Source organism: Notechis scutatus, chromosome 3, assembly GCF_049901735.1.
Source record: "Notechis scutatus isolate UNSWTSFEM ecotype Mainland chromosome 3, rNotScu1.2, whole genome shotgun sequence".
NCBI lineage: Eukaryota > Metazoa > Chordata > Lepidosauria > Squamata > Elapidae > Notechis > Notechis scutatus.
The window spans coordinates 207,892,224-207,956,430 of NC_142011.1; the positions used below are offsets into that span (position 1 = coordinate 207,892,224).

Genomic DNA, 64,207 nt, shown 5'->3' on the forward strand with positions numbered 1-64,207 from the left:
CAGTTGTGCAAGAGAACCAAAGCTCCTTATTCCAAAACTCCACCTAGTGTCTGCCTGTGTACCTGAAAGTTGCCACCATTTGAAACTCTAACTTAGGGGAAAGTTCTCAAAGGAGTATTTGTCCAGATTAACAGAGTGGGAAGGGACCTTGGAGGTCATCTAGTCCAACCTCCCGCCCAAGCAGGAGACCCTACACCATCTCTGACAGATGGCCGTTCAGTCTCTTCTTGAAAGCCTCCAGTGATGAAGCTCCCAAAACTTCCCAGGGCAACTTCTGTTCCATGGGTTGATTGTTCTCACTGTCAGGAAATTCCTTCTTATTTCCAGGTTGAATCTCTCCTTGTTCAGTTTCCATCCATTGTTCCTTGTCTGGCCTTTGGGTGCCTTGGAGAATAGCTTGACCCCCTTCCTCTCTGGGGCAGCCCCTCAAATATTGGAAGATGCTCTCCTGTCTCCCCTGGTCCTTCTCTTCCCTAGACTAGCCCAGTTCCTGCAACCGTTCATTGTATGTTTTAGTCTCCTGTCCCCTCATCATCCTGGTTGCTCTTCTCTGCACTTTTTCTAGAGTCTCAACCTCTTTTTTATAATGTGGTGACCAAAACTGGATGCAGGACTCTAGGTGTGGCCTTACTAAGGCTTTATAGAGTGGTATTAGTACCTTCCTTGATCTGGATTGTATCCCTCTGTTAATGCAACTTAGGATTGCATTGGCTTTTTTGGCTGCCACCGCACATTGTTGGCTCATCCAGTCCTCTTAAAGTTATCAAAGTTGAGAAACACAGTTTAACTCCACAGCTTGGACTTGGAGTTAATTCAAACCCCAAGGTGTTGTTCACACATTGTCCCTGGGGTGGCAAACGAGCCATCCATTTAAAATCAGAATCAAAATAGAGATGGAAGGGACCTTGGAGATCTTCTAGTCCAGCCTCTTGCTCAAGCAGGAGACCCTATACTATTTCAACCAGATGGTTGTCCAATCTCTTCTCTAAAAACCTTCAGTGATGAAGCACCCACAACTTCTGGTGGCAAGCTGTTCCACTGGTTAATTGTCCTCACTGTTAGGAAATTTCTCCTTAATTCCAAGTTGTTTCTCTCCTTGATTGTTTCTTGTATTGCCTTCTAGTGCTTTGGAAAATAAGTTGACTCTCTCTTCGTTGTGGCATACTGGAAAACTACTATCATGTCCCCCCTAGTCCTTCTTTTCTCTAGAGCAGCCAAACACAAATCTGCAACAGTTCTTCCTATATTTTAGTCACCAGGCCTTTAATATAATTTATTAAATATAATTATAGTCTAGCATGGTGTAATGCAAATTTCATCCACACCATTCATTCCTGGATCCGTGCATTATGAAAACCTAGACATTCTTCTTGACAAATGCTAGTTAACCATGGTTAAGTCAAGGCTAGAACTGATCTGAAGACTTTCCAGTGAGAACGTAGTAATATAACCATGTTAATGGCACAAAATACAACTTTTCACTGTAAAAAAACAATTCAGAGGTTCCTTGAGTGGGAGAAATAATCCTAGATAATTTTTGACATGAGATCCTAAATTTCAGTGGAGTGGGAGAAGAAATTGTAGATCATTTTGGATGTGGGACCCCACATTTCACAAGCTTCAATGAATGGGAGAAGCCACCGTATAATATTTTTTGATGCAAGATCCTAAATTTCATGACTTCTTTGAATGGGAGAAGCAATGGTAGACCATCTTCGATGAGAGGTCCTAAATTTCAGAATTTCTTTGAATGGGGGAAGCTACGGTAGATCATTTTGGACATGGGCATGTCGTGAATTGGAGCAATTCGACAAAGGATTTTGCTACTAGGTATATCTCTTAGCATTTGCCTATTTATAAAAACACAAATTGCGAAATGAGGAGATGGGACTTATTCTAGAGATGTTCTGGATAAGTGGGGAAGATTTGGCTCCATCTCTTCACCCTGTGTCCCTCTCCTGGAACCCCTATGAAGAGATGAAAGCCAAGAAGCTCCTGTCCTTCTTCGGTAACTTCTTATTCTTCTTCAAGTTCTGTCATCAGAAGAACTGGTCAGGACAATGGTTGGCCATTCCCATCACTGAGTGGCATTCCTCTCCCCTAGAGATCCCCAAATATTACACCAGGATTGTTGGCAGCAAGACGTCCCAAATGAAGCAAAGCCCAACACCATGTGAAGATCTGGGCAAAAGGCTGAGCATCTCTTGGTGATTCTCTTTTTGAAGGTCATCATGCCTGAATGATACAAGGAAGAAGCTGTAAGTGAGGTAAATTGATACATATTGAGTACAAATGCTTCAACATGACTACAAGTATTGAGAATTTAGTTCATTGACAGCCATTCCACCCAATTTGAAGACAATAACAGAGTTAGAAGGGATCTTGGAATTCTTCTCGTCCAACCCCCTAATCAAGCACGAAACCATATACCACTTCAGACAAAGAGTTGTCTAATCCAAACTGTTGGAAGTGTAAGAAGGAAAAAGGCACTTATTTTCATATGTGGTGGACCTGCCCAGAAGTGAAGAAATATTGGAACATAATTCGACAGTGGCTAGAAGAAATTATAAAACAGAAAATTGAATCTAAACCAGAACTATTTCTATTAGGTATAATAACACAAAAATATAATAAAAAGACAGATATATTATGTTATATATCTTAATCTGTGAAGATCTCTTATGCACAATTTTGGAAGCAGGAAAGAGTACCACCAGAGGGTGTTGTTATACAGAAAATATTACATTGTATAGAGATGGACAGGCTAACGTTGAAATTAAAAGATAAGGAAGATTCGATTTATTACATAGTCTGGGACGCCTGGTATGAATGGTTTAAGAATAAAAAGAAATTAAAATGGCAATTAGGTAAAGAATGAGAAATTATGTAAAATATGTATAGGCATTATGGAGAAAATTGAAATATAAGATGAAATATATTGATTTGTAGCAAGAGTAAGGAAAGAAGTATGCAATGGTAATGGAATAAGAAATTATATATAAAAATGTAAGGAAATGTAAAAGATGTCTTGATGTTGATACAACGATGTATAAAGTTTTATTGTAAGTTTTTAATATTTGAACATTGAATAAAATGTATTTTTTAAAAAAGAACATGGTTATGATTACATGAAATGGATACAAATAAAAAGGAAGCATTAGGACAGGGACAGTAGGCATGTTGGCGTGCTTATGCACGCCCCTTATAGACCTCTCAGGTCAGGTGAGGTCAACAGTAGACACTCTAAGGTTAAAGTTTTTGGAATTTGGGGAAGAAACCACAGAGTCAGGTAGTGCATTCCAGGCATTGACCACTCTGTTGCTGAAGTCATATTTTCTGCAGTCGAGTTTACAGCAGTTTACCTTAAGTTTGCATCTATTGTGTGCCTGTGCATTGTTGTGGTTGAAGCTGAAGTGGTCATGGACCGGTAGGACATTGTAATGGATAATTTTATGTACTATGCTTAGGTCAGACTGAAGGTGGCATAGTTCTAAGTCAGGGGTGGGATTCAAATTTTTTTAACTACTGGTTCTGTGGGTGTGGCTTAGTTGGTGGGCATGGCTTGGTGGTCATGGGACTGGGTGGACATGGCTTGGTGGTCATGTTATTGGATGGGCATGGCCAACTCAATATCACTCACATCGAGGCACGCATCTCCTTGCTTGGCCTCTCATGACTGTGGGGATGCTGCAACAGTCGTAAGTGTGAAAAATAGTCATAAGTCACTTTTTTCAGTGCCATTGTAACTTTGAATGGTCACTCCACACAAGCAAAGTACCAGCAAAGGAGGGGGAAAAAACTCCAGAGAAGTTCCAGAGACAGGAAGTCTAGTCCTGCCAAGAATGTAATAAGGGTTAACAGAGAGGCAGTTTCTGTAAGCAACACCAGAATGTTTCCTTCCTGCCTTCCTTACAGGATTAGGCCACTAATTTCTTCTAACAACCAGTTCTCCAAACTGCTTAGAATGTTAACAACCGGTTCTAGAAAATAGGTGCGAACTGGTAGAATCCCACCCCTGTTCTAAGTTGTCTAAGCCCAAAATTTCAAGTCTGGTGGTATAAGGTATTCTGTTGTGAGTAGAGGAGTGGAGGACTCTTCTCGTGAAATACTTCTGGACTCTCTTGATTGTATTGATGTCCTATATGCAGTGCGGTTTCCAGACAGATGAGCTGTATTCGAGTATTGGTCTAGCAAAGGTTTTGTATGCTCTAGTTAGCAGTACAGTATTACCAGAGAAGAAGCTACGCAAGATTAGGTTAACAACTGTTAATGCCTTTTTGGCAATGTTGTTACAGTGGGCTCTGGCACTTAGATCATTAGAGATAAGTACTCCAAGGTCCTTGTGATGAAGCGCCACAACGTCTGGAGGCAACTTCTGTTCCACTGGTTAATTGTCCTCTCTGTTAGGAAATTCGTCCTTAGTTCTAGGTTGCTTCTCTCCTTGATTAGTTTCCACCCATTGCTTCTTGTCCTGCCCTCAGGTGCTTAGGAGAATAGCTTGACTCCCTCTTCTTTGGGGCAGCCCCTGAGAGATTGGAACACTGCTTATCATGTTCCCCTTAATCCAGGGGTGTCAAACTCGATTTCATTGAGGGCCGCATCAGGGTTGTGATTGACCTCGGGGCGTGGCCAGGGGGCATGACCATCTCAATGTCACTCATCGAGGTTCTGTTTTCATCCATGATGGCCCTCCCGGGCTCCGTTTTTGCTGGCCGAAGGTTGCAGGAGGCCATCACGGCCCAAAATGGAGCCCGGGAGGACCGTGCACAGCCCTCCCAAGCTCCTGGGCCTTGAGTTTGACACCCCTGCCCTGCAGTCCTTCTTTTCATTAGGACGAGGGGTAACATGATAGTCATCTTCCAATATTTGAGGGGCTGCCACAAAGAAGAGGGGGTGGTCAGGAGAGGACTAGTTGGCGATGGGTTTACAGAAGTCAACCACTCTATGAAGAATGGTGAAAATAACGGTGGGGTTGTTTAGTTTAAGGAAGAGAAGGCAGACATCTTCCAATACTTGAATGCACCAGCGAACAGGAGCCGCTGATCCAGTTCTACAGAGGAATGATTGTGTGTGTCATCGGCGCCTCTATAACTGTCTGGTTCGGTTCTCCAATCCAACAGGACAATCACAGACGCCAGAAAGTAATTAGGACTGCAGGGAAAAAAAAACAATGGCTACCAACCTGCCTTCCATGGAGGACCTGTGTATCCTGCACGAGTCAAAAAGAAGTGGAATATCCTGTCTCCTGGAGCCATTGCAATCCTATCCTTGGAGAATTTTATATACGAGTAGTTTTAGACTTACAGCAGTTCATTTAGTGACTGTTTGAAATTACAAGAGCATTGGAAAAAGTGACTTAAGACTGTTTGTCCCACTTACAACTATTGCAACATTTCTGCGACCACGTGCTCAAAATTCAGACAATTGGCAACTGACTCATATTTATGGCAGTTGCAACGTCCCTTTGGTGACCTGGCAAGAAAATAGTTCATAGGGAAGCCAGATTCACTTAACGACCAGGTTACTAACTGAACTGCAGTCATTCACTTAGAAAAGTCATAAAATGGGGCAAAATTCAATAAACAGCTGCCTGGCTTAGCAACAGGCTATTTTGGTCATAAATTGAGGACTAACTCTACAGGTTGAGCATCCATTTGTCCAACACAGCTTGGGATTCTTATCTTGGGTAGGACATAAGATCAGTATAGTTCCTTCCAACCCAGTTGAACTTTGGACAACAGCTGTAAACGTTGTGAAAAGATGCATCACTCACAACGTCACAACTTTTAAGCCACATCCCTTGAGCCAAAGGCTGCATTATCCAAACTGGTTGCACCAACCTGGATAAAGCCATAAGAACATTAGCCTGGAGCATGAATGTGAGATTCTCTGCCCATTAGTGGGTCAATGGATTACATTTGCGCAAGGAATCACCAATGGTTTCAAAAGCCACACTGAGACCTGAGAAAATAGGAATAGCACTTATATACCGCTTCGCAGTGCTTTTACAGCCCTCTCTAGGCAGTTTTACAGAGTCAGTGTCAACTCAAAAAATACTCCTTTGGTGTTTTTTTAGTTGCCAGAAGAAAGGGAGTGGGGAAAGTAGTGCATTCCTTAAATGCTTCATAGATAATCTCTAAGCGACCGAAGCTTCTGGCACGCAAGATTATTACTGGAGAGCATGACTGATGACTCTTGGCTATGGATGTGTCCCATTGGAGAATATACATCCAGGGGGCGGGATGAAGACCAGGGTCAAGGGGGAATGATGAAGGATGTGTCTCAGAGTCGGCTACACCCAGGTAGCACCGGCATGTTCACTCCTAATAAATCTTCTTTAAGATGTGGCTAGAGACTCGTGATTTTAATGGGGGTGGATGCTGGAGCCCTGACAGCCAGCATATTACCCCCAACTATCTGGGTCCTCATTTTACCGACCTCAGAAGGATGGAAGTGTTCTGTACGATCCATTAACATACTTGCAAGCGCCACGTTATGATTGGTCAGAACGCACGGCAACCTGATTGGCTGAGCAAGCCGCACTGATTGGCCGCCGCGAATCCCCTGCGATTGGTGGAAACTAATCGCGGTAGATTCAAAGCGGTGCCATTGGCCGCGGCCGCCGCAGCCAGAGAATAAAAGCCGCCGTGTTTCTTCTGTAGCCCAAGCCGATCTCGGGACTTAATAAAGAGCTGAACTAAGTCACTGGCTCCCGAGTCTCCTTCCCTACGACGGACACGACAGGAAGCAGAGGTGGGCTGCTACCGTTTTGCATCTGGTTCGCTGAACTGGTAGTTGCAATGACTGGCTGGCGCCGCCCACCCTGCCCAGCCCCTCCCAGGAGTCTCCACGTGGTAAGTGCGGGGCCTGCGTGGAGGCTAAGGAAGGGCAAAAAACGGGCCTGCAAGAGGCTCCAGAGGCCGGAAACAAGCCCATTTCTGGCTTCCAGAGGGCCTCCGGAGCCCGGGGAGAGTGAAAATAACCCACCCACCCACTCCCCTGCCACGGTGCAGGAGGCTGACTAGGCCACGCCCACCATGGCCACACCCACCCAGCAACCGCTGGTTGCTAAAATTTTTGAAGCCCACCCTTGGATGGAGTAAACCTTGAGCCGGTGAGAATTGAACTGCCGAACTGCAGGCAGCTGGCGGTCAGCAGAATTAGCCTGCAATACTGCACTCTAACCACTGCGCCACCACAGCTAAAAAAAAAAGGATTTAGAATCACAAACGCCATCTAAATCAACCAGGCCATCATGCCGCTTTCACGCTTTTCCCCTCCACCCGCGAGAGATTTATTCCCTGGCCTCTTGGGGATGTGAGATGGAAAGGTGCAATGTCCCTTTTACTATATTAAAATATAGTAATTTGTACTATATTATATAGAATATAGAATATTTGTAGCTCAGGGCTGAACTCTGAAGTCCAGTGCAGAGAAGAGCAAGAATGATGATTAAGGAACTGGTGACCAAACATATGAAGATATTGCGTATCTTTAGTCGAAGGCTAAGGGGTGGCATGATAGCAGTCTTCCAGTATCTCAGGGGCTGCCCCCAAAGAAGAGGGAGTCAAGCTATTCTCCAAAGCCGCTGAAGGCAGGACAAGAAGCAACGGGTGGAAACTCCTCAAGGAGAGAAGCAACCTAGAACTAAGGAGGAATTTACTGACAGGGAGAACAATTAATCGGTGGAACTGCTGGCCTCCAGAAATTGTGAATGCTCTGGAGGAGAAAGAAGAGATTGGATAACCATTTGTCTGAAATGGTATAAGGTTTCCTGCCTAAGCAGAGGGCTGGACTAGAAGACCTCCAAGGCCCCTTCCCACTCTGCTATTCTGTTATTCTATAGGTGCTCAACATAGAACATAGGGCTGGAAGGGACCTCAGAGCTTTTCTGATCTATCTGGTATCTTCTTCTGCCTTGGATCCATATAATCTCTCTCTCTCTCTTCCTTCCCTCCTCCCCTCTCACTCAATCCCTCTCTTCCCCTCCCTGTCTCTCTCCGTTCCTCCCTTCTCCTCTCTCTCTTTCCTTCCCTCCCTCCCCTCTCACTCAATCCCTCTCTCTCACTCAATGCTGCTCTCTCCCCCTTCCTTCCTCTCTCCCTCCCTCCTTCTCTCTCTCTTTCTTTCCTTCCTCCCTCCCCTCTCCTCAATCCCTCTCTTCCCCCTCCCTGTCTCTCTCCCTCCCTTCTTCTCTCTCTCTCTCTTTCCTTCCCTCCCTCCCCCTCTCACTCAATCCCTCTCTCTCACTCAATGCTGCTCTCTCCCCCCTTCCTTCCTCTCTCCCTCCCTCCTTCTCTCTCTCTTTCTTTCCTTCCCTCCCTCCCCTCTCCTCAATCCCTCTCTTCCCCCTCCTGTCTCTCTCCCCCTCCTTCTCTCTCTCTCTTTCTTTCCTTCCCTCCCTCCCCCTCTCACTCAATCCCTCTCTCTCACTCAATGCTGCTCTCTCCCCCCTTCCTCTCCTCTCTCTCTCTCTCTCTCTCTCTCTCTCTCTCTCTCTCTCTCTCTCTGCAGCTGCCTTGCCTTTGGGGTAGGGCAACCCTACTGGTGCCAAACAACTGGTGCCCAGCCTACTTTCACCCCAACCGGTCAGCAACCAGCTGCCAGAAGCGCACCCAATTCATATGAGGCCACGGCGGTCACGCAGAACACTTCTTCCTCACTGCACTCTCTGAAGTGGAGACACCGCAGGTTGGTGCGCTGGTTGTCACACACAAAGCAGGTCAGTGGAGAAACTGCAGAAGGCAAGGAAGGAAGGAGAGGAACAAGAAAAGAACATTTCAGCTCTGGAAAGAGACATCTGGCAAATATCCTTGCCCAACATTTCCACATGTGATTTGGCCTCTGAATCCCCCAACTGAGTACAAAAGCTTTAACTTGAACCTTTTCAGCTTTTGCTTGCTGGTCAAAATCAACCATTTATAGCAGGGGTCCCCAACCACCGGTCCGCGGACCGATACCGGTCCGCGGAACAACTCCTACCGGGCCGCTAGCTTGCTGGGCGCCGCCATCTTTTTGATGAAAAAGTGCTTCGGTGAGCTTTTCTGGGTAGAAAGCTCACCGGAAGCACGTTTCATCAAAAAGATGGTGGCGCTCAGCGCTCGGTGAGCTTTTCGGGTAGAAAGCCATTTCTACCCGGAAAGCTCATCGAAGCGCAGGTGCCATCTTTTTGATGAAAAAGTGCTTCCGGTGAGGTCACCGGAAGCACTTTTCATCAAAAGATGGCGGCGCCCAGCTGATGCCGGTACCGGGCCGCGGCGTAAAAAAGGTTGGGGATCACTGATTTATAGTGTTATTGTACTTTCAAGGAGGATCCAGCAGTTAAAGACGCCAAGTTTGTCAGCTGGGAAGCTAATAGGCTACGTTTGAGACCAGAGCGCCATGAGCTGGGGTAAGCTCCGGTTCTTTTCCCAGCTGTTGCCCACCTAGGAGTTCGAAGGCACGAAAATGCGAGTAGATAAATGGGTACCCCTTTGGTGGGAAGATAGCAGCATTCTGTGTGCCTTTCGTCACATACTTGTGCCGCAGCCAGCTGCCTACCATTTGGCAGATCGAATCTCACTAGGCTCAATGTTGACTCAGCCTTCTATCCTTCCAAGGTCAGTAAAAATGAGGACCCAGATTGTTGGGGGCAAGAGGCTGACTCTGCAAACCACTTAAAGCACTATAAAGTGGTATATAAATCTACCGGCTATTGCTATTCCTTCCTTCCTTCCTTCCTTCCCAGCAGTTAGAATGGAGTATTTCATGTTGTGACTAGGAGGTTTGAACCTGCTCTGTCAGAAGACATAGGCTCGAGTGATGAGGAAGATCTGGCATTAAGGTTTGAGCCTGCCTTGTTGAGTGACACAAATGGGAGTCAGGAGGAGGAGGAAGATAGGGCATTGGGGTTTGAACCTGCTTTGCTGGAAGTTTCGGAATCCTCATCCTCTCCCAGACCTTCCTCATTAATTACACCTGTGTCGGCAGATAATCAGGAGAACGTGCCAGAGCCCTTGGATGAAGATCAAACCGAAGAATCTTGGTTTGATGCAAGGAACAGACGTAAGCAGAAACGTCAAGCACAAACTGGAAGGAGACGTCGAATCAGGGACTGAGTAAGAGACTGACACGCCCCTTTAGGAAATATAAGGAGGCGTGTTAGCTCTGGAGCCCTGTTCGGATCAACTTGTTGATTTGCATTTGCAGTTGGACAATTTATCCTGTTTGGAATTCATCTCTGATTTATAGTGCTGCTCGTTATAATTGGCTGACAGCTTCTGGGAAAACTGCCAACGACGAATTTAGTCAAAGGAAAGTTAACTCTGTTATTCCTGGTTTCTTCTGTTTGTATATTTTCCTTTGGACATTGGCCACAGGTGAGACAGAACAATTTCAGGTTACTCTGCCCACTGCCAGCAGTTCAATCCTGACCAGCTCGAGGTTGACTCAGCCTTCCATCCTTGCAAGGTCAGTAAAATAAGCACCCAGATTGTTGGGAGCAAATAGGCTGACTCTGCAAACCACTTAGAGAGGGCTGTAAAACACCGTAAAGCAGGATATAAGTCTAAGGGCTACTGCTATTGCTATAATTGGTAAATAGCGTTGTTATGTGATCATTTGTGTCTCCATGACAATTTGTTACTTCCAGTGAGGACATTGTGAGCTACCTGTCCCTGTGGGAGCGAGGATGACATTACAGCAGAGATCAGCAGACAGAGAATGGATACTGGCTACTGAAATCTCATGGGAGTGCCCATATGGACTCCAGAAAGCTTGTTCCTTAAAAGGTGACAGTAAGAACCGAGGTTTTTGCAGTCTACTGGTAAGCCAAGCAGCTGCGATACAACAGATTCCAGCTAGGCTCACAGTGGTAACGTAGCCTCTAAGGACATAAAAGTCATTTTTTCCGGTGAACAGGGAAATTATTGTTTCATGTAAAACCGCTTTTTTATACTTTTTTTGGTTATTTTTTCATATTTTTCTATCTTTTCTGTATTACTTTTACTTTTTGTTTTACTTTACTAGACAAAAGAACAGTTTTTTCCTGAACGCCATCACTCTGCTAAACAAATAATTCCCTCAACACTGTCAAACTATTTACTAAGTCTGCATTACTATTACTATTAACCCTCCTATCCTTCCTTTCACTCATCTCGTCCCACTTGTGACTGTATGACTGTAACATTGTTGGTTGTATCCTAACTATTTTTATTGACTGTTCCCTAGTATGATTTGATTGCTTATTGTACCCTATGACTATCATTAAGTGTTGTACCTGATGATTCTTGACGAATGTATCTTTTCTTCTATGGACACTGAGAGCATTTGTACCAAAACAAATTCCTTGTATGTCCAATCATTGGCCAATAAAGAATTCTATTCTATTCTATTCTATTCTATTCTATTCTATTCTATTCTATTCTATTCTTTGCATTAGCTTTCTTATTTTTGATTGTAATACTTGTTAAAGTTTTTTTTAATCTATGTCAACGTTTTCGAGTTGAAGAATTTCAGATTCGTACATGAAGAAAAAGGGTGGACTTGCTTTCCTATAAACGGCTTCCCCCAATCATATGGTTGTAGCCTTTGAGAAGATTCTTGAGAGTCTTCAGCTTGGACTGCCTGGAGGTCCAATCAATCAATCAATCAATCCTAAAAGAAACCAACCCTGACTCTTGGAAGGACAGAAACTGAAGCTCAAATACTTTGGCCACCAAATGGAAAGAGAGGACTTGGAAAAAACCCTGATGTTGGGGAAAGATGGAAGGAAAAAGGAGAAGAGGATGGCCGAGAAGGAGATGGTTAGATAGTATCATCTACGCAAGCAACATGAATTTTGGGCAAACTCTGAAAGACGGTGGAGGACATGAGATCCTGCCATGCTATGCTCCATGAAGTCGGAAAGACTTAGCAACTGAACAACTGGTAGAACTGGAACCTTTGAAACGTTCTACCCCTCCCAACACATAATGCTTCCAAATAAAATATAGGTCAATGAACAGATCAAAACTAGAGTTGGGTAACTTGCCTGAAGGTAATTTTGGCAATTGAACTCTGTTGGTCCAGTAGTGATGGGCTTACCTTCATTTTTAAGCAGAAGCAGCAGGCCAAGAACGACAAGGTAGGTCTTCATGGTTGGAGGTTCTCCTTCTTCCTTGACACCCTCAAGTGAACCTTGGAGGACCTGATGAAGCAGTGGATGTACCTTCTCCAAAGGAACTGGGACGTTTGGGAACAATGATATACATGCCTACGTGTGAGTCGCCTTGCCTTCCCCTTTGGGAGGTTCAACTAAGAAGATCAATGGTTGCCTCCAGCAAACAGGTGTGGTAAAACATTTCTAACATTTGGCAACACTTTCTCCACCATCAAAAACTCCTCCTCCTTACTCTGTCCCTTCTCTACCTAGGGAAAGTCACTGGTTGGTGGAAGATCACCTGAAAAGCACTGGATTTGCAAGGCACATGGATCAAAGGCGCTCATGTTCCTGCCAACGTGACTGCTACTCGTGATGCAGGATCTGCTGAACTGTTTATCCAGCAAGTCTGGCCCAAATGTATGAACTCCGACTGATTTACGTGTAAGTGTTGAGGACACAGAGAAGATGCTTGTAAATATCTTTACCCTCCAAAAGTAAAGCCCTACACTTAGGTAAGAACAACCAAAAGGACACATATAGACTGGGTGAAACCAGGCTCAATAGCAGGAACTGGGAGAGGGATCTTGGAGTCTTAGTGGACAACCAGCTAAATATGAGCGCAACAGTGTGCAGCGGCAGCCAAAAAAGCCAATGCAACCCTTAATTGCATTAACAGAGGGATATGATCAAGATCAAGGGAGGTACTAATACCGCCATTAACCAATGGAATAGCTTGCCACCAGAAGTTGTGGGTGCTTCATCAGTCGAGGTTTTTGAAGAAGAGATTGGACAACCATCTGGTTGAAATGGTCTAGGGTCTCCTGCTTGAGCAAGAGGCTGGACTAGAAGATCTCCAAGGTCCCTTTCATCCCTTCTATTTTGATTCTGATTTTAAATGGATGGCTCGTTTGCCACCCCAGGGACAATGTGTGAACAACATCTTTGGGTTTGAATTAACTCCAAGTCCAAGCTGTGGAATTAAACTGTGTTTCTCAACCTTGATAACTTTAAGAGGTCTGGATGAGCCAACAATGTACAGCGACAGCCAAAAAAGCCAATGCAATCCCAAAGTGCATTAACAGAGGGATACAATCAAGATCAAGGGAGGTACTAATACCACTCTATAAAGCCTTAGTAAGGCCACACCTAGAGTCCTGCATCCAGTTTTGGTCTCCACACTATAAAACAAGATGTTGAGACTCTAGAAAGAGTGCAGAGAAGAGCAACCAGGATGATTAGGGGACTGGAGGCTAAAAGATACAATGAACGGTTGCTGGAATTGAGTATATCCAGTCTAGTGAAGAGAAGGACCAGGGGAGACATGATAGCAGTATTTCCAATATTTGAGGAGCTGCCACAGAGAGGAGGGGGTCAAGCTATTCTCCCAGGCAACTGAAGGCCAGACAAGGAACAATGGATGGAAACTGAACAAGGAGAGATTCAACCTGGAAATAAGGAGAAACTTTCTGACAGCGAGAACAGTCAAGCAATGAAACAGAAGTTGCCTTTGGAAGTTGTGGGAGCTTCATCACTGGAGGTTTTCAGGAAGAGACCTTTCGGAAATGATGTAGGGTCTCCAGCTTGGGCAGGGGGTTGGACTAGATGACCTACAAGGTCCCTTCCATCTCTGTTAATCTGCATCTGTATCTTCTCGTAGTCCAACCCCAAGCAGGAAACCATACACCATCCTGGACAAATGCTTATCCAATCTCTTCTTATGACCTACAAGATTCCTTCCAACATTGTTGAACTGTATCTATATCTACATTATCTGCTGTTCATCAAGGATCTCTTAAAGTAACTGAGAAGGATTACTTGGATGGATCCAGGGAACTATGAATACGGGTTGTTCTCAACTTGCAAACATTTGTTTAATGACAATCCATTCCTTGGACCTTATCTCAAGAATGGTGACTCTTTGCAGGCATGGGAGGTTGCTTTTAAAAAAAGAATCATACAACTCCAGAAAGAATGTTTGACATCTGATTTGCCTCAGTGGCTACATAAATGATTGTCAACTTTTGGATTTAAAAGAAGGGTGGGTGTGTTTGTTTTCAACAACAGGGCAGAGAAGAAAAGCTCTGGACTTACAACTGTTCCTTTAGTGACCGTTTGAAGTTGCAGTAGCACTGGAAAAAGCAACTTATGGCTGTTTTTCATGTTTATCTCATTCATGTTTACGTAAACCAGAGGTGGTATTCAGTAGGTTCTGACCAGTTCTGGAGAACAGGTAGTGGGAATTTTGAGTAGTTCAGAGAACCGGTGGTAACTTTCCTCTAGGAGTGGGGAGGGAATGGAGATTTTGCAGTATCCTTCCCCTACCATGCCCACCAAGCCACGCCCACCAAGCCACACCCACAGAACCAGTAGTAAAAAAAATTGAGCCCCACCACTGACATAAACGTGAAAAACAGATGCTTTCTTGAAATTCTGGGAGTTTTTAAGTCCACAAGTCATTAAGGGGTCATCATTCCCCAGCACTGATCTAGAGGCAGCCGGGCAAAATCTCCTCCCATGTTTGTAGAGATTTTCAGTCCTCCATGTCATGGTTGTCCCAAATCCCTAGATGACCTGGAGGACTGAGAATCTCTACAGACTTTCAGCTATACAATTTGGGATGAACACCCTTGGAATGGTGCAGGTGTAGAAATGGATTTCCAGAGGGGAAATTGCAGACTACAAGAACTAGGAGCATCACTCAGGAGAGGATGCAGAGAAACTTCCAAGTGGCCTCAACGACCCTCTAAAAGGATGCAAATAACCAGCTGTCTGCAAGGAGAATAAATCCTTCCGTTCTCCACCATCCGGTCAGAAGGGAAGAAGCTTCATGGATGAGGAGTGAAACGTCTTTAAATAAAAACCAGAAAGTCCAGTTTCCTCTTGAAAAAATACCTTTGGGACAACCAGGACCTGGCTGACTGAAAATCTCTACGGACTTTTAGCTATACAATTTGGGATGAACACCCTTGGAATGGTGTGGGAGTAGGAATGGATTTCCAGAGAAAAAATTGTGGACTACGGGAACCATTAGCACCACTCAGGTGACCCTGAGGACACAGATAAACCTCCAGGTGGCCTCAATAGTTCTCTAAAAGGATGCAAATGACCAGCTGTCTTCAAGGAGTATAACTCCTCCCATTCCTCACCATCCAGTCAGAGCTGAAGAAGCTTCTTGGATGAGAAGTGAAACGTCTTCAAAAGAAAAAATAAGAAAGTCCAGTTGCCTCTTTAAAAAAGCACCTCTGGGACAACTGAAGACATAAATAAACACTCCAAGTGGCCTCAATGACCCTCTAAAAGGATGCAAATGACCAGCTGTCTTCAAGGAGTATAAATCCTTCCATTCCCCACCATCCTGTCAGAGCTGAAGAAGCTTCTTGAATGAGAAGCAAAACATCTTCAAAAGAAAAAATAAGAAAGTCCAGTTGCCTCCTGAAAAAGCACCTTTGGGCTCTCCCCAAGTTGTTAATACCTTTTTCCCTGTACCAATTGGACATATTCTGTCTTGCATCCACCCTCAGCCTTAACTCTGCTTCTTAAAATAAGTGAACCAGAAATATGGTGGTAGAAATATGATAGTAGCAACAGAAAGACACTTATGGATGAAGTTTTCTAGATCAAAGTGTTGTTTCAAAGGCTTTCTGTTCAACGTTTTCCTCTACAAATTTTAGTTACGGGAGAGTCACCTTCTGCTGTTCGTATGTTTTAGCCTCTAGTCCCCTAATTTTTGTCTTTGTTGCTCTTCTCTGCACTCTTAAGATCTTTTTTTACATTGTGGTGACCAAAATTGGTTGCAGAATTCCAAGTGTGGTCTTAACAAGGCCTTATAAAGTGATATTAACACTTCACGTGATCTTGATTCTGTTAATGCGGCCTAGGACTGTGTCGTTTTTTTGGGGAAGAATCTCATTGGAAAGATCTCCAAAGGGATCAGGGTGGAGAGGAGATCTACAGAGGGTCAGAAAAGGTTTGAATTGTATTGAGCTTGGTAGAGCCACATTCCCTCTGGGTAAGGAGTTCACACACCCTGGAAGGATGCAATTCATCCCCTTATAATTGCACACTCAGTGACACAAAGTAGTGACGATTTGAGAGCTATCTGAGATTAAATCAGCCATACAATTAAGAATTGCAGCATGTTCTGAACTCATTCTGGAGAGCATTACCGGTCAGAGTTGAATTTCTATTCCTTAGCATTTGGTCAGGCTTCTTCCAGAACATGAAATCGCGGGTATTGCCTTACCGTCACCAAAATTACTCTACCATAACTACATGCTGGTTGCCAAGCACTTGGAAGGTTGATCGAGCAACTGTGAGGATGCTGGGACGATTGTGTGAGGAACCTTGTAACTTCTGTCATGGAATGAATGGTTGTGAATCAAGAGTTGGTACTTTTCAGAACATTATATACCCTCTACTTAGTTGTTTTGTGTGGTTTTTTTTCTTCTTTCCCCTTTGTTCCTTTTTTCCCTTCCCTATCCTTCCTACTTTCACTTTCCTTCCTTCCTCTCCCTTCCTTCCTTCCCTCTTCCTCACTCCTTCCTCCCTCCCTTCTTTCCTCTTAAGATCAACTTCCCTTTCACCCTTTCTCTTCCTCCCTCTCAAACTCCAGACCTCCCTCCCTTCCCTCTTCCTTCTCTTTCCTTCCCTTCCTCTTAAATTCCCTCTTTTTTCCTTCCTTCTTCCTATTGTTCCTTCTTTCCTTCCCTCACCATTTATCCTTCCTTCCCTCTCCCTTCCCTTCCTTCTTCCCCATCTTCCTCCCTTTCCATTTTCTTCCTCCCTTCCTCTTCCTACTTTCCTTCCTTCCTCTCAAACTCAACCTCCCCCTCCCTTCCTTTTCCTTTCCTTCTTTCCTCTCCCTTCAATTCCAGACCTCCCTCACCCTTCCTTCCCTTGTTTTTCCTTCCTTCTTCTCTCCCTTTCTTCCTATTGTTCCTTCCCTGTCCTTCCCTTCCTTTTCCATCTTCTTCCTGCCTTTCCTTCCTTCCTCTCAAACTCGACCTCCCTCCCTCCCTTTTCCTTTCCTTCCTTCCTCTCCCTTCAATTCCAGACCTCCCTCACCCTTCCTTCCGTTTTCCTTCCTTCCTGCCTCCCTCTTCCTCTCTGCCTCGTTCCTTCCCTCTCACCATTTATCCTTCCTTCCTTTCCATTTCTTCCTCCCTCCCTCCTCTTCCCTTCCCTTGCATTCTTGACACCAAATAGGGCAAGAGAGCCCCTTGCAGGCTCAGATAAAGGAACCACAATTTTTTACTTTCTCCGTGAATACGACCAAACAACTGCAGATGCTGCAAATTCACATGCCCTCGTGTGGCGACAGGCTGAATCACACCAAGAAGAAACCAAGAAACTACCAGAATCTTTTCAAACACCATTTTAATTGGTTGCAAGAAATGTTAGAAAAACATGTCAATCCAAGGAAAAACTCTTTGTCCTGCGATTGATCTTAAAAAAAAAATACATTTAAAAATAGATCCTCCATTGAACAAGCCAAAAGAAAGACACAGTCCAAAAAACTGTCCAGGGACAGTATACACTTCTTTAAAAAAAAATAAAAAATAAAGGCCCTAGAATTGGAATCGAATAAAACCACCTAGAGTTTCTGGGAAAATAGCAGCAGAAGAGTTTTATTGCAATACGTTATGACATATATTAGAACGGATCTTCTCTTGTTATTCCCATTGTATTACAGGGTTCGCAAGGAGGATAAAAAAAAGCAATATACATGATGAAATTATTGTAGTGGCAAATTCATATGAAAATATTCCAAGTGCAAATTCCGCGCTCTGAAACATTCCACACTGCTTCCTTCACATAGTGATGGAAATAAGATATTCAAATATTGAACTGTGCAAAATTTTATTTTAATAAGTAAACCCCTTAGCCGCTTTCTTTACTGGACTCTGGTGCATTCAGCCAAAACCCCAAACAAAACTGGCACTTAAAACTTTTAAGCATGCTATTCCCAAAGTGACACCTCCTTCTGTCTTGGATACAAGTGACCATCACCCCCAATCAGCAGGATTCATTCCTATGATGGCCACTGAACTAGAAAAAGTTTATTTATTTTTTTCTCTGATGCTTTACCAGGTAAGCAAACTGATTCTGGGGCGAATTCTTTTCCATTTTGATTAACAGCCCACAATCAGAAACTCAAATATTATTTGTTTTGTAATGCCACCTTATCTTGTTCTCAGAAAAACACCCAATAAACCTGAAAGTGTCCCTAGAAAGATTAGATCTAAGAATACTTTTAATCGCTGGGGGCACCCACCTCAAGGGGTGAATTAAGGAAACAGAATTGAAATAAGGCATGTGCGTGCCCACAAGTAAAACCGATGAATGTTTAGTCTGTGGCATTGAAACATTTTAACCCTACAATTACCACTGCCCTCATTTTTGTGGGAGGATTAGCAACCTGAATTCATTAGATGACCCAGAATATTAATTCTGCAGGGAATGGAGCCATTAGTAGATTCCACCTACCAATGGTCCCAGATACACTCTGGAATTCGTCACTCAAGAAGTTGGCAGTCTAGACCAGGGTTGAGTAACTATGGCCTCTTTACGATCTGTGGACTTCAACTCCCAGAATTCCTGAGCCATGCTGAGGTAAAAGGGTCATAGTTGCCTAACCCTGGTGTAAATGTTGTGTCCTTCGTTGGTTTTAAAGTCTAGCATTTGCTACACTGTGTACTAAACCAAACCATCATAGGCTGGCCATGAATTGTAGATGTTTACTGCTAAGATGTTTTTCACGGTAATATCTACAGATCTTTCCTGACTGGAATAATTTTGCAGTGACTACTACAAATACTCGGTGACAAATTTAACTTCTCGTTAGTGTGTGTGCCAAAACTGTGTGTAGAACAGTCTTGAGTTACTCTTCTTCTAATCCAGATTTTTGAAGGCACCTCTGCTGACATCTTGACCACAGTCCAATTAAGGATGGAGGGATCTCCCTCTGTGTCTTTTCTCCCAAAAGAAGCCACTCAACTGGTTCTAGCTGATGTTTGAGATTCCCCACTAAAGGGTGAGGACTTCAGGTGGTGAGGAGCACCCAAGAAGGAGGAAAGTTAGAAAATGCATCACATGGCATACAAGTCTCTTTTCTTCCTGGGTTCCATGTGTCTCCTCAAAGTATTAGAAGACAACATTGAATGAGCCAAGGGAACATGACGGTGATACGCCTTTCCCTGCACTAGAGATCCTCTAGATGTAACAAATTGTTCCAAAGATCTTTAGCTCCTTTCTTTTGTGTTGGTGGTCCACCATATCTCAAGGACATCAAGAACTTGGCCTTCAATGAACAGCGGTGTACAAGAACTCAAGAAGTTGAGTTTTACAATACATTACCCAACCTAACCTTCCAATTCATGAGGGGCTTTTCCTAAAAGTCTTGGGGAAAGAAGCTGAAGGTTTAGTTCAAGGGTCTTCAAACTTGGCAAGTTTAAGACTTGTGGACTTCAACTCCCAGAATTCCTGAGCTAACATAACTGAAGGAGGAGGAATTCTGGGAGTGGAAGTCCACAAGTCTTAAAGCTGTTGAGTTTGAAGACTCCTGGTTTAGTTCAAGACAGTTGGATCTTCTCGTGCCGCGACCATCCCTAAGAAACCTAGAAGAGAAAGCTATGAGAACACTGACTAATCCTGTTCCAGAACTATTCTTCTTGTGAGTGGTCCAGCATCCTCACAGACCAGGATGGAGAACCAATGCTACTCATAAATAAATAAAGCAGGGCGGTCTCCCTTTTACACAGAAGTAGAAACAACAGGCTCTCCGTTCTCCTTTAGATGTATTTTGTAGGTGCAAAACAGCCCTCCCTGCTAGTAAAGGCACACAAAAACATGCCAACGAGCGACCCCACAACAAGCCGGGAGCAGCCTAGATCCCTTTAGAATACAAAATCTTCCTCCGCCATCGCAATGGCCCACGCAAACTTCTCTCGCTGAGTTTTGTTGTACACCTTTTCGATGGGCACGTCAAACCGTTTGCACCTAGAGTCAAAGAATGCAGAAGAGAAGAAAGGACACACGTCAGCATCAAAGCAGAACTGGAGGAGGCAATGAAAGGATCATAACAGGATCAACGGCCAGACGTTGATCCCGATGGACACTTCTATTTTAAGCAGTTCTCTCAAGATTGCTAGGATTTAGATCAGGTTTAACTGAATTCAAGGGAGGCTGGATTTTGTTTGTGGCTATGTGGGGATTCTAGCCCGATTCCTCTTTTGACTCCACCCCCCTGGATTCTGCCACCTCCTACATAAATAGCTCAAATTCTATAAACCTTGCACAATTGTCCAACTGTTTCTTAGGTTTCTTAGGTTAGGGGGGGGGTCAAACTTGTGGGCCGTGGGCTGGATGCGTCACGCACAGGCCACGCCCACCCCAGCTCCGTGAATGGGGAAAACGTCGCAAAATGTCACGTCACAATGTGACACGGCAAGTTTGACACCTGTGTTATATAGTAACCAAGAAATGTTATGGTAGCTAACTCTCTATAGCAGATGTCTTATCAAAATGTGTTAGATAACATAATCTACAGCCTCCAAAAGTTGAGAGTATATGAAGCTTAGGGTTGAACTTCTTGGTGGCTCATGGGTTAGAACACAGTCCTGCAGGCCACTTCTACTGACTGCCGGCTGACTGCAATTTGGCAGTTCGAATGTCACCAGGCTCAAGGTTGACTCAGCCTTCCTTCCTTCCGAGGTTGGTAAAATGAAGGCCCAGATTGTTGGGGGCAAGAGGCCGACCCTGTAAATCGCTTAGAGCTGGAAAGCAGTATATAAGTCTAAGTGCTATTGTTAAGTAGGAAGGAAGGGGAGGGAGGGAGGGAGGGAGGGAGGGAGGGAGGGAGGATGGAAGGAAGGAGGGAGGGGAGGGGGGGAGGGAGGGGAAGGAAGGAAGGAAGGAAGGAAGGAAGGAAGGAAGGAAGGAAGGAAGGAAGGAAGGAAGGAAGGAAGGAAGGAAGGAAGGAAGGAAGGAAGGAAGGAAGGAAGGAAGGAAGGAAGGAAGGGCTGTAGTGGCGTAGTAGTTAGAATGCAGTATTTCAGGCTAACTCTGCCCACTGCCAGCAGTTCGATCCTGACCAGCTCAAGGTTGACTCAGCCTTCCTTCCTTCCAAGGTCAGTAAAATGAAGGCCCAGATTGTTGGGGGCAAGAGGCCGACCCTGTAAACCGCTTAGAGCTGGAAAGTAGTATATAAATCTAAGTGCTATTGTTAAGTAGGTAGGTAGGTAGGTAGGTAGGTAGGTAGGTAGGTAGGTAGGTAGGTAGGAAGGAAGGAAGGAAGGAAGGAAGGAAGGAAGGAAGGAAGGAAGGAAGGAAGGAAGGAAGGGCTGTAGTGGCGTAATGGTTAGAATGCAGTATTTCAGGCTAACTCTGCCCACTGCCAGCAGTTCGATCCTGACCGGCTCAAGGTTGACTCAGCCTTCCTTCCTTCCGAGGTCAGTAAAATGAAAGCCCAGATTGTTGGGGGCAAGAGGCCGACCCTGTAAACTGCTTAGAGAGGGCTGTAAATCACTGTGAAGCAGTAGATAAGTCTATTGCTATTCTTGATGTTCTCCAAACTTGGTTGTTTTTATTCAGATGTTTTGTTAGTAGACCACTGCAAGAGATTGAAACTAAATCTACTGCTTTGATGGGGTTACCTAGCCTGGTATAATGGAATGCAAGGGAGGTTGGACTTTGTGACTACATAGGGATTCTAGGCTGTTTCCTATATTGACTCTGACCCCAGATTCTACCATTCCTTCTCCTAGAAGTTCCTGTCCTTCAACTTCCCTCAATGATTCCCAAACTTTTTAAGTCTACCGCCCCCTTGGTGCTACAAACTCATCCTCGGTGCCCCCCACCCAGGGGTGGGATTCAAATTTCTGTGGGCGTGGCCTAATTTGAGGGTGTGGCTTGCTAGTCATGTGACTTGAGTGGGTGTGGCTTGCTGGTCATGTGACTGGGTGGGCATGGCCAGGTGACTGGCAAACCAAATACAAGTGGTCCTCACTTAATGGCCGGTTGTTTAGCAAGTGTTATAATTTATGACTGGCCTCCCCAGAGCTACTTGACCTGTTTTTGGAGTTTTGACAGCTTTAGATCAGGGGTCTAAATCCCACCCCTGCCTGTGTGTGTGAGAGAGAGGGAGAGAGAGAGGTTGGATCAGATCTCTCTCTCTCTCTCTCTCTCTCTCTCCCACCAACACCAGAAAGCCACCGTCAGTCAAAATTCATATTAGCGGTCTCCGGGATTTAAAATTATGAGCTTGGTGGTCCCTGAGGTCCAAAAGTTTGGCGACCCCTGATCCAAAGGGATGAGCCTGAGAGAGGGAAAGAGAGAGAGAAAAGAAAGAGAGAAGGAGAGAAAATAAAGAGAAAAGGGAAAGAAAAAGGGACAAAGAAAGAGGGGGGGGGAATGGAAGGAAGGGACAGAAAGAAAAAGAAATAAAGAAGGAGGGAGGGAGGGAGGAGAAAGATAATGAGATATCTATTCTAGTCCAATCACCTGCTCCAGCAGGGTAAGAAAGGAGTGTGTGTGTGTGTGTGTGTGTTCTCCTTGTAATTTACCAGTACATTTTGGTTTTGCCTTCTTCAGAATTGGCACTATAATACATTGGGGAAAAGTAATTTTTAGGGTGGAGATCTGGTCCAATGGATCCTGTTTAAAGCCTCAACAAAATGTGAGAGCTTCCTGATAGTCTTGACCATGTTTCGTCCACAAAACCTTGTGCCTGCGGGGCCGGCACTTCGAACATGGATGGAGGGGGAGGGGAGGGAGAGGGAGAGGGAGGGGAGGGAGGGAGAGAGAGAGAGAGAAAGAGAAGAGAGAGAGAGAGAGAGAGAGAGGCAGGCAGGATAGGATAGATAGATAGACAGACAGACAGACAGATAGATAGATAGATAGATAGATAGATAGATAGGCAGGAAGACAGACAGACCTTTTGGATGTAGGTAGGTAGGTAGATAGATATTGGTAGGTAGGTAGGTAGACAGAAAGACAGACAGGTAGGTAGGGAGGCAGGAAGGTATGCAGGCAAACCTTTTTTGATGGATGGATGGACTGACAGACAGACAGAATGCGACAGCGGTGGCACGTTGGGAAAGTGGTGGCGGCGGCTTTTCCCAACATGCTGCCACATTCGAGGCGCCGGTTCCGGTGCGGTACGACAGTCAATGGGGTGAGCCTGCAGGTCCCCAAGGGGGCCGGAAGAGGGGTGCTAAGAGGCGGCAGGGGGAGTTCGAGGCGCTGGCCAACCCTGCAGGTTCACCCATTGACTAGCACCGCTCCGGAGCCGGCACCTCCAATGCAGAAGCAATGGCACATTATGTGCCGCCGCGGCCACGTTTGACACGCCACCCTCTGCTGCCTCTTAGCGCCTCTCTGCTGGCCCCCTTGGGGACGCTAAGAGGTGGCAGGGGGGCGTTCGAGGCACCAGCCCTGCAGGTTCACCCATTGACTGTAGCACCGCTCCGGAGCCAGCACCTCGATGGGCGAACTGCAGGGCCAGCCGGCGTCTCAAACGCCCCCCTGCTGCCTCTTAGCACCCCTCTGCCGGCTCCCTTGGGGACGCTAAGAGGAGGCAGGGGGGCCGCGGCAGCACATAATGTGCCACCGCTTTTGCATTGGAGGTGCCGGCTCTGGAGCGTTACTACAATCAATGGGTGAACCTGCAGGGCCGGCCAGTGCCTCGAACGCCCCCCGCCGCCTCTTAGCGCAACCCTACCAGCCCCTTGCCTCTTAGCGCCCCCTAAGGCATCCCACCGCCCCCAGGAGGCAGTACCGCCCACTTTGGGAACCACTACTCTGAACCCAGGGGTGAGAGTCTACGATTTAAACCGGTTCTCTAGAACCGGTTGTTATGATTCTGTGCAGTTCACAGAACTGGCAAATCGTGCCCTGGATGGCCCCGCTCCTATTCGCCCGCCCCTTCCCTCCCCGACCAGTCAGTCCTTATCGCACATGCGCGATATTGCTGACTGTGTTCTCCTGCCCAGTCGCTCCTTAAAGTATTACTTTTTTTCCCCCTTTCCAACGATCAGCTGTTCTGACGATCAGCTGTTCTGACGATCAGCTGTGCCAGGATCCGCCTCGCTGTCTTTACTGCTTCACCCAGGAGGCGAAAAGGGGCGCAGGCTGGGCCCCAGGGAAGGCCTCCTGGGTGAAGCAGTAAAGACAGCGAGGGGGATCCTGGCACAGCTGATCGTCAGAACAGCTGATCGTCAGGAGGGGGTGTTTTTGCTCCCACAAGGTTTCCCTGAGGCCCAGGAGGGGGAAAAAAAGGGGGGGTGCTGCAAAAAAAAAAGCCACACCCACCCGATCACATGGCCATGCCCACCTAGCCCCGCCACCAGAACTGGTGGTTAAAAAATTTGCATCCCACCCATCTAAACCCCCTTCTAGCTGCCCTTCACCCACCAGGCCACGGTGATGCGGGGGTCCAGGTAATTCAACTTAGAGGTGCCCATAGCGATCTGCTTGTTTTCCTCTTTGTCAGTAGCCTGCAATTTCAGCTTCGCCAGCTGTTCTTCGATCTTCTTCACCAGTTTCTTTTTCTTTTCGACGGCACTGTTGCAAAACAGAGACATCCCCTGTAGAAGTCTTTCTCAACCTTGCCCATTTCCAAGATGGATGCGCTTCAAGCTCCTGAATTCCCCAGCCAACACGGGGAATTATTTTATAATTACATTTTAATCGACTCAAAGCCAGCATCCCCACAAATACGTGCATATACATCTTTTTTTTTTTTCTTCCCACCCATTTTTTCCCCACAATTGCAGCGTTTGCTTTTTTGTTGGATGAAATGAACATTGATCCACTGGTTGTGACAAGAATTGACTGACTGGCCTTTTACCTGAGTTGGATTGTGTGGGCTAAGAGAAAGTGACTGGCTCACAGTTATGTAGCCAGCTTTTATGCCTAAGGCAGGACTAGAACTCACCGTCTCCTGGTGATTGTCCCAACGTCACCCAGACGGTTCTCATGTCTAAGGCAGGACTAGAACTCACCGTCTCCTGGTGATTGGTCCAACGTCACCCAGCAGTTTTCATGCCTAAGGCAGGACTAGAATTCACCATCTCCTGGTGATTGGTCCAACGTCACCCAGCAGTTTTCATGCCTAAGGCGGAACTAGAACTCACCATCTCCTCCCAACATCACCCAGATGGTTTTCATACCTAAGGCAGGACTAGAACTCACTGTCTCCTGGTGATTGGACCAGTCACCTAGCCGGTTTTCATGCCTAAGGAGGAACTAGAACTCACCATCTTCCGGTGATTGGCCCTAAATCACCCAACCGGCTTTCATGCTTCTTGTGACTAGAACTCACAGTCGCCTGGTGATTGGCCCAAAGTCACCCAGCTGGCTTTTGTCAGCATTTGGGGAGCTGACAGCTTTCATGCCTAAGGCAGGACTAGAACTCACCCCTGCTAATTTCTAGCCTGGTGCTTTCACCACTAGACTGAACCAGTTCAAATGGACATATATCTAACATGCCGTTCAATGAGAATAAAGAGGGATGTCCATCGGTGAGATTAAACACCCCAGGCTTAAAAAAAGAACCAAGATTTTCACTCACGCTCTTGACTTCGCCTCTTTCTTGCACTTGTGTTCTGCCTTGGCCTTTCTCAGCCTCGCTTTTGCATCGGCCAGCTGATCCTTTCGGGCATCTATCTGGAAATACAAAATGAATAAGTCAAAATGGAGTCCTCTGTCCTGTGTAAACAAAGTCTCTGCAGATGAAACACTTCACTTTTTTTTTAAAGTTTACTTTATTGTCATTGCACCTCGTACAACAAAATTAAATATCACCTTCACGGTACGTCATGACTATGAAAATAAACACAAACACACATCCTTCACCTTCTATGCCATTGAAGTGAAAACCCCTGATATTGCATTAATATTGCACTATAATGTAGAATGCAGTAGACTTACTGCCCTGGAGTAGAAGCTGTTTTTCAGCCTATTTGTCCTTGTTTTTATTATCCTGTACCGGCTGCCAGATGGTAATAGTCAAAAAATGGATCTTTAAGGATGTTTTGAACTTTCTTAAGGCAGCAGGAGCTCTAAAGCTCTTCCAAAGAGGGGAGAGGGCAACCTATGATCCTCTGGGCAATGATGTTCACCCTCTGGAGTGCTGTCCTATCTGCCATTGTGCAATTGGCAAACCATACAGAGGTGCAGATACTCTCTATGGTGCAGCGGTAGAAGGTCACCAGCAGTTTCTCATTCAGTTGTTGTTTCCTAAGAAGCCTCAGGTAGTATAATCTCTGCTGGGCCCTTTTGACCAGGGCTGCAATGTGAGCACCCCAGGTCAGGTCCTCTTTTAGGGTAACACCCAGAAACTTAAAAACTGGCCACTTGTTCCACTCGGTCTCCATTGATAAGCAAGGGCTGGAGGTCTGATCTTCATCGGAAACTGGAAAGCGTGCAGAGAAGTGCAACATGGGCGGTGAGAGGCTAGGACACTTCAAGGAACCAGGTGCCTTTAGGCATGAAAACCAAAATCTAAGGAGAGACATGACAACAGCCTTCCTAATGCTTCTACTCCAGTGAAGGACGTGAGGATTTATTCTCCTAATAGAATAAATCTGTTATATTCTTCCAACAGAAGAGACAATTCAACCCTTTTGTAGCTCAGGCTTGAATTGTGGTGTCCTTGGGTGCTCTCTGAGCTCGTTGATTTTCTTGCAAACGTTTCATGACCCAGCTAAAGAACATCATCAGTGTTAATGATGGTGTTCATAGCACTGATGATGTTCCCTAGTGTGATGACCTGGGGTGGTGACACAAAAATAACCGAAGCACAAAAATAGAATAAAGTTCCTTTAATGCCTCCAACTTGGCCCCAGTGTCCAATTATCCTCAGCTGGAAATCAAACTCTTAAAGAAAACAGTATACGGAGGGAGTAAATGCCGTCCGCACCCAAAGTAAAGTTAATTTGAAATAAATAACCCAACACAAACCACACTGAAGGAACTACTACGGCAGGTAAGGATGATTAATTGCAGACTTCTACCAGATAGCGCAGCCACCGCAGTTGGGAGGAAGCCAAAACACAGATAAGTTCCGACAAGAATAATGCACTGGGCCATGCACAGTTTGTCCTTTTAACCAGTCCTCACAGCTACAGCCCATGAAGGGGATCAGGGCCCTTTCCTCCCCCATAGACCACACCATTCACCTTTCTCCCTTATCCTCTTCTCCCTGAGTGCCCTAGAATGAAGAGGGGATGGGCCTGGGTCTTCCTCTGACTGCCCAGCCGGCCTGTACCCTTCCCCAGTTTCCTCCACAACCTCTGGAGCCAAACTCCCACTCCCTGTCGGCTGTTCCTCCTCTCCCTCGGAGTCAGATTCTAACAGGGGCATGACACCTAGTTGGGTAAATGAAACATCTGCAAGCCAAGAACCAAACTCAGAGAGCATCAAGGACCCCACCCCCAAGTTGTTGCCATCATTGTCATCCTCCTCCTCCACTCCACAAACCTTCCTCCCTTCTAGCACTGACAATATCACCTAGTTTGGTAATGAAACACCTGCAAAAAAAACCAACCAAGCTCAGGAAGCACCAAGGGCCCCACTCTTCTCTTAATGCCCAACAGCAGGAGAAGAATATCTAAGGGGGAGTTTTGAACTCAAAGTAAGGAATTTCCTGGCCTCAACAGCTATAGATTATTGAATCGACCAGCCTGCTGGAGATATGAAGTCTCATTCCTGATACAGGTAGTCCTTGACTTGTGACTACAATTGGGACCAGAATTTAATCATCTGTATTTTTCAGTGGATGCAGTGGCTCAGTGGCTAAGACACTGAGCTTGTCGATCAGGAAGGTTGGCAGTTCGGCGGTTCGAATCCCTAGCGCCGCATCACAGAGTGAGCTCCCGTTACTTGTCCCAGCTTCTCCTAGCAGTTTGAAAGCACGTAAAAAAAATGCAAGTAGAAAAATAGGGACTCCTTTGGTGGGAAGGTAACAGCATTCCGTGCACCTTCGAAGGCATTTAGACATGCCAGCCTCATGACCACGGAGACATCTTCTGACAGCGCTGGCTCTTCCGCTTTTAACGGAGATGAGCACCGCCCCCTAGAGCCAGAAACGACTAGCACGTATGTGCAAGAAGGGGAAACCTTACCTTAATTTTTCAAAGAAACATTTGTGTCAGGTGGTCTGAAGATTCCTGCCCAGGCAAATGTTTGAACTAGAAAATCTCCCCGGTTCCTCCTAACCTTCAGATTCAAGAAAATTCTAGGCAGGAAATCTAGATAGCCCTTCCTTCCTGCTGTCCAGTTCTTATCTTCTCCTCATTTCCGCTGTCCAACATGATCCACTCTGACACCCTCTGCTAGAAAAACCATGATTCCAACAATGCTGGTTGCCAGCAATTGTAAGTTTTCTTTTTTATACCGGCCACAAATTGACCCCCTACAAGCCTCCAGCAAAATGCATGTGTCAACTCATAAAACATTCCCATGTCTGCTTTCGAGTTGCCATAAACAAAGTGTGTGTGTGTGGGGGGGGATCTGAAGGAGCAATACAGCACTTTAAAACCAGAAGTGCATTCCACCCTTAACTTACAAAGATTGTAGCTAGGCTACCGGATCTTCTGCCTGGGAAAATCCTTCATTGAAGAGCGTGATTGATGACACCCAGCCCGTGATTCATGATACACCCAGGGGGGAAACAGGGTCTCAGGTGACTGTAAAATTATGTATGCCAGAGTTGGCTGCATTTAGGCGAATGCCAGCATGTTGCTCCTAATAAATCTTTTTTTGAAGCTTGGCTCGAGGCTCATGATTTCATTAGGGCCATCTTGACATCATGGGTGTGTGTCCACCTCCTTTTCTACTGTCTCACCTTTGCCTGGAGGTTCTTCATGGACTTCTCGTAGGTCTTTGGAGTTGATCGCTGATGGTTGCACAAAATGGCCACAGCTCGGTTGGCTCGGTTGTAGGACAGGAGCTTAGCAGCCAGGGAGTCCTTCTCTGTGGGTGCAATTGTGTGTGAGAAATTAGCTCAAGGAATCAAGGTCATCAAAATCAAGGGAGGTACTAATACCACCACTCTATAAAGCCTTAGTAAGGCCACACCTAGAGTCCTGCATCCAGTTTTGGTCATCACACTATAAAAAAGAGGTTGAGACTCTGGAAAGAGTGCAGAGAAGAGCAACCAGGATGATTAAACAAGGTTTGAGGCTAAAACATACGATGAACTGTTGCGGGAACTGGGCCTGGCTAGTCTAGTGAAGAGAAGGACCAGGGGGGACATGGATAGTAGTCTTCCAATATTTGAGGGGCTGCTACAGAGAGGAAGGGGTCAAGCTATTTTCCAAAGCACCCGAAGGCCAGACAAGGAACAATGGATGGAAACTGATCCAAGAGAGATTCAACCTGGAAATAAGGAGAAACTTTCTGACAGTGACAACAATCAACCAATGGAACAGAAGTTGCATTCGGAAGTTGTGGGAGCTTCATCACTGGAAGCTTTCAAGAAGAGACTGGACTGCCATCTGTCAGAAATGGTGTAGGGTCTCCTGCTTGGGCGGGGGGTGGTGGACTAGATGACCTACAAGGTCCCTTCCAATTCTGTTAATCTGCATCTTCTAGTCCAACCCCAAGCAGGAAGTCCTATACTATTTCAGACAAATGGTTGTCCAGGCTCTTTTTAAAAGACTCCAGTGATGGAACGCACACAACTTCTGGAGACAACCTGTTCCACGGATTAATTGCAATCAGGGTCATCAAACTGATAGTGTCCTTCACAAGAGAAAGTTTCATGAGATGTCTCTCCCAATCCCCCTCCTTCTACCATCAGAGGGAGACCAAATGCCAATGAACTGACTAGGATGTAGCTGTGATTTCTACAGGTCTACTTCCCTTGGTGTGCCATAGGTGAGCTACCTGGTTTCGCACCAGAAAGACAAGTGGCTCTTCCCATAACATCAACCTAGGCCACCTCCTTCCACCAGAGCTACCTCACAAATGAGTGTCGCAACCAGGAAGGTTCAAAGCCAGTAGGAATCTGAATGCCTGCACAGAGCACCAACTCTTCTCCCTACCAAGGTGGTACCTATTTATCTACTCGTATGGAACAGTTTTGAACTGCTAGGTGGACAGAAGCTGAAGCTGAGTGACAGGAGCTCACCCTGCCATGCGGTGCTAGGACTCAAACCGCTGAAGCAGAGACCATCTCCAGTATCATTAAGCCAGTGACAGGAGCTCACCCTGCCATGCAGTGCTAGGACTCGAACCGCTGAAGTAGAGACCATCTCCAGTATCATTAAGCCACTGAGCCACCTCGCTACTGCTTGGAATATGAATCCATTTATCTGTTCCATCCCCAAAATACGTCCCATCAAAAGTTCTCCAGAGGCACGGAAAAATTCTGCTAGGATGAACAGAAGGCCCCAAAGCTGAACAGCTCAGAAGGCAACGCCTCGATTTCGGCTTACCATTGGTCAGTGCTTCCAGCTGTTCCTGCAGCGTGATGGACGCATTGTAAGTGCGGAAGACCTTTGCTGTCAACCCATCCATCAGGTCCTGGAGATGTTTGTTCAGCGTTGCTGTCTGGAAAGCCAAGTGGGAGTAAATTAGAGAAGTGTCAGAATATTCATGAACTGGCAAAAACATGAACTGGCAAAAATCTGCTCTGAGCTATGAAGCTGCTGTTTGTGTTTTGCTTGTAACCTTTTACCATGTCGGAAGAATCTACGATTGGTATTGTAATCTTTACTTCAAGCGCTATTATGTATATAAAGAAGTTAATGAATCCTGCTGAATCAATCATGTGTGTGTGTGCTCTCTGGATTTGAATTTCTGCTGCAAACTCTAACAAGAAGAGGAGCAGGAAAAATAGTGGCCCAGGTTAAGAGCTCTCAGCTGACCGTCAATTTCTGGAAAGCGCAGGAATTTAATTCGGGCATACCCCTATCTTTTCTCCAGCTCTCTCAAGTAATTTCTCTTTCCCTAAAAGGTAGCTGTAGGATTGGCATTCGTCCACTTTCTGTCATCTTTGGTCCAGGAGAAAGCAAGCTAAAGAGTTTTGTGGTGGTAATGAAAGCTACTTCTGCCATATGAATTAGGAGATGGGTCTCCAAACTTGGCTGGCTGGGGAATCCTGGGTGTTAAAACGTCCACAAATCTTAAAAGTTGCCAACTCTGGAGACCACTAGACAAGGAGATCGTGAGACTTTGAACTGAAATGCAAATGGAAGATATTCAAAAATAAAACTATCCTACGTAATTATGTTTTAATCTTCTTCCGCCGCAGAACCCCAAACTATATACATTAGATCCCCGTTAATCTCCATTCCCCACCATCCAGTCAGAGCTGAAGAAGCTTCTTGGATGAGAAGCAAAACATCTTCAAAGGAAAAACAAAACAAAACCAAGGAAGTCCAGTTGCCTCTTGGAAAAAAAAAAAGTACCTTCGGGACTTAGATCCACACTTGCTTAAGCAAACTGAACTATCAAATAATTTCACATCATCATGTCCTGGATTCCGGGATGGACTTCCATTCCCCACCTTTCCCTCTGCCTCAAACCTAATGAAGTGGGAGAATGCAAATGTACCCTCAAGGATGACAGACAGGGGTACAAAATTCAAGGCAAGTCAATGGGCACTTACAGAAAGCTTATCAAACAGGTTGTCACCAGGTTCTTTCTCCTCCATGAACAACTTCAAGTTCTTGAACACCTACAGCAAAGACAGAACTCACAGTTAAGGCCCTCCAAAAAAAATTTACAGTATCGAAAGCACCTGGGATGACCCGGGGCATGACACAAAAATAACGAAGTCAGCAAAGTAGAATACATTCCCTTTAATGCCTCCAACTTGGCCCCCGATGTCCCATTATCCTTGGCTGGATCTCAAACTCTTCCAAAGACAGTCTACAAAGGGGCAACCACAGTTGGGAGGATGCCAAAACCTAGATAAGGGCTCAACCAAGATAATGCACGCTTTGCTTCCAGCAAAGAGCCATGTGCAAACTCCCCAGTTATATCCTGTTCTCCCAGCTGCAGCCCATGAAGGGGATCAGGGCCCTTTCCTCTCTCGTAAACCATGTTGCTCCCTTATCCGTTCCTCCCTGTGTGCCCTAGGATGAAGAGGGGGTGGGCTTGGGTCTTCCTCTGAATGCCCAGCCGGACTGTGCTCTTCCCCCGTTTCCTCCACAGCCACCGGAGCCACATCCCACTCCCTGTCAGCTGCTCAATCTCCCCCTCAGAATCAGACTCCAACAAGGGTACGACAGTACCACTGGATGCAGCGTCAGATCTTGTTTGCCAAGATTTGAAAGAGAGACTCGGGGTAAGAGGGAAGAAGATCCAATATCATCGATGGTTGGAGGCTACCTGGCTGAAAATCAAACCAAGTGGAGATGTTTGGAACAGCGAATTCAGAAAATGGGAGACGTGCAGAGCAGTTCCATCTTGTGATGACCACAAGGTGGAGGCCTCAGAAGAAAAAAATATGTGTATCTTCTGGAGATCTTCAACTTTGGCTTCTAAATATTGTAGAGCAGAGGTGTCAAACAGGATTTCTTTGAGGGCCAGATCAGCATTGTTCTCCTCTACGGGCCAGGGGTTGGGACAGATGCCTCCTGCAGCACCCTGCTGGCCAAAACGGGGCACGGGGAATCCATGTGGGGCCTCCTCACGCCTCGTTTTCACCCTCTATGGCCTCCTGAAAACAGGCTGTGTGGCCTATATATAGATTCTGACCAAACTCTGTCTTCTTCTTCTACTCCATCCTTACCTGGGGAGACAAATGGAGAAAAGGTTTTGGTAGCCCAGTCCTTCTCCAAGACAGATAATTCAGAACTTCTACCAAGTAGCCCAGAACTGACCTTCTGTTTCCAAGATCTCCAGTAGAAGGCAGAAAAACAAAGCTAGAAGGGACCTTGGGGGGTCTTCTAGTCCAACTCCCTGCTCAAGCAGGAGACCCTACTCCAAGGGTCTTCAAACTTGGCAAGCGTTAAGACTTGTGGACTTCAACTCCCAGAATTCCTGAGCTAACATGACTGGCGGAGGAATTCTGGGAGTTGGAAGTCCACAAGTCTTAAAGCTGTCAAGTTTGAAGACCCCTTGCCCTAGACCATGTCCCACAAACGGCTGTCCAGTCTCTTCTTTAAAAACTCCAATGTTGCACCCACAACTTCTGGAGGGCAAACCGTTCTACTGATTGGCTGATCCTGCTGGAGATCCCCCCAGATAATGGGGTTCTCTTCCAGGTCTTTCGGAACAACAATTTCTATATTACCAGATCCCAGACTGGGAAAGGTCAGTCTACGTTCTCAGGTTTTTACGCTCTTTGGAAAGCGTCCAGTTGGATTGGGCCACCTCCTGGCTCACCTGCTTCTCCACGGACACCTTGTTGTAGTAACGGATGCAGTCCTTGCCCAGGAAGTCAAACTCCACCACGTTCTCCTTGCCGCCCTGCCGTGAGTGCAGAGCGATGTGTTCTACTCGCAGAGAACAGCAGCCCACCGTGTCAGCCGTCTCGCCTTCCTCCTTCTCGTTTCCCGCCCTCAGGGCCAGCTGGAAGGAGGCAAAGAAGGGTGAGCTTTCCTTTACTTTTCATACTTTTCGTACAACGAAATTAAGTGTCATCTTCATTGTACATCTTCTATCTACCTCTATCTACCTATCTTCTATCTTTATTTTTTTATTTTATTATATTATAATATTATAATTATATTATAATTATATTTATTATATATTATAATTATATTATATTATTATTATATTATATATTATATTATTATATATAATTTCATATTATATTATAATTACATATTATTATACATTATATATATTATATTATTATATATAATTTTATATTATATTATAATTACATATTATTATACATTATATATATTATATTATTATATATAATTTTATATTATATTATAATTACATATTATTATACATTATATATATTATATTATATATAATTTTATATTATATTATAATTACATATTATTATACATTATATATATTATATTATTATATATAATTTTATATTATATTATAATTACATATTATTATACATTATATATATTATATCATTATATATAATTTTATATTATATTATAATTACATATTATTATACATTATATATATTATATCATTATATATAATTTTATATTATATTATAATTACATATTATTATACATTATATATATTATATTATTAAAATTTTATATTATATTATAATTATATATTATTATACATTATATATATTATATTATTATATATAATTTTGTATTATATTATAATTACATATTATTATACATTATATATATTATATTATTATATATAATTTTATATTATATTATAATTACATATTATTATACATATATATATATTATTATATATAATTTTATATTATATTATAATATATAATTTTATATTATATTATAATTATATATTATTATACATATATATTATTATATATAATTTCATATTATATATATTACATATTATTATACATTATATATATTATATTATTATATATAATTTCATATTATATTATAATTACATATTATTATACATTATATATATTACATATTATATTAATTATATTACATTATGTTACGTTACGTTATATATTATACTCAGCATAACTCTGGAACGCCTTGAGCAATTTCAACCAAACTTGGTACACAGATGACTTACCCTCTGGAGACAAATATTGTGGTGGGTAAGACCCCCCTAACACCTCTCGGGGTGTGTAAATGCCTTACAAATGGCTTCTGTTGTGATAACTGCTTCACAGGGCTCCCTCTTGTGGAGGAATAGAAGAATTGCAACACGGCGCGACACAGTACAACACCGTGAGTCCCGACTACAGGATTTTCCTGTCTAATACAGGATTGGGATAAATAAATACCCGGCCAACGCCGAGTTATCAGCTAGTTATACATAAAAACACACACACACACACATCCTTCACATTCTATACAACTGAATTAAAAACCTCTGATATTGCATTAATATTGCACTATACAGTAAAATTCAATAGAGTTTCTTGTCCTGGGATAGAAGTTGTTTTTCAGCCTGTTTGTCCTTGTTTTTATTATCCTGTACCGGCTGCCAGATGGTAATAGTTCAAAAAAAAAAAAAGGGTGCCCAGGATGAGATGGATCTTTGAGGATGTTTTGAACTTTCTTAAGGCCGCGGGAGCTCTAAAGCTCTTCCAAAGAGGGGAGAGGGCAACCAATGATCCTCTGAGGGGCAATGATGTTCACCCTCTGGAGTGTTCTCCTATCTGCCCCTGTGCAATTGGCAAACCATACAGAGTAAGTTAAGATACTCTCTATGGTGCAGCGGTAGAAGGTCACCAGCAGTTTCTCATCCAGTTGTTGTTTCCTGAGAAGCCTCAGGTAGTATAATCTCTGCTGGGCCCTTTTGACCAGGGCTGCAATGTGAGCCCCCCAGGTCAGGTCCTCTTTTAGGGTAACACCCAGAAACTTAAAACTGGCCACTTGCTCCCCTCGGTCTCCCTTGATAAGCAAGGGCTGGAGTCTGATCTGTTCCTTCTCTAGTGCACCATAAGCTCCTTGCTCTTATTGGTGTTGAGGACCAAGTTATTGTCTCCACACCACGAGAGCAGCCAGAGGGTCATTTTTCCAAGAAAAGGGATGCTCTCAGAACTTGGCTTTTCACATATGTGTATCATGCATTTTATTTTATTTTTTGATGCACCTTTTTAATTCTTCGATTGTTTTGTGTTCTGTGATTTCTTTTTCTTTTTAGCTCTGTATTTTGTATAACTTTATTTTGAATCGTGTGTGCGCACGTGGGTGGGTGTGGTTGTGTGTGTGTGTATTTCTCAGGATCTCCTTGTTTCTTACACATCTTTTGGAAAGATGTTCCTTTACCCAACTAGGTAACATCATCAGTGCTAGAAAGGAGTGTGGTTGGTGGAATGAAGAAGAAAGGAAGAACGGAGGAGGAGGAGGAGGAGGTCCTTGGTGATATCTGAGTTTGGATGTTTTCTTGCAGATATTTCATTACCCAACATATCCTAGCACTAATGACCCTCACAATCTTCCTCCTCCTCCTCCTCCTCCCACTCCTTTCTAGCTTGATGACGTTATCTAGTTGGGTCATGAAACATCTGCAAGAAAACAACTGAACTCGGACAGGACCAAGGACCCCACCATTCAAACCTCAAAATATCTGAGCGACAAATATTCCCGTCTGTGGATTTCAAGTCCACCTCTACGTGATCTTTGGGAAGAGATGCAGGGAAGGAGGCCAACGTTTTGGGCAACGATAAACTCGGCGGTGGAATTCCCTTACCTTATCAATGAAATAGAGCGCCACGGATATTTGCCGCTTCTTCAGCTCCTTGGATTTCCAGTCTGCCCGGTACTGACGTCGGATCCGGTGAATTAGCTTCTTCAACCGACGCGCCACTTCATATTTCTGCCAGTCTTTCTCGCCCTGGAAGAAAGGAGGACTGCTGTGAGGCTAGCAGTTTTGCAAAGATCTTTCTCTCTCTCTCTCTCTCTCTCTCTCCTTGTGTGTGTGTGAGAGAGAGATAGAAAGAAACAGACAGAAATGGAGACAAAGAGAAGAGAAAGAGAGAAAGAGAGGAAAAGAAAAAGAGAAAGAGGGAGACAGAAAGAGAGAGAGGATCATAGAAAGGGAGAGAAAGAGGGAGAGGGAGGAGAGGGAGAAAGAAAGAGAGAGAGGAGAGGGGAGAGAGAGACAAAGAGAGGAGAGGGGGCAGAAACAAGGAAAAGAGAGAAAAAGACAAAGAGACAGAAAGAGAAAGACACAAAGAGGAAGAGAGAGACAGAAAGGGAAGAAGAGAAAGACAGAAAGAGAGACAGACAGAGAAAGAGAGAAAGAGGGGAAAGAGAGGGAGAGACAGACAGGGGAATGAGAGAAAGAGAGAGAGACAGACAGAAGAGAGAGAGAAAGAGGGGGAAAGAGGAAAGAGAGGGAGAGAGAGGAGAGAGAGAATAAGAGGGGGGGCACAAGAGAGAGAAAAGCAAGAGAGAAAGAAAGACACAAGAAAGAAGAGAAAGAAAGAGAAAGAAGAATGGGAGAGGCAGAGAGAAGAGAGAAAGAGGGGGGGAGAGAGAAAGAGGGAGACACAGCGAGAGAAAGAGAGAGGGAGAGAGGAGAGAAAGAGAGGAGAGGGGCAAGAAACAATGACAGAGACAGAAAGACAAAGAGACAGAAAGAGAAAGACACAAAAGGGAAGAGACAGAAAGGGAGAGAAAGAGGGGGCGGAGAGAGAGAGAAAGAGAGAGTGAGTGGGAGAGAGAGAAAAGTCAAAATGATGCCCTCACACCTGCATGACTAAAGCCCTTCCCTTTTTACGTGTGTGGACCTCAAGTCCTTGACTTATAGCCATTCATTTAGAGACCATTCAGTTACAACAGCACTGAAAAAAAAAATTTGAGTTATGACCGATTTCACACTTAATCACCGTTGCAGCATCCCCACAGTCACGTGATCCAAATTGGGGCCCTTGGCAACCCGACTCATAGGTATGATGGTCGCAGCATCCCAGGAGCCACGTGGTCCCCTTTTTTGCGACCGTCTGACGTGCCAGGTCGATGGGCAAGCCCCCCAAATTTCTGTTCTTCAGCAAGATAGTTGTGAAGCGATGAGCCTTCACCCCATTTTACAACCCTTCCTGCCACCGTTAAGCGAAACACAGCAGCTGTTAAGAACACGGTTGTTAAAGTGAATCTGGCTTTCCCCACTGACTTGGCTTGTCGGAAGGTCATAAATGTGAGTCAGTTGCCAAGGGCCCAAATTTCGATCACGTTGTGGTGGATCGCCAGCAGCCGGTGTGGATGGCAGCGGAATCGGACAGTGAGGACGAAAGGGAGTCTGGAGAGGACTCGGACGAGGGTCAGGGAGTCTGGAGAGGACTCGGACGAGGGTCCTGCGTCCTGATGCAGAGATGGGGCCAGGACCATCTGGGAGTGGGGTGCTGCCTCTGGAGCCTTCAGAATCTGGCAGCAGCGAGGAAGAGGAACAAGGGGAGCCTGTTCCCAGTGTGCGCATGGGCAGAAGTGCCAGAAGGTTGAGAGCAGCTGAAGCAGCAGGGGCGACTCGGGAATAAGGCTGGGAGGTGATTGCCCCTCCCCTAAGGGACAAAAGTCAGACCTCAATGACGAAGAGCTTTGCAGGAAGCAAAGCCGTTCAGTAATCTCCAAGTCCTTCCTGAAGCTCTGCATTCTGGTTGGTTTTTTTCCGGGTTTTTGGTTTGGTTTATGATTAGCCTTAACTGGACTTCTGTTTCTTGGCGGCATTCTGCAGCACTGAAAAGTGTGCTCTTATCTAGAGGAATGGTGTCTAATGAGTTTTGGCTGGGAATGCAAGTAATTCCCAGTGTCACATTAAAAAAGGTTTTACTTTTAAATTCAGTTTTTGTGTTTTATTAAGTTTGATGAAGTCTGGGTCAGAAGACGCATGACCACAGGGATGGTCCTAAGTGCGAAAAACAATGCAATGGTCGTTAAGTGTGAAAAACAGTCATAAGTCACTTTTTTCAGTGCCGTCGTAACGTTGGAACGGTCACTCAGTGAACTATTGTAAGTCAAGGTCTTACCTGTACCTAACAGGCAACTGGCGATTGAGTAACCAACTCCAAAGTCAAGGACTGGGGCCTCACCTTCAGCTTGGAACTCGGGTTCAGCATGATATATTTGATGGTGCCCTGAATGTTCTCCGTCCAGGATGCCAACCAGGTGACCGTGTTGTCGCACCGGACTTCCCTCCACTTGTGACCGCACGGAGGCTGAGGGGCCTTTGAATCTCTGGGAGAGAGAAAGAAATTTTGGGGTGGGGGGGGTGCGGAAATAAAGACAGTGTCATGCTTGAATCTGCGGGGGAAGATGAGCTGGAACCGGAGCCGACAGAGATTGAGGGGGCTTCGGAGGAAAATGGGGAAGGGAAGTCAGGCCAGGGCCTTTCTGGATTAGAACAGCTTGTAGACAGGGAGGAACAGGGGCAGGATAAACATGAGAGACAGAGCTCAGGCGAGGAGCAAGGACCACCCCCTCCTGATCCAAGAGCACGGAAGGTGGAGAGAACAGTGCAGGCTCACCTGGCCACTCGGGAAAAGGATGCCCCCGCCCCTCTTCACAAGGCACACCTGGGGAATGAGACTTAAGGAGACCCTGTGGGGAAGGGCATTTGTGGGGAACAAACTTTTGAGTTCCTGAAGTTTGAACTTTCCAAGAGTCCTTGCATTCTTTCTGGCTTTCTGGACTAACTACTTGGATCCTGTGCTTTCTGAACTCCTCGATTTGCCCTGCTGGATTTACTGCTGTGGGGCCTTGGTGTACACAGTGCTGGGATGGACTATTTGAAGCAAGAGGCTGCTTGTGGCGCACGTGGGGGTTTTGTCATCACTTTGCTCTGGGACTTGCCAGAAATGTGGGAGCGTTTGGGGAAATTTGGAGCAATAAAGGGGCGGTTGGGAACTGCCAGATGGTTGTGTTATCTCTGTGTCGTGTCCTGGGAACATCACAAAGGTGTGTGTGCGGGGGGAAGTTTTATGTTTAAAAAGCAAGCAGGAGAGCAACAGGACTGTCCAAGCACGGTGAAGACTCTTTCCCATAAACATCTCTCCACTCTATGTTAGTAATTGGATTACCCAGTGGGCTTTCATGCCTAAGGCGGGACTAGAACTCACTGTCTCCTGGTGATTGGTTCAAAGTCACCTAGTCCTAGTTGGCTTTCATGCCTCAGGCAGGACTAGAACTCACTGTCTCCTGGCAATTGGTTCAAAGTCACCTAGTTGGCTTTCATGCCTAAAATGGGACTAGAACTCACTGTCTCCTGGTGATTGGTCCAAAGTCATCTAGTTGGCTTCCATGCCTAAGACAGGATTAGAACTCACAATCTTCCAGAGATTGGCCCAAAGTCAACCAGACACCTTTCAGGCCTAAGGCAGGACTAGAACTCACTGTCTCCTGGTGATTGGTTCAAAGTCACCTAGTTGGCTTTCATACCTAAGACAGGATTAGAACTCACAATCTTCCAGAGATTGGCCCAAAGTCAACCAAACACCTTTCAGGCCTAAGGCAGGACTAGAACTCACTGTCTCCTGGTGATTGGCCTAAAGACACCCAGCCAGCTTTCATACCTAAGACAGGATTAGAACTCACAATCTTCCAGAGATTGGCCCAAAGTCAACTAGACACCTTTCAGGCCTAAGGCAGGACTAGAACTCACCGTCTCCTTGCCTGGTGCCTTAACCACTCCAGTTGACTGGCTCTCTTTCGATGAGCAAAACAGAACCGGAACAGAATTGTTTTAAATAAGGGGGAGGGACGGGGGTTGAGAACGTCAAGTCCCTCATTGTACCATCTCGAGGCATGCTGGCCGGGGAATTCTGGGAGTTGAAGTCCCACCCCTCCTAAAAATCGCCAAGGTTCAGAAACGCTGCCATGGAGACCATGCCAGACGCTGCCATGGAGACTCACTTGCTACAATTGATGACGACGTCTTCTGGCATTATCCTCTTCTTCAGCATCCCCATTTTGGGGTGGTCCCCACGGCCCCGGAAGAGACCCGGCGGTTCAGTTCTGAAGTTCCCGATCTTCTCCCGATGCCCATCAATCACGCAATAACCATATTCCTCTTGGATTCTCTCTGCCTCCTCTTTCAACCTCTATTGAGAGGAGAGACAAAAAAAAGAAGGGATTACGGATAAGTCTTTGACACACGGTCGAAAAGCGAGCCCGAAACTTCTAAGCTGCTAAGCGAAACGTTGGTTGAGTTCTGCTCCATTTTACGACCTTTCTTGCCACAGCTGTTAAGTGAATCACTCACCCTCCTCTTTTAACGGCCCCATAATCCCTTGCGGGGTGGAGTCTGGGCAACTGAATGGAGCTAGCAGAGTGTTTACTGGCCAGATGCCCTTCCTGTTGCCGGTACGGAGTTTTGTTCCGCTGATATACTCTCAGTGTGCCCAGAGAGAGAAATATCTGCTTCTCCCTAGGATCGAAACTCACAGCCTCCGGATGGTGAGGCGAGAGCTCCACCGCTAGGCCAGTGCGCCACTCCTATTAAGTGAATCCCTGCAGCTGTTGAATTAGTCAAACCGTTGTTAAGTGAATCGGCCTTCCTCCTTGACTTTGCTCGGCGGAAGGTCACAAAAAGGGATCACGGGACCCCGGGACACTGTGACTGTCATAAATACAAGTCAGTCGCCGAGCGTCTTTTTAATTTTGATCACGTGACCCTGGGGGCTTACCGTAAAGGCCTTGTGAAAAATGGTTGTCTCTTTTCAGGGCCGTTGTAACTTTGAACGGTCACTAAACGAACTGTTGTCAGTTGAGAACTACCCTCTATTTCCCATACGCCTAATCTAGATAAAGGTGAAAGGGAACGAAGCGCTGGATTGTACAAATGACAGGCAACACCATGAAGCTTCAAGACACTTTTGAAGAATGGGGACAGAGACTTGTGGGTACAATGGCAGAAATAATGTTTAGTTACGTGAATATATTACTTAAAAGCTAAAGGTTCCCCTCGCACATCCGTGCTAGTCGTTTCCGCCTCTAGGGGGCAGTGTTCATCTCTGCTACAAAGCCAAAGAGCCAGCGCTGTCCTAAGATGTCTCCGTGGTCATGTGGCCGGCATGACTAAACGCTGAAGGCGCACAGAACACAGTTGTGGTTCGCCGGCAGCAGGTGGGGACGGCTGAGGTCTCGGAGAGCGAGGACTCAGATGAAGGGCCTGCGCGTGATGCAGGGATGGGACCAGGACCATCAGGGAGTGGAGTGCTGCCTTTGGAGATTGTGGAGGCTGGTAGCAGTGATGAGGAGGTCCCCGAGGAGCCTGCGCGCGAAGGGCTGCTCAAAGGAAAGAGCAGCTGCAGCAGCACAGGCGACTCGGGAGTAAGGCTGCAAGGTAATGGCCCCTCCCTTAAGAGATGAAAGCCAGCTGAGAAACCGGAATTCTTTGCAGGAAGCAAAGAAGTTTTTGCACTCAAGCCCGGTGGACGTTCAGAGTATCTTGGTTGGTGTTTGGAGATTCTTTGATTTATTGTTTAGGAACTTTATCTGTTGTTCTTGGCAGCCTTGCAAAAACTGGGCAGGGCTCTTTCTTGTGGGAGCTAATTAGTTGGAAGCAGCCTTTTATCTGTGAAGAAACAGGATTCGTAAATGAAACAGTAAAAGGTTGCGCTGTTACCCTTGTCTTGTGTTTACTCTCATGGAACCAGGTTTGGGTCAGAACAAGAACACTGTTCCCTTCCCATCAAAGGTGGTCCCTATTTTTCTACTTGCATTTTTTTTTTTTTTTTACATGCTTTCGAACTGCTAGGTTGGCAGAAGCTGGGACGACGAACGGGAGCTCACTCCATTATGCGGCGCTAGGGATTTGAACCGCCGAACTGCTGAACTTTCTGATCGACAAGCTCAGCGTCTTAGCCCCTGAGCCACCGCCTATGTATTACTTACAAGAGGAGAAAATTGGGGGAAGAATACAGGTTACAGGATGAAAAGGGGAAACAAGAAGCTTAATGCAGATTTACTAGAAAATTACTATTTTCTAGTAAATTACTCTCTCTCTCTCCGCATTACTAAGACAGAAATGGTAGTTGAAGTGAAAATGCAAATGACAAGGTAACTAGATAATCTAATAATCAGTGCTAAGAAGGAGTGGGGTTTGTGGAATGGAGGAGGAGGAGGAGGAGGAGGAGGAGGAGGAGGAGGAGGAGGAGGAGGAGGAGGAGGAGGAGGAGGAGGAGGAAAAAAACAGCCTGTGAGATCCTTGGTGTTTCCTGAGCTTCATTGCTTCCTTGCAGACATTTCATGAAACCCAACTAAGTAACATCATCAGTGCTAGGAACAAGAGGAGGAGGACGACTTTGGGATCCTTGATGTTCTTCTGAGCTTGGTTTTCTTGAAGACATTTCGTGACCCAACTTGATAACATCATCAGTGCCAGAAGGGGAGTGAGTTTACTCTCTGTTTCTATACATGTGGCTTGCCCTGTCAGTGTTGATGTGAATGCCTTGATTAGGCTGTTGTTTACTCTTTGTTGCATATAAACGACACTTGCACACAAACAGAGAGCAGACTCAGAAATGGACTTCCTTCAGAAGGTCCGCCGAGTTTCAACAAGGGGTGAAAAAGGCCTCAGTGTAACTCATAAAATATTTCTAGGGTCTTTTTAGAGCTGCCGACAGAAAGGGAGGGGGCAGCAGTGCGGCAGCTTGCAAAACCGAAACTGCATTCCATAAATGCTTTCAAAGATAGTAACTAGGTGACTAAAGTTTCTGCCGTGCAAAATTCTCACAGGAGAGTATGATTGATGACTCTGGGCTAGGGAGGTGTCCCATTGGAGAATATTAATTATGATACACCCAGGGGGGTGGAGGGAAAACCAGGGTCAAGGGTGACAATGAATTATGTCTCTCAGAGTCAGTTACACCCAGGCAGTGCCGGATATGTTAACTCCCAATAAATCCTTTTGAAGTTTTGGAAGTTTGGCTCGAGACTCAGGATTGAAATGGAGGTAACTGCCGGAATCCTGACACTCAGGTTCTACCAACGTCAATCATGTCTGCACCTGTTTTTCTTCCTTGGGCAAAGCCTTCTGGGCTTCCTGCTTTTCCAGAAAGTAGTTATGGATGTCACTGAAATCGCACCTCTTCAGGTCTTTGATTTTCTTCCTTTCTTGAGGAGTCATCACCTACATGAGAAAAGGAGAAGGCCATTAAGTGCTGAAAGCTGTAGTTGACTTAGAAAACAAGTTATCTTCAATACGATACCTTCTAAACCAGGATTTCTCCACCTTGGCAATTTTAAGTGTGGACTTCAAACTCCCAGAATCCCCCAGACAGCACAGCAACTTTAAGTATGGACTTCCACTCCCAGAATTCCCTGTGCAACATGGCTACTTTATGCAACGTGGACTTCAACTCCCAGAATCCCCCAGACAGCATGCCTTACTTTAAGAAGTATGGACTTCAATTCCCAGAATTGGCGTAGTCAGCATGACTACTTTGAGAAGGGTGGACTCCAAGTCCCAGAACCCTCCTAGCCAGTATAACCACTTGAAGAAGCAGGTATAAAAGACAGAATAGCCAGGGCTCTCCCAACTTGGCAACTTGTGGACTTCAATTCCCAGAATTAAGTCTTAAAGTTGAATTCTGGGAATTGAAGTCCACAAGTCTTAAAGTTGCCAAGTTTGGACATTCTGTCCTAAGCAACCTCATCTTCCTGTCACTTTCACCTTTCCATCATTCTGCTTTTTTTGGAGGGGGGGGGAGGCACTTCCCCTATAATAATCTCCCAAATAGCCCTCACGTATCCCCCAGCAGATACCTGCATCCAATCACAGAAAAAGTTGTCCTGGAAAATCTTCTTGCGTGCATAATCGTGGTCCAGCATCTTGGCGAAAAACGTCGCCACTTCCTCGGCGGCCCGGCTGAGTTTCATAGGCCTGCCTACAACAGAGGGAGAGGGGTGGATGACCATGCAGTGAGTAGCTGATGAGGCATGGCTATCCTTTCATCATAGTAAGGACCAACTCTTCTCTCCACCCGCCTACGAAGCTCAGGAGATGCTACTACAGGCAGTTTCTCCTCCACTTTGGAGGCAAATCCAGAGAAAACCACCTACCATTGTAGTAGAATTTGACGGATCTTGGGAGTGGCTCGTAAGGTGGAGCAAAGTAAGGTCCTTTGTGGTGCAACTTATGCCATTTGACCCCGTCGTCTTGTTTCTCCTCTTCCCACCTGCCGAGAGGAAATTTGGAAAGGGTTAACATCATCCGAGAAGACCCAGAACCTCTTGGGTGTATCGTTTTATCCCTAAATCTTTTTTTTTTCCTCAGTCTCAATGTCCTAACTCTTCCTTTTTTTAAAAAAAACAAAAAACTTTATTGATTATAGAACTAAACTATCAAACAAACACATACACAACACACAGAAAAAGAAAAAGAAAAAGGAAAAAAAGAAAATGATTAAAAACTAACTGTTAGTTTTTAATCGTTGTTAGCTAACTCTTCTTAACAGTGTGATGACCCGGGGCATGGCACAAAGGCAACACAGTCACATAAGTAAGAAAAGCCCCTTCAATTCTGTGTCTCTAACTTTGCCCCCAATGTCCAGTTACCTTCGGATTGAGAAAAAAACTCTCCCAAGAACAGTCTTGAAGTGGAGGAAATTCAGTCCGAAAACAAAGTACATATAAACTATAAATAAAAATACACACAAACCACGCTGCAGCAATTAACTGGACAGTGCAGAAGGAACTGCAGACTTCAAAAGATAATGAAACACACACAGTTGGGAGACTCCAGAACCCAGATAAGACTTGACAAACAAGGATAATTCACGCTTTGCTTTCAGCAAGGTGCTGTGCGCAAACGCCCTTTTGAAATCCTGTTTTCCCAGCTGCAGCTAATGAAGGGAATCAGGGCCCTTTCCTCCCCCGTAAGACACGCCATCCACCTTGCTCCCTTCTCCGTTCCTCTCTGCGTGCCTTAGGATGAAGAGGGGGTGGGCCTGGGTCTTCCTCTGAATTCCCAGCCGGACTGTGCCCTTCCCCAGTTTCTTCCCCAGCCAATGTAGCCACACTCGCACTCTGTCAGCTGCTCGGCCTCCCCCTCGGAATCAGATTCTGACAGGGGCATGACAAAAAGTATGACATCTAATCTTCTCCTTATAAATTTGGAACTCAATAACGATAGGCTTGCAGGTTCAATGTTGGGAGGGTTTAAGTAGGGGAGAAATGAAGGAATTCGCCATCAAAAGGACTTCAAGATTCTGAGTGCCTTTTTCAAGATTTAGAAGTAAAATTCTTAAAGGCCAAATCAAAAGTTTGAGACATTGGTCAGCAAGAATTTTATTTAAATGACCAGAACTTTTTTCTTCTTGGGTTTAATGGAAAAAGAATTGTGGGGAAAAAAATTGGAAGTCTGTTATTATATATGTTGACAGCAGCAAGACTATTGCGTGCACAAAAATGGAAGGAGGCTTCGATTCCTACCAGGGACAAAGGGTTGCAGAAGTTGATGGAGTTGGCTGAAATAGCAAAACTGACAACTTTGAAAAGAACTTAAGTACTTTTATTTCCACTTGGAAACCGCTTCTGAACTTCGTGCTTGAAGTGGAAAAGGATGCGATTTTGATTTTGGGTTTTACCGAATAGATTGATAGATCTTGGGGTGATTACGGCTGCAAGACTAGTACATGCTCAAAAATGGAAACTTAAGGAAATTCCAGATGAAATAGAGATAATTAAGAAGATATGAATGTGTAGAAATGGATAAATTAATGCAGGAATTAAAAAACAAACACGAATCTGAATATTGTAAAGTATGGGGAAAGTTTTACGACTGGTTGGTAAAAAGGAAGGATTCAAAATGTAAATTAAAATAAGGATGTTAAAACGATAGATCAGGATTAATTAAAAAATGTTGATATTGATGTATATATTATGTATTATGTATATACTATGTAAATATGTATTATTTATCATATGTAATAGCTATGTAAGACAATTAGGTGAGTCAGGATGATTACACTACGTTCACTGTTTTTAAATGGTTTTTTTTGTTTTTGTTTAATTAAAAGTTATTTTAAAAAAAGGATAGATCTTGGGGTTGGACTAGATGATCTACAAGGTCCCTTCCAACTCTGTTAACCTAATCTAATCTTTACAGAAATGGCTTGTTCATATTATTATGAAATAGCCAAAAGTTGTGATTTGATGTTAATGCCTTATTTTACTGCTACAGAGAGTTGGAAGTCAATCTTTCTTTCTCTCTTTTTTTTCCTTATCCTTCTTCTCTTCTCTTCCCCTCTTCCTCCCCACTGTTTTTCTATTTACTTTTGTATTTTGTATCTTATAATATTTTATTTTATCACTCACTAAAAATGTTAAGAATTCTATTTATATGATAAACAAGTTTATATGAGCTGATTGTGACTCTCAAAGAGAGCTGCAGAAAAGCAAACACATTTTTAACTTGCTTTAAGAAAAGCCTGCAGGATCAGCTTACCATATTCCTAGGAAGCAGTATTTAAAAAAAAAAAAAAAGTACTGAGGACTAGTGCCTTGGGCAAAGGTTGGACTAGAAGACCTCCCAAGTCCCTCCCTTCCAGCCGTAGGATTCCACTATTTCCAAATTAAGCCATAATGCCACTAAGAATAATTGGCTAGAATAGACTAGAATTCTTTATTGGCCAAGTGTGATTGGACACACAAAGAATTCGTCTCCTGTGCATAAACCCTCAGGGTACATAAAAGATATAAGTGAACGATCATGATCATAATCATCATTAAAAAATGCATTTATCATAAATCTTAAGATACAACTCTTAGTGATAGTCAATAGGATACTACAGTAAATAAGCAACCAACATAAACCATACTAGGAAATTAAATAAACCAAACAAACCAATATGAATTGTAAAGATACAAGCAACAAAGTTATAGTCCTAAGTAGATAGGAAAGATGAGAAAAAGAATAGTAATACAGTCTTACTAAATAGTTGTAACAGTATTGTGGAAATTAGTTGTTTAGCAAGAGTGATGGCATGGGGGGAAACCACATCTCCTATACTCAATCAATCAATCAATCATAATGGAGCTGTAAGGGACCTTGGAGGTCTTCTAGTCCACCCACTTGGAAGAAAAATGCAGCAAAATCCAAAGAAAATTTATTACAAAGAGCATCAAACCAGCCTTCCCTTTCATGCTTCCTAATGCCCAGCAACGCTGGAGATCTCCCACGCTCCTCCTGCACACCCATCCCGCAAAGACACGTGTCTCCGCCGGCAAACCTTGAAGGCAATACACTGTACCTCGCTTTGGGAGCCAGCACTCGGATGCACGCTGCACGAATCCGGGTGAAAGTCAGGGGCACAACCAGGCGGGAGCATCGTGTCCACTGTGCTAGGCTGTGCCCATGCTTGAGCATGCCTTGCCAGCCCAGTCATGTGCAGCTGGCCACATGGATGGATTGGAGGGTGCTGGGGGAGGGAGGCAACCCTGGTTTAGCACTCCCCACTTTGCAAAAAGCAAATATATTTCATTTTGCAAAAATTAAACAGGCCTCGCGTGGTGCTCTTTCCTGCACATCGGGGCATCGTGCAAAAAGGAGGCAGTCAAATGTTCCACCCCGCTATGAGTCTTTTTGCTACGAGACTCTGGTGCAATTACAGCCCCCACCACCCCCACCATGGCCATGTCCCGAGGCACCTGGGAAATGTAGTCTTGTTAAGTATTTCCTGGCTTAGGGACAACTAATGGATACCAGAGCAATCGAGCTCGCTTAAAGAGACAGGCGTCTTTCTTAGTCAGGAAGTCATGCTTGTGATCCAGTGTTTCTCAACTTTCACCTCTTTAATAAGGTGGGTGGACTTCAACTCCCAGAATCCCCCACCCTGCATGTTTTAAGATGGGTGGACTTCAACTCTCAGAATTGGAGTTGAAGAAATACAAAACATTTGCTAGACCAATACTCGAATACAGTTCATCAGTCTGGAACCCACATTACGTATCTGATATTAGCACAATTGAGAAAGTCCAGAAATATTTCACAAGAAGAGTTCTCCACTCCTCTACTCGTTGTAGAATACCTTATGCCACCAGACTTGAAATTCTAGAACTAGAAAACCTTGAATTACGCCGCCTTCGGTCTGATTTAAGCATGGTATATAAAATCATACATTGCAATGTCCTACCTGTCAATGAATACTTCAGCTTCAACCATAACAACACAAGAGCACACAATAGATACAAACTCAAAGTTAACCGCACCAAACTTGATTGCAGGAAATCGACTTCAGCAATAGAGTGGTCAATGTCTGGAATACTCTACCCGACTCTGTAGTTTCTTCCCCAAACCCCAAAAACTTTAACCTTAGACTGTCTACTATTGACCTCACCCCTTTCCTAAGAGGTCTGTAGGGGCGTGCATAAAGCGCACCAACGTGCCTACCGTCCCTGTCCTATTGTTTCTCTTATTCTTCTTTTATTTTTCTTATATGTACCCATTTCATGTATTCACAACTATGTATACACTTATACTTATTATCTTGTACACAATTGGCAAATCAAATAAATAAATAAATAAATAAATAAATAAATAAATAAATAAATAAATAAATAAATAAATAAATTCTCCATCCTGCATGTTTTAAGGTGGGTGGACTTCAATTCCCAGAATTCTCCATCCTTCATGCTTTAAGAGGGGTGGACTTCAATTCCCAGAATCCCCCACCCTGAATGATTTAAGGTGGGTGGACTTCAACTCCCAGAATTCTCCATCCTTCATGCTTTAAGAGGGGTGGACTTCAATTCCCAGAATCCCCCACCCTGCATGTTTTAAGGTGGGTGGACTTCAACTCCCAGAATTCCCCAGCCAGGAGGTTGTAAATATGGGTGGACTTCAACTCCCAGAATCCTGACTGGGGAATTCTGGGAGTTGAAGTCCACCCATCTAAAAATTTTAAGAAACTTTAGGCTAGACTGAGATAGGATCTAAGCCAGGGTCAGCTGAACTCTAAGCAATCCCCAAAGCTTTCATCCTGCAAATAAAATTTGTCAGTTGGAAAAGGTGCTTCCTTCTGATTTTTAATTGCAATTCACAATTGCAATTTTAATGCATCCAGTAATTTTGTTGGAAGGTGATCGCTATTTTAATGAACAATGCATCTGTCTTAACAGTTTACTCCAACTCTGTGCTCTCTAGATGGGCTACTCTACAGAATTTAACATGTCAGTTCCTTCTGGGAGTTGTAGTCCAGACACCAATGCATTTTGGGAGGTGTAGTCCAAGGCACCAGATGAAAGAACTGGCAGAAACTCAAAACTGAATCCTTAGATGACATCTAGTGGATAAATAGAAGAACAGCAGGAATAAAGCAGCATAATAATTATGAAACTTCTTGTAAATATTATAGGAGGGTCTACAACAGCCAAAAAAAAATCAGAAGCAACAACAAACAAATTCAGAAAAAGTCTGGTAGCACCTAGCTAAGATTAACTCGTAGCATTGAAAGGCTTACAACTTTTTTATACCTGACGTAATTTACTTATCATTCTTATTACCCAGCTCATCGCTTTCCAATGTCTTTTCAAATAAATGTGGAAACCTTTGCAAATTCAATAAATCGATCTTAACCTGCCTCAAACTAACTAACTCCCAAAAATAGTGGGGGCACTTAGATGTTGAAAAGTAATAGCAGCCCTGTTTTCCTCAGCCCAAACTTCCTAACTCTACTTTAGATCATCTCATCTTTTATTTATTTATTTTATTTATTTTATTTATTTATTTGATTTGCCAATTGTTTACAAGATAATAAGTATAAGTGTATACATAGTTGTGAATACATGAAATGGGTACATATAAGAAAAATAAAAGAAAAATAAAAAGAAACAATAGGACAGGGACGGTAGGCACGTTGGTGCGCTTATGCACGCCCCCTACAGACCTCTTAGGAAAGGGGTGAGGTCAATAGTAGACAGTCTAAGGTTAAAGTTTTTGGGGTTTGGGGAAGAAACTACAGAGTCGGGTAGAGTATTCCAGACATTGACCACTCTATTGCTGAAGTCGTATTTCCTGCAATCAAGTTTGGTGCGGTTTACTTTGAGTTTGTATCTATTGTTTGCTCTTGTGTTGTTATGGTTGAAGCTGAAGTATTCATTGACAGGTAGGACATTGCAATGTATGATTTTATATACCATGCTTAAGTCAGACCGAAGACGGCGTAATTCAAGGTTTTCTAGTTTTAGAATTTCAAGTCTGGTGGCATAAGTTATTCTAAAGCGAGTAGAAGAGTGGAGAACTCTTCTTGTGAAATATTTCTGGACTTTCTCAATTGTGCTAGTATCAGATACGAAATGAGGGTTCCAGACTGATGAACTGTATTCGAGTATTGGTCTAGCAAATGTTTTGTATGCTCTGGTTAGTAGTGTGATATTACCAGAGAAAAAACTACGTAGGATTAGGTTAACAACTCTTAATGCCTTTTTGGCTATGTAGTTGCAGTGGGCTCTAGCACTTAGATCATTAGAGGTGAGTATTCCAAGGTCCTTTACAGAGCTTGGGTCATCAACAAGATCTTGACTATCTTCTCTAAGTATAAATTTGGAGCTCAAAATGATGGGCCTTTTATGTTCCAGGTTAGGAGGGTTTAAGTGAAGAAGAAATGAAGGAATTCAAAATCAAAAGGACTTTGTGATACTGAATACCTTTCCGAAGATTTAAAAGTAAAGGATTTCAGTCATTTAAAAAAAATGTAAAAAAAATAAAGTACTGATTTAAAAAAATAAAGTACTGATTCCCATATTAAACAATAGTTCTCCTCTATTGTTTATCAGCTAGGCACACCTTCCAAAAAGGTATGTTGGGTTTCTAGCGTTCTACTTTAAAAAGGTCAAAAGAAATTATCAAGAGGTTGAAAATTAAAAATTTTGAGATGCTGAAGGGATCAAGTAAGTTTACTTTTAAGCAAAAAAAAAAAAAAACTTGCCTGATGGAATGACACACAGAATTAGGTCCCTTCCAGTTCAAGTTTGGAAAAAACAATGTCCTTTCAAATTAGGAATTAGTTGCTCTACTTGTTGTGCTCTAAGGAATGATTTCTGGGCTAACTCTCCATTTATGTTCCTTGGAGGAAAACCAGTAGAGCAACTAATTTCTCATTTGAAAGGACATTGAGTAGCAAGACAGAATTGGCTGTCCTATCAAAATTGGTTATACCACCAGAACCAAACAGTTCTGATCTGGAAGTCCGCTTAATTGATCAGGAAGACACTTAGTGGTCAAATCATCTCCATAATTTCATGCCTACATGAAAGATTTAAGAAATATGCCTTACGGCCTGCTCCTCTCTTGCCGTTGTGAGAGACCTCAGCTTGGTGGGGAGAAACCGATTAACAAAGGTCATTTTCACCCCGTAATTATCCTCCCAATAAATAATTCCAGTATTAGCACTAGCTGGAAAGAGAAAGAGGGAGGGGGGAGGAAGGAAGGAAGGAAGGAAGGAAGGAAGGAAGGAAGGAAGGGTTAAATTATTATCCAAAGCACCAGAGGCCAGGACAAGAAACAATGGTTGGAAACTAATCAAGGAGAGAAGCAACCTGGAATTCAGGAGAATCTTTCTAACAGTTAGAACAATTAACCAGTGGAACAGCTTGCCACCAGAAGTTGTGGGTGCTCCATCACTGGAGGTTTTTAAGAAGAGTCTGGACACTTATCTGAAATAGTATAGGGCCTCCTGCTTGAGCAGGGGGCTGGACTAGAAGACCTCCAAGGTCCCTCCCAGCTCTATTCTGTTCTGTTCTATTCTGTTCTACTTGTATAAAATCAGGTGGGGGGGACTTCAATACCAGAGATTTAAGATCAAAAACTTTCGCCATCAAAATCACAAATCACTCATACAGGAAACGTACCATCTCCACTTGTCCTCCTCGGCTTTTGATCTTCTCCCACAGTTTCCTTCCTCCTTCTTCTTTTTCTTCTTCTTCAAAGTCTTGTCCACATCCTCGTTTTTCCTTTTCCGGGATCCCCTGAGAAATTCTACATTTCGATCACCTCTTTTGCTTCTGCATCTCTTGGTCTTTTTTTCAACTCCATCTTGGCCTCTTGGCCTTTCTTCTTCTTCTTCTTCAGAGTCACCTTCCAGCTTGATCTCAAATGGTGTCCCAAGTCCAGACTCACGTTCTATCCTTTCTTCTCCTTCCATCTCTTTTCCCAGCTGAGGCATTTCTTCACCAGTCCATTCTCTGTCCATCTCTCTCTCGCCTTCCCACTCCTTCTCTGTCTTGACCTCAATGTTCTGCTCAGATCTTCTCTTGTCCACCCCATCTTCTCTCTCTCCTGGTCCAACGTTCTCCCCCAGCTGTTTGTCATTGTTCCTCTCTTCTTCGGTTCCTCTGAAATCCTCAAGGTCCAGACCTTCTGTGGTTCTGTTACCGCTTTTCTCCTCCTGCACTGAATGACCTTCTGCCTCTACTTTTCCAACACAAATTCTCTTGTTCCTTCTGTTCCTCTCCTCCTCCGGTCCATCACTTGGGAAGGAGTCTGCAGCTGGCACCTGCTGTTCAGTCACCTATTAAAGAAAACATGAATGATGTTCTAACCTAAGGCTTCCCCAAAATGCACTAAGCAGACTTTTTGTCCAGGCAAAACCCCTTTTATGAAACGAAGGTGAATTTCTTGTATTCACCTTCCGCCAAAGGCCTGGCCAACACCCTTTCAAGTGTGTGATTAGGAGCACAGACCTTATCTAGCTTGAAGAGCTGCCAAGTTAATATTTTCAAGCACAGTGCTGACAAGGAAGGACTCAGCACAGTGTCTCTGAGATGCACAGAGGGATCTTCACACTGCTGCAGTGAACAAGTTGTTTCCTGAAAGAGCCCCTTCCCCATTTGCTCCTCTTTTAATCCCTGTGGGAGAGGCTATTCACTGTCCACCTGTGGCCTTACTCCCATGTCAACCCTTAAGTTCATAATTGTTCTTTTCTTTTTGGCAGCTTGCGCATGTGCAGGCTGGGAAACAACTCCAGCTGCTCCACCGCCTTACTGCTGTCCGAGTTTACAATCAGTCCACAACTTACAACGGTTCATTTAGTGACCGTTTGAAGTTACAATGGCACTAAAAAAATGTGACATGACCGGGTTTTTTACAATCTTTCTCGCCATGGTCCTTAAGTGAATCACTGCAGTTGATAAGTTAGTCACCTGGTTGTTAAGCGAATCTGGCTTCTCCATAGACTTTGCTGGTCAGAAGGTCACAAAAAGGGACCACGTGGCCCCTGGGACACTGCAACCATCATAAATATGAGTCAGTTGCCAAGTGTCCAAATTTTGATCATGTGATCACAGGGACGCTGCAATGGTCATAAGTGTGAAAAATGGCCATGTCACATTTTTCAGTGTTGGCGTAACTTTGAACGGTCACTAAATGAACTGTTGTAAGCCGAGGTGTCAGCTTTGGAAGCCATATTGAGACCAGATGCTCCCACGCTGCCACATTTGAGCCTGGGAAAGTGGGAGGGGGGAAATTCTTGGAGTGTATGTAGTTAGACATAATAACATTCTTTTTCTGATTCAAGGTCAGGTTGTTTTGCACCTAAGTGAGGGGAAGTCTCAAGTTGGGACGGATGGTGATTGGGGCATGTGATGCGATGATGGGTGCAGGGGGTGGATTTGTAGTTTTTTTACTTATTGCAAGGAAACCCGGAACTTTCAGATTCAGGATTCCCCAGTTGTGCCAGTTACTATCCAAAATAAAAGGAACTTTTTGAGAAGATGTCTGTCTTGGAGTTATTGGTTGGAGTGGAGGTTTGCTGGAATGCTGACAGGAGAACTGCCTGTAGAAGCACTATCTCTATCTCTATTGTAGGGTTAAAGTAGTAGCATTTGCAAGACTGAAAACATTTCTCACCTCCCTCTCCTTTTTACTCTCTGGAAAACTTCTGAGCCCTTCCCATGCCCCTTTTCCTACTGTGTGCTGAGACATCCTTTATCAGCTGGTTGTCCAAGTCTGCAGCTCTTCCTCCTGTCTCCCAAGGCCATTCCCACTACACAACTAAGTGCAACTGCTACACAAAATTCCACCGTGCTTACTGCCTTATTCTCACGTTCGGCCACGTGTGCCGCCTCTTCGGTTTGAAGCCTGATCTTCTTTAATGCAGGCTCTTGCCTGAAATGCAAACACAGCAGAGGGATTGTTGGACAGGTGCATAAACCTCAGTTGCATCTTCTCCAAACAACGCTCCGGGACTGCAACTTTCCAGAAAACCCAAAACTGTCAAGGGTCCTGGGACACACACACACAACCACTGCCTCCCATGCAGTGATGGTATGCTACTGGTTTGGCCCGGTTCAGTCCAACTGATAGTAAAAATTGATTGGCGCTGCAGGTCAATCAGACAGCTGCATATGCGCATGTTAGGTGCGCACATGCGCGACCACCAAGCCAGTAGTGGAACAGGTAGGATCCCATTGCTGCTCCCATGGCACAATTCCCACCCTATCCAAATGATGTACTATCTCAGGGGTGCCAAACTCAAGGCCCACAGGCCCAAATCTGGCCTGTGGAGTGCTTAAATCTGGCCTGCGGGTCCGGCCTGGAAATATCAAAGAACGGGCTCATTTTCGGCCTCCCCAGCCTCCAGCAGAAATCTGCCGGCCAAAAACAGGCCACAGTGGGGCCTCACGGGGCCTCCGCGCGGCGCGTTTTTTCAGCCAGGTGCTGCAGGAGGCCACGGAGGCCAAAAACGAGGAACGGGGAGGGCCAACAAAGTGCTCCAGGAGGCTGTCCAGGCCAAGAACATTTTGGCCAGCAGGGTGTTTCAGGAGGCATCCGAAGTGATGGGATTCAGCCGGTTTGCACCGGTTTGAGAGAACCGGTTGTTAACTTTCTGAGCAGTTTGGCGAACTGGTTGTTGGAAGAAATCATTAGGGCAGAGAACCGGTTGTTCAATTATTTGTGGAGGAGAACTTACAATGCTGGTCCAGCCCTCGAAGAAACCCAGTTTGACACCCCTGTGCTATCTGTTAAAATCAAGCCAGGTTACGGCATACGGGAAGCCTGTAATTGGGGAGACGGTCTGGCAAGAACAACGAATGCTTATTCGCAGGGAATATGCACCTGTAAAGCTTGTAGGGCTTAGTTTATACTTTAGATTTACTGTAGATATCAAAGTGCAGAGTTCCAAACACGGATTATTACTAAAATCCTATAAAAACCATTTTAAAATGAAGTTGGAATAAAATGCAATTTGGAATGAAATTGAAATAACATAATGTAATATATGAATAAATAAAATAAAATAAAATAATGTTTTAGTATCACTCCCTACAATCTAGCCCAGTCAGTCCCACAGTAAAGCTTGTAACAATTCTGGGTTGCTAGAAAGCTGATAAAAGTAACCAAGAGCTAGGCATCTTATAGACCTCAACTAGAAATCTGTATTTTATTATTCCCTTTTCTTCTCTTCTTTTCTCTTCTCTTCTCTTCTCTTCCTGTTCTGTTCTGTTCTGTTTTATTCCATTCCATTCCATTTCGTGGTGGGATTCATTTTTTTTTACTACCGGTTCTGTGGTCATGGCTTGGTGGGCGTGGCATGGCTTGGTGGGCATAGTGTGGCTTGGTGGGCGTGGCTTGGTGGGCATGGCAGGGGAAGGATAGTGCAAAATCCCCATTCCCTCCCCACCCCACTAACCTGCTTTCCAGCTCTGTTCTCCTTTGCAGGGCAACCAAAGAAGACCCAGCAGATCAGCTGGGATGCAATAGGAGGCAGAGAATAGATGGGGGCAGGGCCAGTCTGAACTGCTCAAAATTTCCGCTACCAGTTCTCAAGAACTGGTCAGAACCGGCTGAATACCACCTCTAGTCTCAACATTTTTTTTATATATTGTGGCGACCAAAACTGGATGCAGGATTCCGAGTGTGGCCTTACGACGGCCTTATAAAGTGGTATTAACACTTCACGTGATCTTGATTCTATCCCTCTATTAATGCAGCCTAGGATTGTGTTGTCTTTTTTGGCAGCTGCAGCATAGGACTGGCCCATATTTAATTTACCTCCAACAGGGAACATCATATCCATTATAGAGAGTTGAATCCATGACATTCTCAAGAGATCTGGAAGGAAAAAAAAAAGAATTTAAGACGAACGGATCAAAAATCTCCTTTTTTCCTTTCTGCTTTTTCCCCAATATTTTCATTTTTAGGTGTATTTTAGTCTTTGATAAGTTTAATAAAATTATTTTTTTAAATAGCTGGTAAAAACTTTATGGATTATAAAAAGAAAAAAAGAAAAGAAAAATTGACTTGTGATTTATGAGTTTGAAGATTACAAAGGGGACCTTATGGAAAGGGGAGTTATGAGGTCACCTGAGAGAGAGTAAAATATAAATGCATTTATAACCCACAAGAAAACCAGAAGGTATTTTTCTTTTCTTTTTTTCTATTTCATTTCTGATTTATTATTTTCTTCACTTCTAAGATCTGCATTGTTTTTGCTAAAAAAAAATTGAGAAAATTATATTTTTAAAAATAGCATATAAAACCTAAAAGATGAAATATAGTCCAAATAGAAAGGTTTTCAGACAGATTCAATTGTAAGTTATGATAAACCAATTCTGTTGAAAGCTCTGGAGCATTGCTAGACTTCAACTCCACCCTGTAAACAGAGTTTTTGGACAGATGGGGGAAAAAATGGATTAATTTTCTTGCTTGTAGGTGAAACCCAGAGAGTCTGCCTGCCAATGGGAATGGCTAAACAAGCTTCAATTCATAGTCTGTTCAACATCAAACCGGCATTCCTTGCTTCCTTCCCCTAATAAGCTAGGAGCTGAATTTCAACATTCCACTAAACCATAAGTTGCTTCATTCTGATTGAACCAAATACAATGGCTTGAGTTCATGTACCACAATAAAGCCCAAACATAGCTGTATCATATCCATAATTTATACAAAAAGGTTTTTTTTTTAATGCCCCCATCTGACTTCATCTACGGTACATTCAGGGCTCCATGTTTGAGAAGACAACAATCATGAGTTCAGAAGACAAATCATGAAGAGGAATGTAGTATAACTCTTACCGACAGAAATGTAGATGGAGGGGATGAAGAAAGACCTCGTTTCCTGCTGCCCTGAAATCTGGATGAGATATAGGGGCTTAAAAAAATAAAATAAGGAAGGTTGATTGTGGTTCAACGTCAAGAGATATGGACTTGGATGAATCATGAGTCATGGAAGGTCTGTCTCTTGCTGAAGATCCTCAAGCCAAGGTAAGCAAAGACTTAGCTACATCAAGTAGGTGGTGGCCTACAAGACCAACTTCAAGTATCTATGAGGTCACAAATCACTTTAAACTTTGATTTGCTCAACAGTGATTGGTTGAGTAAGCTTCAGTTGGCTTAGTTGACATATCATGCTCAATGGAAACCCATAAATCTACATTATGGCTCAGTGCAATGAGTGAACAGATCACCTGTTCCCTAGAAACCCCAACTCTCTTCCTAAGTAATGGCCTGCATGAGATCCAGCTTCTAAATTTGCTTAATTAATTCCTAAGAAACAATATTAAAGAAGTATTTAAGTACTTAAGTGTCAACGCAGAGGTGTCCAACCTTGGCAACTATAAGACCTATGGATTTCGGTCATGCTGACTGGGGAATTCTGGGTGCTGAATCCACAAGTTTTAAAGTTGCCAAGATTGGACACCCCGTTTTTAAAAAAGGCAAGATTTGAGTGCATCCCATGAAGAAGATCTCGTTGTTCCCTTCTTCTAAAACCAAGCAAAAGTACATCTTGGGAAGCAGCATTCTCTTGCAATGGCCTCTCCTTTGACAGAAAACTCTGATCTGAATCTTTCAGAAGACAAGACTGTAAAAGGAAGACACAATTATAAATCTAATACATTTACAAACAAAGAGTTGGTGTCTTTGTTGGGCTCTTCACCCCTCAAATAACAACCTACATCCATCCCAATCCAATCCTGGCTTCCTAGTTCTCTCACCCCAATGCAGTGGGGGATAAGGACTAGTGGTGACATGATAGCAGTGTTCCCATATCTCAGGAGCAGCCACAAAGAAGAGGGAGTCAAGCTATTCTCCAAAGCTCCTGAAGGCAGGTCAAGAAGCAATGAACGGAAATTAATCAAGAAAAAAAGCAACCTAGAACTAAGGAGAAATTTCCTGACAGTGAAGACAATTAATCAGTGGAACTGCTTGCCTCCAGAAGTTATAAATGCTCCCACACTGGAAGTTTTTAAGAAGAGATTGGACAACCTGAAACGGTATAGGGTTTCCTGCTGAGCAGGGGGTTGGACTAGAAGACCACCAAGGTCCCTTCCAACTGTTCTATAAATCAAGGGTCCAACCCATTTTAGGTGTCCCTCAGAAGCACCTGTGACCACAGTGGTCACAGCTTCCTGCCACACTGCCAAGCTACACAGAGAAAAAAGAAGGCATCCGCCCTACCGTAAGCTTTCATTTCTGTTAAGGTGTAAAGACTAAAACTGGTGTTGAAGGAGACAATATTTTGATCTAGTCTGATATGGAACCTGCTTTCCATGACTTGAAGAAAATAGCAAAATAGCCATTCGTTGGGGAGGGTGGAAGGAAAAAGGGACGGGATAGGATTGTATGGGTAATCCTCAACCAAGGAGAATCAAGAGAGGTTTATCTTGAGTCTCTTTCTCACTCGCTTTCCTTCCCCGGGGTTAACAATTCTTGCATATCTTTTTTTTAAGGTTAGCACCATATTCCTCTGCGCTAGACATTTTCAAGTTTTGCACGAAAAACCGCTCAGCCTATTCAGGGGTGGGATTCAACCATTCTCTGCCTGGTTGCTGGGTGGGCGGGGTCATGGTGGGCGTGGCCTACCGGAACTTCCAGGACGGCCATTTTTTCACCTTTCCCAGAGTCCAGAGGCTTCCCTCAGGCCTCTGGGAAGGTGAAGATGGCCACCCCCGGGCTCCGGAGGGCCTCCGGAAGGCAGTTCAGCCCATTTTCTGCCCTCCCCAGAGCTTCCACATGGATCCTGCACTTACCTGCACCCAAAATGGGCTGCGTGGAGACTCCTGGGAGGAGTGGGGTGGGGCAGGTGGGGCAGGGCCAGCCAGTTGGTTCAACTACTGGTTCAGTGAACCTGATGTAAATTTAACGTCCGGTTTGCCCGAACCTGGACGAACTGGCTGAATCCCAACCCCTGAACCTATCCATGAAGTATCTGCTGTTAGCTAGAGCAGGGGTCCCCAACCACCAGGCCCCGGACCGGTACCGGTCTGTGGATCATTTTGTACCGGGCCGCAAAGAATGAAAGTAGGGCCTACTTTGCTTGGGCGCTTGTTTCGACGGCGCTTGAGAAAGTGCTTCCGGGTGAGCTTGTCGGTCGTCGGTTGGAAAGCGGCGTTTGGGTGCTGAAGGAATCCTCGCGCCTTAGTTTCGTCGAAGAGGCGGGGGGCGGCTTCGAACGAAGAGCCGTCCCGATGGCGGTGGAGTCTCGCGTTACTCAGGAGGAGATTAAGAAAGAGCCCGAAAAGCCCATTGACCGCGAGAAGGTACAAAGGAGGAGTTGAAGGTGGCGGGGAGAAGCGGGGGATGGCTGGCTGGCCGGTCGCTCGGCTCGCCTTGCCTTGGTCGTGCGTGCTGATGCCGGTACCGGTCCATGGATCATTTTGTACCAGGCCGCAAAGAATGAATAATCGTGAAACTGGTCCCTGGTACAAAAAAGGTTGGGGACCACTGAGCTAGAGAACCCAGTAAAGTCCCCAAGTCTGCCGAAATGTCTTGTCCTCTCTAGGTGAGAAGTGCAACCCAAGCCAACGTTAATTTAGTGGGTTTCCAGACTGAGGAAGGGTTTGGAGAGCCAAGCTGGTCTTTCTAGGAGGTGGAGAAGGTTCACGAACCCCACAATGGCTAAGCAATCAAATTCATACACAGTCCTGCAGCCAAATGAATTGATAGATATTCTTCCAATATTTGAGGGGCTGCCACAAGAAGAGGGGGCCAACCTATTCTGCAAAGTACCTGAAGGCAAGACAAGTAATGGATGGAAACCAGTGGTGGGATTCAAATTTTTTTACTACCGGTTCTGTGGGCGTGGCTTGGTGGGCATGGCATGGCTTGGTGGGTGTGGCTTGGTGGGCATGGCATGGCTTGGTGGGTGTGGCTTGGTGGGCATGGCATGGCTTTGTGGGTGTGGCTTGGTGGGCATGGCATGGCTTGGTGGGTGTGGCTTGGTGGGCATGGCAGGGGAAGGATACTGCAAATTCCCCATTCCCTCCCCCACCCCACTAACCTGCTTTCCAGCTCCGTTCTCCTGTGCAGGGCAACCAAAGGAGACCCAGCCAATCAGCTGGGACTCGATGGGAGGCAGAGAATAGATGGGGTTGGCGGGGCCAGTCAGAGGTGGTATTTGCTGGTTCTCCAAACTACTCAAAATTTCCGCTACTGGTTCTCCAGAACCGGTCAGAACTGGCTGAATACCACCTCTGCTTCCTTCCCTCCTTCCTTCTTTCCTTCCTCCCCTTCCTTCCTTCCTTCCTCCTTCCCTCCTTTCCATAATCCTTCCTCACTCCCTTTCTCCAATGGTGGGATTCAAATGTTTTTACTCCTGGGTCTGTGTGTGTGTGTGTGTGTGGCTTGGTGGGCATGGCAGAGGAAGGTTATTGCAAAATCCCCATTCCCTCCCCCACCCCACTAACCTGCTTTCCAGCTCCGTTCTCCTGTGCAGGGCAACCAAAGGAGACCCAGCCGATCAGCTGGGACTCAGGAGACGGAGAATAGATGGGGGCAGAGCCAATCAGAGGTGGGATTAGCCTGATCTCTGAACTACTCAAAAATTCTACTACAGGTTCTCCAGAACTGGTCAGAACCAGCTGAATACCACCTCTGAGAGACCCAACCTAGAACTAAGGAGAAATTTCCTGACAGTGAGAAGAATTAACCAGTGGAACAGCTTCCCTCCAGAAGTTGTGGGTGTTCCCACACTGGAGGTTTTTAGGAAGAGATTGGATAGACATTTGCCTGAAATGGTGTAGGATTTCCTGCCTAAGCAGGGGGTTGGACTAGAAGACCTCCAAGGTCCCTTCCAACTCTGTTATTCTCTTATTGTGTTTTCATATACAAAGAACGGTTGCAGGAACTTGAGTATGTCTAGTCTAACGAAGAGAAGGACCAGGGGCGGGATTCTACTGGTTCGCACAGGTTCTGTAGAACCGGTTGTTACGATTCTGCGCAGTTCAGAGAACCGGCAAATCGTGGCCCTGACTGGCCCCGCCCCTCTTCACCCACCCCCTCCCCTCCCTGCCCAATCAGTGCTTATCGTCTATGCGCCACATCACACACATGCCCGACATCGCTGGCTGCATTCTCCCTTGCCCAGTCACTCCTTAAGGCAGGGGTCTCCAACCTTGGCAGCTTTAAGACTTGTGGACTTCAACTCCCAGAATTCCTCAGCCAGCTTTGCTGGCTGAGGAATTCTGGGAGTTGAAGTCCCAAGTCTTAAAGCTGCCAAGGTGGAGACCCTGCCTTAAATTTAAAACCCCCCCGCCGCCCAAGACCAAAAACAAAAAGCGCAGGATAGAATATTTATTTTATTTTATTTATTTATTTATTTGATTTGCCAATTGTTTACAAGATAATAAGTATAAGTGTATACATAGTTGTGAATACATGAAATGGGTACATATAAGAAAAATAAAAGAAGAATAAGAGAAACAATAGGACAGGGACGGTAGGCATGTTGGTGCACTTATGCACCCCCCCCCCCCCAAAAAGAAAAGCCACCCCCACCCAGTCACATGGCCACGCCCACCTAGCTACACCACCTAGCCAGGCCCACAGAACCGGTTGTTTAAAAAATTGAATCCCACCCCTGAGAAGGACTCACTAGGGTGACCTGAGAGCAATCTTCCAATATTTGAGGGGTTGCTACATAGATAAGGGGGGTCGAGCTATTCTCGAAAGCACCTGAGGGCAGGACGAGAAGCAACGGATGGAAACTAAACCAAGGAGAGAAGCAACCTGGAATTCGGGAGGAATTTCCTGACAGTGAGAACAATGAACCAGTGGAAGAGAAGTTGCCTTCAGAAGTTGTGGGTGCTCCACCACTGGAGCTGTTCAAGAAGAGACTGGAAACCACTCGTCAGATATGGTATAGGGTCTCCAGATCGAACAGGGTTTGGACTAGACCAGTGTTCGCCAACCACTGGTGCTCTGTGAGAAAATTTTGGTGGTCCACAGAGAAATGTCACACCCCCCAAAGTAATTAATCCAGGCTGCGCAGGAACACAAGGCTGCGCCACCCACATGGCCTGCGGGAACACAAGGCTTGTGTTGCTTGCATTGCACACAACACGAGGTAGTGAGGGGAGGGGAAAGGGAGGAAGGGGGAACTTTCCTCACTCCCCCCACGCGCCTGGCCTGGCCACCAGGCTGCTTCTTTCTTCTTCTGCTTTTGGCTGCACGCAAGGAAAGCAACCGAAGTCTTTCTTTCTTTCCCCCCAAACTCCGCCAGAAATGAGCCTTTGGGACCCTGCAAGGCCTCCTGCTCCAAGAGGCTGCGCCGGCAAAGACTCATTTCTGGCGGAGTTTGGGGGAGAGAAAGAAAGACTTCTGCGGCTTCTGCTGCTTTCCTTGCATGAAGCCAAAAGCCTCCCCCTCTCTCTCCCCTGAGAACGGAGCTTGGAGACAGTACCCAAAAAAAGAACGATCACTCGGTAGGAGTGGGGAATTTTCCTGCAGACTTTTTGGGGGATTTTCCCAGGATTTCTGGTCCGCGGGATTTAAAATTATGAGTTTGGCGGTCCCTGAGGTCCAAAAGGTTGGCGACCCCTGGACTAGATGACCTCCGAGGGACCTTCCAACTCTGTTAATTCTGTAAACAACCCACCAACCCTTGAATCAGCAGAAACCCTACGCCATGATACAGATTGCGCCACTGCTGGTCCATATCTTGTTTGTCCTGTGCTCCAAATCACCACCAATGCTGCTGTCCTAATTATCCATGTGCAGCCTGAGATAAACCAAAGCTATTGGGAGATTTCTCAGGCCTTCCTGTCTTTCGCGTATTGCCAGCGAGCAGGGAAAACATCCCTATCAGCACCAGAGCAGGAAAGAAATGGGATATCTGGCTGCAGAAGTCTCTGTTTCGTATCTAAGCTCCTTCCAGCCCCTTCCTCCATCTAAACCTATCATCACCCAGGTTGAATGAACTTTTGCAAAGGAAAACAGATTGGAACTGAGGAGCCAGCATTGCTACGGTTACTTTAGATTTCTCTTGACGTCTTTTCCTTCTTTTATCTGCTCAACAAGTGCTGACTTCCAGAATAACAGAATTCAGAATAACAGAAGACTTGGAAGGGATCTTGTAGGTCTAGTCCAACCACCCCCGCATAAGCAGGAGACCCTACACCATTTCTGACAGATGGCAGTCCAGTCTATTCTTGAAAGCCTCCACTGATGAAGCTCCCACAACTTCTGAAGGCAACTTCTGTTCCATTGATTAATTGTTCTCACTGTCAGAAAAATCTCTCCTTATTTCCAGGATGAATTTCTCCTTGATCAGTTCCCATCCATTATTCCTTGTCTATTCTATTCCATTCTATTCTATATTTTCTTTTCT

The 64,207-nt window shown here is 44.8% G+C and overlaps 2 protein-coding genes across 3 annotated transcripts; both read right to left on the bottom strand.

Annotated features, from left to right (window-relative positions):
- Nucleotides 1-487: 487 nt before the first annotated feature.
- Nucleotides 488-12,275, bottom strand: LOC148131579 (lymphocyte antigen 6E-like). The gene is made up of 3 exons (XM_087958903.1): nucleotides 12,064-12,275; nucleotides 8,616-8,735; nucleotides 488-2,235 (listed from the first exon to the last, which is right to left on the bottom strand). Exons 1-3 carry the CDS (start codon nucleotides 12,113-12,115, stop codon nucleotides 2,078-2,080), a joined length of 330 nt encoding a protein of 109 aa, XP_087815029.1. The 5' UTR covers nucleotides 12,116-12,275; the 3' UTR covers nucleotides 488-2,077.
- A 5,205-nt stretch (nucleotides 12,276-17,480) lies between these two features.
- On the bottom strand, nucleotides 17,481-48,348 carry TOP1MT (DNA topoisomerase I mitochondrial). 2 transcript variants are annotated; one of them, XM_087958894.1, is made up of 14 exons: nucleotides 47,916-48,348; nucleotides 44,725-44,840; nucleotides 44,428-44,549; nucleotides 43,670-43,792; nucleotides 40,573-40,760; nucleotides 38,754-38,898; nucleotides 36,416-36,559; nucleotides 33,461-33,646; nucleotides 31,737-31,805; nucleotides 30,562-30,676; nucleotides 28,968-29,095; nucleotides 25,692-25,786; nucleotides 24,533-24,682; nucleotides 17,481-20,119 (listed from the first exon to the last, which is right to left on the bottom strand). In XM_087958894.1, the coding sequence occupies exons 1-14, from the start codon at nucleotides 48,029-48,031 to the stop codon at nucleotides 20,017-20,019; spliced, it is 1,800 nt and encodes a 599-aa protein (XP_087815020.1). In that variant the 5' UTR covers nucleotides 48,032-48,348; the 3' UTR covers nucleotides 17,481-20,016. The 2 variants fall into 2 exon arrangements, with proteins under 2 accessions (XP_087815020.1, XP_087815021.1); XM_087958895.1 differs by lacking the exon at nucleotides 47,916-48,348 and adding an exon at nucleotides 47,597-47,640.
- Between the last annotated feature and the right edge of the window lie 15,859 nt (nucleotides 48,349-64,207).

Excerpts from the sequence above, each read along its gene's own strand:
- TOP1MT (XM_087958894.1), bottom strand. The coding sequence starts at position 48,031 with ATGCTCAAGCATGGGCACAGCCTAGCACAGTGGACACGATGCTCCCGC. Across the intron at positions 38,899-40,572 it reads GTCGTCATCAATTGTAGCAA|AGATTCAAAGGCCCCTCAGC; the intron begins GTGAGTCTCCAT and ends TCTCTCTCCCAG. Across the intron at positions 25,787-28,967 it reads TGAAGAACCTCCAGGCAAAG|ATAGATGCCCGAAAGGATCA; the intron begins GTGAGACAGTAG and ends TTGTATTTCCAG.
- LOC148131579 (XM_087958903.1), bottom strand. The coding sequence starts at position 12,115 with ATGAAGACCTACCTTGTCGTTCTTGGCCTGCTGCTTCTGCTTAAAAAT. Across the intron at positions 8,736-12,063 it reads GCTTCTGCTTAAAAATGAAG|TTTCTCCACTGACCTGCTTT; the intron begins GTAAGCCCATCA and ends TGCCTTCTGCAG. Across the intron at positions 2,236-8,615 it reads CGTGGCCTCATATGAATTGG|GCATGATGACCTTCAAAAAG; the intron begins GTGCGCTTCTGG and ends TGTATCATTCAG.